The sequence below is a fragment of the Haliotis asinina genome, chromosome 5 (genome assembly GCF_037392515.1).
Source record: "Haliotis asinina isolate JCU_RB_2024 chromosome 5, JCU_Hal_asi_v2, whole genome shotgun sequence".
Classification (NCBI taxonomy): Eukaryota; Metazoa; Mollusca; class Gastropoda; order Lepetellida; family Haliotidae; genus Haliotis; species Haliotis asinina.
The window spans coordinates 72,589,987-72,650,934 of NC_090284.1; the positions used below are offsets into that span (position 1 = coordinate 72,589,987).

General features: G+C 39.6%; 2 protein-coding genes across 2 annotated transcripts; both read right to left on the minus strand.

Moving 5' to 3' along the window:
* Positions 1-5,328: 5,328 nt before the first annotated feature.
* Positions 5,329-19,771, minus strand: LOC137285219 (forkhead box protein K2-like). Its single transcript, XM_067817493.1, has 8 exons — positions 19,320-19,771; positions 12,425-12,622; positions 11,452-11,743; positions 10,914-11,107; positions 7,890-8,098; positions 7,092-7,292; positions 6,147-6,430; positions 5,329-5,733 (listed from the first exon to the last, which is right to left on the minus strand). Exons 1-8 carry the CDS (start codon positions 19,676-19,678, stop codon positions 5,617-5,619), a joined length of 1,854 nt encoding a protein of 617 aa, XP_067673594.1. The 5' UTR covers positions 19,679-19,771; the 3' UTR covers positions 5,329-5,616.
* A 15,204-nt stretch (positions 19,772-34,975) lies between these two features.
* LOC137285220 (scaffold attachment factor B2-like) lies at positions 34,976-60,469 on the minus strand. Its single transcript, XM_067817495.1, has 19 exons — positions 60,261-60,469; positions 51,677-51,761; positions 51,460-51,485; positions 50,972-51,088; positions 50,266-50,323; positions 48,365-49,415; positions 47,406-47,443; positions 46,960-47,051; positions 46,513-46,662; positions 46,067-46,136; positions 45,258-45,446; positions 40,559-40,695; positions 39,024-39,187; positions 38,729-38,839; positions 38,178-38,306; positions 37,866-38,018; positions 37,194-37,342; positions 36,035-36,148; positions 34,976-35,922 (listed from the first exon to the last, which is right to left on the minus strand). Exons 1-19 carry the CDS (start codon positions 60,381-60,383, stop codon positions 35,597-35,599), a joined length of 3,282 nt encoding a protein of 1,093 aa, XP_067673596.1. The 5' UTR covers positions 60,384-60,469; the 3' UTR covers positions 34,976-35,596.
* Between the last annotated feature and the right edge of the window lie 479 nt (positions 60,470-60,948).

A 60,948-nucleotide genomic window follows, 5' to 3' on the forward strand; every position in this document is an offset into this window, starting at 1 on the left:
TTACATGCATTATAACCTACTCTCCTGGTCAGGGTTGAATAAATGATTGATCACATGGTGACACTACTGAAAGCCTGTAATGTCCTTATAAATGTCTGCTTATTCTACTATGTATTGAGTGGGAGAACAAGAAGCTGATGAGTAAACAGTTTCTACATGTACAAGTGAAGTGAACACAACATACTGAACACGATTCAGAACATAGGTGTTATGACATGCCAAATGGCAGCTAAGTTCCTCAGGATCTTGTTTCTGTGTGGTCACAAGCTCATGATGTCTACATAACATTCAGACCTATCTCTTGAAGCAAAAAGACCATATTATCTGACTTATTTCAGTTCCAAACAACTCAAATACAAAGGTAATTTTTTTTTTTTTTCCCTCCACAATTTACAAACATTATCCCTCATTGAATACTTCATGTCTAATATTTATTATCAAAATGAATTAAGTAAGTATCGCATGTAAAGGAAGAGCAGACATGACTTCTAACTCAATGAACATTAATACATTTCCCTACTGTTTTCATTTGGACTATAGAGAAAACAGAAAAAAGAAGAAGGTTTTTTGACAGGCATTTTAGAAGTTTCCCTAACCAAAAAAACCCCCCCAAAAACTATACCCAGTAAAACATGAGATACACAAAATGGTTATATCAAACTTCTTGTGTCATCAGTTATACCTGCTGTTATATGCAATATTGTGAGCTTTGATACTAGCAACTACAATCAACAAACTTCCCTTGGTGGGGCATGAGTTATCTCCCCTGCTGTCAAAGCAAGGGTCTGAGCGACAACATCAAACACAGTTGTATCTACTCAATTATCTATTGCATCTCGGTCATAATGCAACAACAAAAACTGCAACAATTGTAACTCCACAAGAACTGTGCTGGGAAGGCCACCATACTACACCGAACAAGACAGGAAGAAGAGTTACACAATGTATCAACAACTTTTCATAGACAATATACAGCCAACAAATAATGTGTCTAAAACAGTTCTGGTTTTAGTGCAAATGCTTGTAATTTATGTAAACAGTTCTGGTATATGAGCTAATATTAGTGATTTATGTAAACCGAAACCTAGGAAGTTGCCATTATGCCATTATGCCAAATTCTGGGGAAGCACCCTGTCTTCGTCGGATATTTCTTGTTCAAGATAGGAAAAAGTTTTCTAAAAGTATGAAACAAACATTTGGACTCACAATAAACACTGAGATACTTCACAAGTTTCAACAGTATGAAAACTGATATGTTGTCTCCCATGGATGAACACTTTTATACAGCCATACTAATAGAACGCCTTAACATAAAATACCTTAAGCTTCCACCTTTTCTTACAATGAGTTTCTTTCTCTGACAGGGCCCAACTTCACATTCATTCAGTGTGCTCTGACTAGTGTATGTATGTGGTGTATGAGAGTACCATTCTTAGCTCTAAGACTGGCTTGTGGAAAGGGTTCCAGAGTCTTTACTATCACCATCATTAAAAACAGTATTTGATGTTTTCCAGTAAAAAGAAATCCCTCAGCATATGGGAAGCCAATTTTATGACAAATATTGACAAGTGACAGATTGCCGATAATATTATGCCATGTATTCAACGAGGTGTTATACACACTCAACCATCTGTAAGAGACTTGAAATGTACACTAGGCAGGGTGGAACCCAAAACATGTCTTCTTTCACTCAATGACGGAACATTTCCCTGGTCTCCTCCTTGCTGAAAATAAATAATCTTGGAGCATCAAACAATTCATCCTCCATATATCCAAGGTAAACATTCCAATAAATCTCCACTGTACCAGGGTGCGTCTGTGGCTCGGCCCAATAATTTTATTACCTCCCTTTACTGGCTCCGCATTCTCACAGTAGACAGTAGCCAATAAGCTAAGACGCTGTTACAAACAAGCTTGCCAGTGTCATCAAAGAAAGCGGTTTTAAGGATGATGGATTGTTCGTAGGGCCACTCAGATTTGGAGGAAATCATAAACTTAATCCAAAACTTAAAAATAAAAAGCAAACCCAAAAACCAAACTATATGCAATACCTCCTACCTCTTTCAAAGTTCCTCTGCATGACTTGTGTTGCAAAGTCTAATTGGATAGAGTATTTAAAAAGTGAAAGTGAATTGTGACTGGTACTCTCCAATTTCCATTGTACACACCTTATTAGAAAAAAAACCATCCAAAAGAGGTGTTAAATTTATCAAGCTGAGACAAAGATGCATTCAGAATATGATGGAGATTAATTGGAATGTAAGCCCTGGAGAATTCGAGGATGCATACAATTTAGATTGTTGTAAAAAACATACTTTAAGAACTGTTTTTGATTTGGTTACCCTGTAAAAAATTTTAAAAAAATATCTAGAGTTTTGCTGATGAAAAATGTCTGAATACCTATGAAGTTTTTCATGGTCATAAAATAATTAGTTACCAAGGGATATAAACAAATAAATATTGCAGATCTGAATGAATTCCTAATGCAGATCTATTCTTAACAATTAATTGACAATGATTTGATCTACAATTCATTACTTGTTCTGTATTTACTGTATTGTCCTGGTAAAAAAAAACACATGTGAAAACTCTTGATGATAAATCTTATTATTTAGTTGTCAATACAAAATGGCAATGCTTCACACAGTGAGACCTTACATATCCAGACACCATCAGTCAAAAATACTTTGCCTGTTGTTTTTATAATACATATATACCACCTTTTATATAGTAATTGCAAAGAGAAAATCAGGTGTTTTGCAATTCCTTTTTACCCAACCAAACAGTGTATATCTAACTATACACCTGAACAGGTGTCAAGAAGGTTTCACTGTATAAGCAGGTAGATCATGTATACACAAATACACATATATTTCATACTAAAACCATGCTGGACATGTGTGGACAATTTTGATCCGAGATACATAAATGTCATACGGCTAACAATATAATGAAAAAACAATAAAACACTAAATCTGAGTTAGGATTTCTAAGAAAAAATAAGCTGACAATTAGCATGTTTACATCAATTTTGAATCAAACAAGACAGAATACCATTTAAAATGAGACAAACTAATTTAAGGATTATTAATTTCCTGAGAAAATAAAGAAAAATCTGTTGATAGTTACAGAAAATCAATTTGTTCACCATCTAAGCAGATTGCTGATTTAGAGAACAAGAAAGTGAAGCTGATTATGTATGAGACAAGTTAAAATTCTCTGGAACTATGATTAACTCACACTTGTTCAGTTACAACTGCTACACAGCCTATACAATAACCATGCACTAACAAACACAAATGTTTCCATCGTTTTTCAAAATTGCTAATCTTTAAAAAGATACCAAAACAACTGAAATAAAATCCCCCAAAGAAAAGAACTTACCATCCTATTGCTAACATCAAACTCTTACTAGAGCAGATGACATAACAGAATGTTGTTAGTAACCACGAATCAAAAGAATTACCGACAGAATGGCACATTCAGTTGCTGTTTACAATGTTCAACAGCCACAAGGAACTTTCTGGTTAAAGCAAGAAACTCTACTGAAGCTGTTAGACTTTGCTTGTCTACAAGTTCACAACAATGGCTGCATGTGATACCAGACTTCTCGGACAGGTAATTAAGTGGCAAATATAAACAAATGAAATTCTACACTACATATAACTACATAGTTCTAACACCATAATAGCACTTCACAAATATTATTTGACGCAAGGCCAAACAATAAGGACTTTCAGTTGAGAACTGACACCTCTTATGGGCCACTTGTTTCATGAAATGGGTGAATAATGATCAGTGACGCCCATGAATGAATTGATTATTCTAATTGCTGACACACTTCCACAATGAACTGTGATCATGTGCGCAAGACTTGCAAGATGAGTATGAAGCAAGTGAAATGAGAGCTGAGTGACAAATGTGTAACCATATCAATTATCATCGTGACACGTTGTTACAAACCGACAATCTTCAGTCACCACTCATTTCTGGATCCACACTTAACAAGGTGAGCTTGGTGCTGAGACTATTGTAAGGTTATGTCACTCCATCAGTTACAACAGTTCCAACACAACACACCTGTGACAAGCACTACTCATGTTGTTTGCTGACAGACTTGACAATATATCATGCCTGTCCATTTTCCTGTCAATTTCTGTCTTCAAATTCATTTTTTTATAGCCTATATTGTCAGTACCGTGATCACTGCAATTCAACATATCATAACGTTGTTTCAACACCAGGCAATGATCAGTGTGCAACAAAACCAATCCATACCTTCTGGTCATAAATTCACAGAAAACAATCAGCTGTAGTTTGTCATGTAATATGTCGTATTTACAAAAACTACATGCGCAAACAACAACCAAAAGTGTAAGGATAAAAAATTTACAATTTAAAGTGACACTTCTCGAAGGAGAAAATGACACTAAAACAAATATCAACAGGCAACAAAGACAATAATAGAATTAAGTTATGGAATACTTCGGAAGGCAGAATTCTCTTCAACTTGTTCTCAGCTACATTCCAACAAAGTGTCTTGTCTTGTTTGTTTTGGACAACATCTCTGCGTTGATCCTTTGACAAGAAAATAGAGAACATTTCCTTTTCATCTGAGACTAATGTTGAGAGATGGTTACACTGATTATGTGTTCGCAAATGGTATGATATAATATATATATGTCTATATTCATATATTTCTCATGATACATGACCAATGCAGATGTGTGATGGTGGTAATGGCAAAACAGCTGTTTATTACTACACCTTATTATCTCAACTGTCCTAAGAATGGACGAAATAAATTGTAAATGCCATTTCAACTTAGTATTAAAGCATTATCACAGCTTCAAAAGCTACACATACCATAACTAACGAGTGTTTAATGACTGGGCAACCGTCACTACAGAGCTCTAATTAAACCAGGGCAAAAAATATTCTTTTTGGCAAATTAGCAATAATATGCTGCCAGTTTATCTTCAGAGAGCTTCCTATATTTCTCTGGTTCCGAAATCCAAACATGCCATAACAAGCTTGATAAAATAAAGCTATTGATAGAATGCAGCACAAATTAAATAAAATCTTAACAACTGTCAGCGGGGTCCAACAAACGTGCCACAATGTTCACCCAGTAATTCAAGCAGCAAAACATGGCAATTTTGATACCGATAGTTTTGAGCCCTGTAAGCACAACAAAATGATTTTCTTCTAGTATAACCTCAAGTATCTTATTATCATGATTGTCCAAATTTTAAAACCAACCTTACTGTCGACCCTTGGCGTAGTTTTCATGATCGGATGATAATGCTACTAAGTCATCATACTACCTTCTCATTAATCACTTGTGACTCTGTCTTCTACAAACTTCCTAACATATTAAAATAGCTTTTCAGTCATATCTCATTAAGATGTGGACTTATCCAACTGTAAAACCTGTCCTAACCTAAACATTTGTTTAAAGGACACTTGTCTAGTCATGACTGCACAGTTCAATCAGTGTCCCTATCACAAGTCCAACAAAAAGCACAACTTCAACTATGGCATCGCTTTCATCCTCTGTCCCTCAAAACCACTTCCAGCAGTAAAACAGTTCAATCAACATCTGTGATTATTCTATTAGCTTGCTTCACTGGTCTCAATCTTAACGCGTTTAATTTCATTATCTTCAGATTTTCCATCAGCTGAATCCGATTCTCGCTTCATGGCTCGTGCTCCTTGGGCAACACTAGTCACCTGGAAGAAAAGAAACTCCAACATATTAACATTAAACAGATAACAAACAATACAAGAAAAGAGTAAATGAATGTCAAGGATGTCAAATTTAATAATGGTCCTTTAGTGGGCAAAATGATTCTTCATTGACAGTTTTGTTCACAATCTGATTGTAATTCTGTCATTTTAGAAATATTTTGGTGAAACCAGCTTCACTATGAAAAAAGCATCTAGCATATCTCCCTAGCAGCCTGTGTAACCTACCATATATTTCCCAGATTTGACCTCAGTGGCCAATGTATGCCCTAGCACCCTGTGTTTAACATACCACATAATGCCTAGGACTGACTTTGGTGGCCACTGCAGTGCCAGAAACCTGTGTAACCTGCCACACATTGTCCAGGTTTGACCTCGGTGGCCAGTGTGCTACCTACCACATATTGTCCAGGTTTGACCTCGGTGGCCAGTGCTCCCGCTGTGTAGTTGCCCTGTGTCTGCATGGCCTGCATTGCAACTGGTTGGACCAGCTGCACTGCTGGCTGGGATATCAGGGTGAGTGGCTGATTTGACATCAATGTGGCAGCTGATGTAGCCTGCGACACTGCTGCTATGGCCACCCCTGACTGACCAGTTGTGACCACCTGGCCAGCCATAACTTTCACAGGCTTGAGAGCAGCAGCATACTGGGGCGTCACCAGTGATGCTGCCTTTGATGCACCTGGAAAATAAGAGGTATTTTAGTTAATATGTTACTATTCCAAGTCTACAACCCCAGAAAATCCAGGTTAGAATTCTTCAGCAACTGATGCCTTTTGTAAGGGATCTGGTGGTCAGACTTGCTGATGTGGTTGACACACTTCATCGTATCGGAATTGCATACATAAATGCTCATGCTTTTTATCACAGGATTGTCTGGTCCTGATTCAAATACCTGCAGAATATTGTGGAGTGGTGCGTTGAACCAACCAACCAACAATTTTAACTAGACCAACATTGCTATACTAAAATATGCCATGAAGTTGAAATTTCTTTTCTTTTCACACTGATTTGTTATCTAATATTATCCAGGTTTGACCTTGGTGGTCAGTGCAATGCAACCTACCACATGTTGTCCAGGTGCTGACCTCGGTGGCCTCTGATGTGTTATTTAATGTTTAGCAAATGCTGATATTAACACACTTTAACACTCCCTTGATAGATTTCTGTAGTGTGAGAAGGACCAATAGTTTTCTCTCGTGAGTTCCTTTCATGTTACAACACCTCAAGCTCAGATGACATATCTCAACACTCTCCAACTTTGACAATTACAAATCTGACAAGAAAGACAATATACTGTTTCTACATTTATGAACACATTCAAAATACTATGGCTTCCTTACCCTGAGAAAAGTCAGCATTTTCTTTCTTAATTTCTAAGTGTGTCCCATTTGTTAAGGTGGTGCCTGCGATGGCTGGGCCGTTAAGGATAACCTGTCCAGGGTTAGAGACAATGATCTGAGGTTTGGTGATGATGGGAGGCAGCTGGTGAATGGCTGTGCCATTGCTGGCTGTCACTGTCACTGGTGACAGCACCCGCGACCCTGAAAACATATACACACTTATACAAGGCTCTTGAAGGTTAAAAACAAACAAAGGCTGTGTATTAGGCTGCTAAGATTCACTGCGGTTAAGGAGAAGAAAATGGTTTGTCATAAAACAAGAGTATAACATCATGGAATCATGCATTAAAGAAAATGAACTGAATGTTCTTATACTGATTCAAATCTACTAAATAGTTTGTGTATGTACCTCTTGTACCTAAGATTCTTTGGAGTATTTCATATTTAGGGGTCATAATGATATTTTGAGGGTAAAATCTCAGGTCTAAGAATCCTGGGTAATACTTACACACCACTGGCATATTAAAATATCATCAAAATATGGACACGGTTAGATGTTTGTTATGAGAAATAGGAGCAAAGATGGTTAATCATCAACAACACTACAGACCCTTGAGCATGTGCTTCTTAACAAATGGCTGTCCTTTTTCTCTACCATCTTCCCTCATAACAAAAAGTGAACTGTGTCAATATTTAAATGGTAGTTGCTAAACAACATCAAAATAACTACAATTACACTACTCATAAGGGAGAGTGGTGTTATTTCTTGAATCGAAAGGACCCCATTACTGCACACACCTGCTGGAGAGCCTGGTGCTGATTGAGTAAATCTAAGTTCGGCAGCGATGGACTGAAGATTCGGCTGCTGCAGCTGATGAGGTGGTTGGAGATGACTTGACTGAGCCACTTCAGTTTCTGATGCTGCCTCAGGTATTGGACTACCTTCCCGAGACATGGAGTCAGGTGTGAATGCACCGGACATGTGGCTAGGTGAAGCTGGCGCGGACCTGTAAATGAAAGCAAATCCATGCATAAGTTAGTCAAGCAATATCATACATATCTGTATACAATGAAGGCCTGACACGGAAGGTCAATGGTCCACAGCATGAAGAACACTTTACACCTTCAGAGATGACAACAGGTCTTATGCAATAATTCTTAATAAGCCAGCATGATAAATGGTTCCAGTCTTGACAGGGTATTTAAACAAGGCAAGCCCTTCTGTCAAAACAGCCTCTGAAATTCAACCTAGTCTGATGGCCAGAGGCTACAAACCTCTTTTGTGACCTGTGCCAAGACAAGTAATAAAGATCCATTTACTTGAACCAAAACTCAACAAAGAGGACATGTTCGTTTTAATCAAGAAAGACAATTCTCTGGAACTTCCTGTGAAAAGACACCAAAGAATCCCCAGAAGGTATTTACATGAAGCTAAACAGTACTTAATGATAACCCTTTAGGCAATGCTGACGGGTTATCTGTTTGTACAGCATAAATGCTTGTTCAAAATGGCCATCAAAATCATGGCTGAGATTCTACTACAACCTCTTGTGTCATCATAAAAAGACCTCCCCTGAACAGGTACGGTCTGGAACAGAAGACCTCCCTGTGTGGACTGGCAGATGTCCTTGGGGCCAGTATTTTATGGACTAGAAGATCTATCTGGGATAGGTACTGTGTGGACTGGAAGGTCTCCCTGGGACCTGTACTGTGTGGATTGGAAGGTCTAGTGGGACCTGTTCTGTGTTAACTGGAAGACCTCCCTGGGACAAGTACTGTGTGTTATGGAAGATCTCCCTGGGACCAGTACTGTGTTAACTGGAAGACCTCCCTGGGGTAAGTACTGACTGGACTGGAAGATCTCCCTGGGACCAGTACTGTGTGGACTGGAAGATCTCCCTGGGGTAAGTACTGACTGGAATGGAAGACCTCAATGGGGTAAGTACTGACTGGACTGGAAGATCTCCCTGGGATGAGTACTGTGTCTACCTGGGGTAAGTACTGACTGGACTGGAAGACCTCCCTGGGGTAAGTACTGACTGGACTGGAAGATCTCCCTGGGACCAGTACTGTGTCTCCCTGGGGTAAGTACTGACTGGACTGGAAGATCTCCTTGGGACCAGTACTGTGTCTCCCTGGGGTAAGTACTGACTGGACTGGAAGATCTTCATGGGACAAGTACTGTGTGGACGGGAAGATCTTCATGGGACGAGTACTGTGTGTACTGGAAGACCTCCCTGGGACGAGTACTGTGTTAACTGGAAGACCTCCCTGGGGTTAGTACTGACTGGACTGGAAGATCTCCTTGGGACCAGTACTGTGTGGACTGGAAGACCTCCCTGGGATCAGTACTGTGTGGACTGGAAGATCTCCCTGGGGTAAGTACTGACTGGACTGGAAGACCTCAATGGGGTAAGTACTGACTGGACTGGAAGATCTCCCTGGGACTCGTACTGTGTGGATTGGAAGGTCTAGTGGGACTTGTTCTGTGTTAACTGGAGGACCTCCCTTGGACAAGTACTGTGTGTACTGGAAGACCTCCCTGGGACAAGTACTGACTGGACTGGAAGATCTCCCTGGGACCAGTACTGTGTGGACTGGAAGATCTCCCTGGGGTAAGTACTATGTGGATTGGAAGGTCTAGTGGGACCTGTTCTGTGTTAACTGGAAGACCTCCCTGGGACAAGTACTGTGTGTAGTGGAAGATCTCCCTGGGACGAGTACTGTGTTAACTGGAAGACCTCCCTAGGGTAAGTACTGACTGGACTGGAAGATCTCCCTGGGACCAGTACTGTGTGGACTGGAAAATCTCCCTGGGACCAGTACTGTGTGGACTGGAAGATCTCCCTGGGGTAAGTACTGACTGGAATGGAAGACCTCAATGGGGTAAGTACTAACTGGACTGGAAGATCTCCCTGGGACCAGTACTGTGTCTCCCTGGGGTAAGTACTGACTGGACTGGAAGATCTCCCTGGGGTAAGTACTGACTGGACTGGAAGATCTCCCTGGGACCAGTACTGTGTCTCCCTGGGGTAAGTACTGACTGGACTGGAAGATCTCCCTGGGACCAGTACTGTGCCTCCCTGGGGTAAGTACTGACTGGACTGGAAGATCTTCATGGGACAAGTACTGTGTGGACGGGAAGATCTCCCTGGGACCAGTATTGTGTGGACCTGAAGTTCCCACAAGTACATGTACATCTATTTCGGTGAACTGGAATGAGCATGTACAGTTTTGTGATGCTTTACACTGTTCCAACAATACAAAAAATAAAATCAGGATTTCTCCAAAGTAAGTCCATTTTTTTTTCATTACTTGGCTACCCCAACCATTCTCACGCATTGGACAGGTGAGTAATTACTTGTCGGCACTTGAAATATTACTCAGTAACATGTCACAGATACAGTGAGTGTGTTTAGTTTTACGCCACACTCAGCAATATTACAGCTATATGGCGGCGGTCTGTAAATAATCGAGTCTGGACCAGACAATCCAGTGATCAACAACATGAGCATCGATCTGCGCAACTGGGAACCGATGACATGTGTCACCCAAGTCAGCGAGCCTGACCACCCGATCCCGTTAGTCGCCTCTTACGACAAGCTGAGTCGCCTTTTGCAGCAAGCATGGGTTGCTGAAGGCCTATTCTACCCCGGGACCTTCACGGGTCGTCACAGATACAGGTACCCATAGAATTCGAAGAACTCCATGACTTTGACACCCAAATAAATACTGTGAGAACGAACACACACTGATGGTCTTCTCTCAAGGTCCACATTACAATGAACATTAAACAAGAAACAGGCACTTTAAGTTACTGACCGTGTTGAGAGTCCTCCAAACGGCGTACGGAAACAAGGCACATGCCTCTGTCTCCGTCTCCTAAATGCTTGTGCTGTTAATTTAGCTTCAGATGCTGGGTCAATCCTCCAAAATGATCCTTTACCAGGTTCTTCTTGCGATCTTGGAACTTTCACAAAATAGCGGTTCAAAGAAAGATTATGACGGATTGAGTTCTGAAATAAAGAAATAACTTTCATCCAGATTACAGGAGTGGAAACATTTTGATATTAAACAATCACCAACCAAGACCATTACTTTGTGCATAGATCTAGGAATTAATCAATTTGTTAATATTGATACTATGACAACAATAGCACTTCAGTACATATTCCCGATACAGGTGCAAAACATGCTCATTCCACAAACCTCGGCAACATCAGACCAATAAATACAAGTTTAGCTTTTTATCAAAGTTAATAACAAATAATGTGTACAACTTAATCAAACACAGTTCTAACTCTTAGAATACAAGCTAACTTCATCAACCCCAACCACATGAAGCAACGTAAAGTCTCACCTGCCAGCCTTTATCAGCTGTTCTATAATATGGATAATTTTTGGTAATAAAAGCATAAATTCCACTAAGAGTCAGTTGCTTATCAACAGCTGATGTAATGGCTTGCACTATTAGCTGGGCATATGAATATGGCGGTTTCGACTCATCCTTAGGTCCATCCCCACAGGCAGAAACCACTTGAGCGTCTTTGTCATCCTTAGGATCAGCTGCAGCAAATACAGCATTTAAATCAGGAACAAAACTACGATGACTAGCTCCACCACGAGGACTGGTAGGACAGGAGTTGGCCGCACTGAAACCATAAAAGTGAGTAATATTATAGACCAACATTCATACATAACATGTTAATTCAAACCGATTCATACTTGATAAAAAAGTCATGTTCAAAACACAGAAAATTCAGAAACATAACCAATGTCTTTAATGTTTTCTGAAATGCAAAATAAATCAATATTTCAATGCAAATAAATAGTACACCAGTTAGTAATCAAACTGTCTTACCAAATAGCTTAAAAAATGTTGTTTGCAATAACATGGTTAGGCAATGAAATTTATAAATTTGGACAAAAACATTGAACACATTTGAATCCAGGGATTCTTTTCTTAATTTACTTACCAACATTTAAACAATTACACTTTATATCTGGGGTCTATTCCACAGGTTAGAGAGTAAACCATCTAATAATTATCACATGGCATGAGTGTGATTATGCACATGCAATCAGACAGGACACATAACACAATCAGCACATCTAAATAACCTAGGAACATCCAGGCTACAACTGATCTTCACCAACCCATGCATCTTGTGAACAGATTGGGTGGTCAGACTTGCTGTCTTGGTTGACACATCATTGTATCTCCCTGTGAAGATCGATGTTCATTATTCAATTCACTTGAGTATTTACAGATTGTTGTCATAGTGCTAGGTGCAGTATCAAACAAAACCAACATCTCAATGTAAGTTGTCTACCTTATGGTGCCTGTGGGAGAAGGACATGGGCTGCTGGCAACTGGCTCCACTTTAGGTATGTCTATCTTCAGGGGAGCTAATGCTGCCTTCTTCTTTGGGGAGGCATTCCCTGGGCTTTGTGCAGGAGGTGGAGGGGTTTCTTCGACCAGAGAATGGAATACTATTTTGATATTGGTACTTGGGAAGCGAAGTATGCATCTGAAAACACAAAACATTAAAAATACACTCACACACAATAGTAACGCAATTCAAGGATAAAGAATACATGTATGTACTAGTATCAAATACAAGAAATACAATCAGGGCCAGATAGACAAAAAATTCAGTGAAGACACTTCAATGGTTACCACAACATTTTTAAGTTTTTGAAAGGTAAAGGGGTTGACAAGAACAGATCTCGCTGGTGTTGATTGGAAATGTGCTGATCTTGTTGAGGGGTGGTGACCCTTGGACGACTGCTAAGAGGAAGGTCGTCTATGGTCTGTGTAGCGTTGTATTGATGCTGGAGACGGTAAATTGTGGTTATGTTAACATTAAAATGATGCGCAACATTTTGGACACTTCAGCTTCCACAAGTCCAATGGCCTGGTTTCTTTCAAACTCAGTTAAATGTGGCATTGTTGAACAATGCGTGTTAGAGCTAACTTTTATGCAGTCTTGTACCAACCAATGGTGGTGACAATTCGTGCATGTTTGATTTCACAACTGTGTGCATGATACCACATGTTCACTGGTATGGTGCATTTGTTCAAAACATTGATAACATCATAATGCTTCACTTTAAGCCCAAAACTCATAATAACAATTTAGGGTTCTGAGTTCATTTCCTATTTGGAAAACAAGTTTTGTTTCTTATGTGTGTGAGTGTACATTAAAATCATTACATGGGCCATAAACAGTAACTGCTTCATCTCAAGATGAAAATTAGAAATCAACATCATAGCTTTTGAAGATGTTAAGAAAGACACATCAACAATCACATGTAGTGATAGTCTCACATACAAATGTTGAAAAAAAAACAAAAACACTGTACAGCCATTCAATCAATAACTTCATTTTGGCAGCACACTTGACCTACGAAAATTCAACAGTACTTCCACACATCTGAGTACATTTCTCTTTCTTTTCTCAAACACACCAACTGAAAACTGCAGGCTGCGCTTAAAGTTTAAACATTGACTGCACAACATATGAACTGGATACACCAATTACTCCATTTCACAAAAAAAACAAAAAAACAAATTATATATATATATATATATATATATATATATATATATATATATATGTACACACACACACACACACACACACACACACACACACACACACACACACACACACACACACACACATATGATGGAATCTTAGTATTATTTTAGTGATAGTAATAAGTAAGTGACTTCATCGTGAAACAAGCACATTTCTATTTCAACATTTGCTGTAACACAGTCATGACCACTTCATAACGATAACATTTCATTATCATTTAATAATTTACTATCAATCAGAAAGATTTATCAAACAAGATTGTGACACTTTCTTCTTCAAGAGTTGCGTAATTCCAACCCCCACTTGATGCACACAAAACAGTGTGTCATAACCTTTATTAATGCATTTAAAGGTGTCAGTGACAACATCCTACTAGGCTACGACTTTTCTGGTTTAAATATAGTAACTGAAAAAATTAGGTATATGTTGTAGGATTACATGTAAGTAGTGGTGGTCTGATTAATTAAAATAAGATTGGCAGCAAGGTCAGAACGACCAAGCTATCAGTTATGTTTTTCATAATTGAACATAATTTTGGAGCACTTGTTCTCAATAACAATATTTTTAATATGGTTCATTTTGCCTTATATTTCATAGGCACTACAAGCTTGTTCAAAGTCATTAGTGAATTGATCTCAAAAACTCCTAGAAATTCATGTTCCTAATGTACTAGTCATCCATAGGGTGAAATTCGCAAATGCATTTTGTGCAGAAAAGTGCAAGGACATGCTTTTTTCCCATTACTTTTTGAACATTAACATACATAACCAGGAAAATTTGAAATAAGACGCTAACCAATTATTTACAATGACTGATCGTTTCTGATGAGCCAGTCATCAACTATGAGATTTAAACCAATTCCCAACATTACGCATAAAAAAACATTATGATCAGCTATACCATCATGTCTTGACATGACACCTTGTATTTCTTACAGGCATAATGTCTACCGTGACAAATTTCATGTTTATTGATAACAAGGGAAGAATATTTCACCTGCCTTCATTCTAACATCATCATTGTGGTCTAGAATCACATACAGTCAAATCCTGTTGAGTCGAATCACTGGGAACCAAGTAATAACTTCAACTTATCAATGTATTCGAGACATGGGCATGTCTATGATGGTAGAAAAAATGGTCGGGACTGACAGGTACTTTGAGTTATACGCAATATTCGAGATGTTGGCAATCGACTCATCTGATTTTACCATATTTCAAACTGAAACTAAAAGAAATGGTCTTAGACAGCAAAGGTAAGATGGGAATTTTTTTAAAGTTGATGTTTTGGTGTAAAGGCTGTAATGCCACCAGGATTTATCAGACATTTATTCACTCAATTTCTGACAGTTTTCAGCCTGACAATAGTCCACAGACTCTAAGAATTGCGGCTGCTGCATTGCTAGTGCATACACAACGGATGAATTGAAGCTTTTTAAAAGAAAGAGTATGTTTTTGCAAAGGAAGTTTGTTGTCAATGCATATGTTTCTTGAAACACTTTCCAAAGTCATTAATACTTCATGATCCCTTACTTCATAGGAGCATATACCCTTCTGTACAATATCTACACTTATGGTCAAAACCATCCTGATATCACCATCAGGGCATAAACTGTCATGACATGCAGATCTCCATTTTCTTCAGAAGCCCGTGAAAATGTACCACAGTCAGCCTTACTCTTTAACCTGATAAAGTAAACTGAACAATTGCTTGGTTGTCACTTTCCGTTTTCCTGCAGATGTAAAACTGTCTTGAAATACTTGAGTTTATATGACATATCCTGTTACAATTAATGCAGGTATTCAGTGAATCGAACCATATTGAATTCAATTAATTCCTAATGGTTATCAGAAAGAAAAATTTATGAATATGTTTCACTTGAGTGGGTTCTTCATTTAAGAGCAATATGCAAAATGTTATATTCCCAAGACAATGAGTCTTATAACTTGTGCTATTTCAACAAATGAGCCACTCAATGTACTGTCACTAGTAGCGCTGTTCTAATAATAAAAAATAATCATATCTTGATCAATAGGATGAAAATGATTATTGATTGTCAAAAAACATGTTTTCAATTTAATCAGAATTTTGCTGTTTCAGTACATCACACTTGATGAAGTAAACTTACCATTAAATGTGATAAATTTCACGGACAAATACGAGTTCAACAGAATTAAGCATATTGTAAAACATTAACCACATAAGTAGTAGCGATTGTTTAATTACAATTCCAGTCTCTTTCCTGCATGCATGCATTTCATTGCATGATAGTATTAGCTATAAAAAAACATCAATCAGAAAAAAAACTTGGAAAACCCTGAAAATACTGTTTGTTTTTTTTTTGGGTGGGGCTGCTACTCTGTATCCTAAAATTTTTAACAAATAGGAATAGCAGCTGAAAACAATACATAAGACTATAGTTGGCAATAAGGTTGCCTAGCCAGGCATGACAACAGACTGTCAACCCAAGCTTGCATGAAATGCACAAGGGTTCATCTCAAAGAAATAGCATGCTTTTCCGTGTGGTTGAATATGTTTCATCTGTTGATTAACAACTTATGTGTCTTGTTTCATAATGTTTATGTTGAGATATGTAAACGTGTATGATACCCATAGAAAAGCTTAATTCAGCCACCCTGTAAAATGTCTCAAAATATATAGGTGGCATGACCATCCGATGATTGATACGACTGGATATTATTGGTAAATGGTTATAACTTGCTGTTTGCTTCCACAGTTTAATTCCTTAAAGGGTTATGTTAGCTCAGCTGATATCTGTCTTCCCTAGTCGGACCCCAACCACCGTTGGTGACACCCTGTTCTGACACATTGTTTGCTATGACCCCTCCTACCTGTTTCCTTTTACAGTGATAGTGAGAGTCCTTGGTAGCTACATCCTTAATAGTTTCAGTGTTAAAGCTATTAATTCTTGTGCCAGTCATCGTTCATAATGAAGATAAGTTTCATTTTAGAATGGGCATTTAAAAAGTGTCGTTTGCAATACAATATCATTGCACGTGAATTTGCATTAAGTCATGGTCTGTTCCAAATAAATTGCTTTGGACTCAGAAAAGTCCTTTTTCAACATTCCCTATCTCCCTACCACTCAGACTGTAGTTAGGCTGAACTTTGTTCAACAGATATTTCACACAGTACTACAAATTGTCGATATCAATGTGAAAAAACAATTTTTGTTCTAGTTCAGACACTACTTAAGTCATTAGACTGTAAGTGACACTGTTTGAATTGTTTGAAAATGCCATTTAAATGTTAAAGCAAGCAATTACATGGTGTTAGTTATTTCAATTCCTAGATATTAACCATAAAGTTTTCATGAAACATATTTGTACTTGTTACTATATATCTGTGCTATGTGTTTGTCAAAAGGTTCACCCAATAGTTTCGCCCTACACAACAAACACTAATGATCTGTTCTGTAAGTAAACTGGATGTAAAAGTGTTCATATTTTTGTTTAGATTTAGTATACATGGTATTTATATACTTAAGCAGGTGATATTCATTAGGTGGACATTCTACAAACTGCACTTTTGCATCTTTCATTCACACATAAGCATGTACAACTACAAGATGTAAACAGCCACATGTCCATCACGCTGCACTGAACGAAGTATAGCTTATAATTAGGTTTAGTTAGTGGTCGACCAAGCTCAAAATATCAACATTAATTTTGTTTAGTGCAACCAATCACACAACATGTCTGCAGCTCAAAACAATGTTAGCTGAAATACTGGCTCTTATGGAGTGAGTGAGGAAAGATTTAAAGACATATAGCATTGTCAGCAGCATTTCGGTCACAACATGACTTGTACTAATTGTAAATCAGTAGAACTTGAAAAACAATTTAGAAAAAAATTATTACATGAATCTATATATTCTACTTAGCACAGCAAAAAGCCAACCTATCTTTTTCACTTATACATCCACATGCTTGAACTTAGCATGTTCGTGTAATTTGGTTAAACTTAAATGAATACATATATATATTCTACTTAACATGGCAAAAAGGCAACCTATGTAAGCAATTGTAATCTGAAACCTGCCCTGCCCAAAAAGCTATTCTCATTTAAATATCAACCACAACTCTAAAAGAAAGGAATTAATTTTCAAAACTAACTCGCATACACAATCCAAAATATCTGTAACAAACGCAAAAATGAGCCCACTTTTGTATTGACTACCTACAATCCTTGGAAGAATCACCTTTGCCCAGATTCAGCTTGTTGAAACACGGCAATAAACATAACAGGCGATGACAGAATCTCGCACAGGTTTATACAGCCTGAGTCTTATCAGTTCAGGTCAGACGGAAATCACATGGTTGACCCTTTACAACATGAAAAATGCTATCACAAAACAAATATATTGCACAGATAAAAAGGACAAAATATTTGCATTCAGTCTTTCTTTATGTCTCAATATTACTGGATTCATTTTTCATCATTCTTATTTATCACATCCCACAAGTCTGCATCATGAACACATCAAGGTATCAGCACAATGTTAAATTATTTATAGTCCAGGCAAACACTAGATAAATTGGACATCAATTCACACATAAAAACAATACTAAATGTCCAAATGAAAATTGTTTTTGAAATAATTCTGAGTTGGCAAAATGATATTTCACAGAGTAAGGGTCAATTATTATATTAACCGATATAAAACAAATTATTTTACTTAGTGTGTGAGATCAACCTGATGTCATTCAAGTCACTGACTGTTTTATCTTCAGTAACAGACACATTATCCTGACAACTGCGGTGTTTGCCATATTTAAGTGTTGTTTTTTTTCTAAAAATGTAATTTTACACCGGAAATAATTTTATCACACTCAAAAAATGCAAGAATAACATAAGTTTTGAAAAATGCAGATATTGTAATACTGAGGTCAATGAAATTTCTTTAAGCATATCATGAACAGATTACATCTTACTAACAGGTTTATTGCTAACATGGTTAATGTTTATTCATCAGCTGATGTAAGAATGCTCACACCAACAATGATTCAAACATAAAAATAAGAACTTGCCAATCAACATGATACTGCAATGTGAAGTTTCGTAACACATCAATAAAACAAACAAAACATTTTTGTTCCGCGACACTTAGAAATACCCTTAAATAAATCCTGGAATACAATTACACAAGCTAAGGTGACCTCATGGGGACCAGTTTCAAACTGTCAAAACACATACATCCTTCTGACCATCTATTATGCCCCTAATGACCATTTCATTACTGTCTGCCATTAGGCATAACCTCAAAAAAAGATTCAACAAACACACAGTTGTCTGGTGTAATGATGCGAGACTCCAGTCATTAAAATCAATGTAAGACCAGACACCGGTATCTTCTATTTTTGTTTACATAGCCGCCATGATGAATCGAGCACATGGTAACAAGGTTATCAACACCGCGAAGAAAAACGCCTAATACGAAATAAACATGCAAGATTTCGGTAAGACATTGGGTAACATAATTGACCTGACATTTAAGCTACCATAAGAATGACGAATCAAGTCACGATATCACGTCAGATATCGCTCGCGGCATATACATGCCGGCAGTTGAGGCGGGCACCTGCAAAACAAAACAACTTACGATCGAGGAAGTTGCAACGGGGGTGCTCCTTTCCGCTGGAAAATGCCATCTATAAACACGCCGTTTTTCCCGTTGCATTTCATGTAGAAATTAGGCTGATCATAGAATATTTCAAGATGCACCCTGGATATGAAGCTCGAATGTCCCATATTGACATCAACTTCGCCTTTACTGCTATTGCGACCAATGGTGATGCGATTTCCCCGCATCATGTATTCGAAGTCCCTGCCTTCTAACCGCGCGATGGCGGTTCCCTTCGATTCTGGAGTCCATGAAATTTTGGATGGACTTGCCGGGGCTGACTTGAGGGCCAATAAGGCATATGCGTCGTTATCCGACGGTTGACTATACGTAGACATTGTGAATGACTCGTGTTTTCCAACACCAAAATGGAGGAAAACAACTTGCCTGTTTACATCAAGAACTACACCCACAATGCACCGCGAAAGCGTGGCCACGGCATGGGAGAACATTGTGCTATTTTCAACACTACTGTTATTCAACATACTTGTCACGGTAAAGCCGGTTCGTACAGTATGAGACGCATTGCCCTACTAACAAACGTACGTTATTTGAACGATTTATTTCAACCATGTTATGAAATACTTTTCATATTTGTGTAGATCCATGTCTCTTACTGATCTTCATCACATTTTAAAACAAATGGGTTATAACATCTGAAATGATTTCAGTCATTTTGAAAGTGCTTGCTATTAAACGACCTTGTTTGAAAAGAACGAATACATAGACACATCATGTCGAAAATTCAATTATTAAGGTAATTGATAAGTTGAACAGAAAAATCAACCGACTACCTGTTTCAAACTGTATGCACTAATCATTCTTAATGAGCATTGGATGGGCGTGCGGATTAGAACTTCAGAAAAGAAAATAGCAATAAAAAATATATGATGTAATTCACCCTTAAGAAATGCATTTAAAGGTACAGATTTCTTCCACATTCCAATCGCTAAGACATCTAATATTGTAGAACTGGGTTTGTTGTTCACGTACACCCAAACCCGTTGACCAGATATTAACACGAAGGTTCTTCAGACTAGTCTTTGTAAGGTGACGAACAAGCAGCGTGGTATTGTATGACTGCTTCCCCGGGCCACGAAACTAAAGAAGACCGATGTCCAAACATGCGGCCGACAGGAAGATCTACAGAAGTGTATTATTACTTATTCAAGCTTGCTATGTGAAGGAAGAAGTACGACGCCGGTGAATGGTACAGTATGCAGGTTATCCCTACCAGGGGATAATTAATATATTGTGATGTATTCCACCCCAGCCAAAAGATACAAATTATGCACGTCCTCAGACAATCTGCACCGAACTTCGTGTATTTACATATGTCGGTATTCATTTGTGAAAGCGTCAAATTAGTCCGATGTAAGAATCGTTGTGTTTGGGCTGAATATGTGGTCTGCTCTCATCTCAATGTTAATTTTCATTAATAAGGTTATGTAATATTTTTTACGTTTGTTTTTACATAAATTAGTCCTACTAGGCGTTGACCTTGTAAGTTTGTCTTAAGCAAGCAGTATTACAAGTAATATTATCGATAAGGCAAAGAAAGATTGCACAGTTACCCTTTCAGTAAAAAATTAGAAATTGTAACTCTTCCCTGCTGGACTGTTTACATTACCTTGAAGTAATAATAAGTCGCGTGGACAACAGTACTCATTCGATCGCCGGGTCTCAGCCAGTCCGTGACCCAGATACATCTTTGACCTACTTATATATATACAGCGGAGGTTTATGTTTGTTTACAAGCCGAGGCCAGCGTAACCGCTGTGCGTTACCGATTTGAGCCGCTCGTTGTAAAGGATTAATTTTGGAACGTAATAACTCCAGTGAATATGAGCACAGTCACCCAGTTATCTGACATCGAATGGAGGAGAATATTGGGAAGGTTGTCTAAATAAAGGGTAATCTGTTTGTATTCAGAGTGCACTGAGGTAATTACTTTTCACCGCTGGATGCAAAAAAGACAGGCATGTTGACAAGTTTTCCTAGTGAAGGTAGAGTGGGAAAGCGCATAATGACATTTACATGCGCTTTCTCCACACATACATTAACTGAAACAATTAATTGCATTAAGAATTAAACTATATGAAATCAATTAATTAACTTAATACAAATTATGATATTGGTGTTTAGAAACGTAAAACGGATTTTTATATTTCCCTCGAAAAATCGATAATACGGAATTCGTTTTATCTATGTGTTTGTCACTTGAACAATCAATTTATTTATTAATTGTCAACAATAACAACGATCACAACTTAAACTTGTCTTGATGACTTTGTACCAGCAACCACATACGGAGCCTCTTCATGGACAGTTGCGACAATATCACAGAAATGGCCTTCAAACATAGTGCACGTGTGGGAAATGAAACCCGGACGCCTGGTCTGACGAGCGAACGCTTTGAACAATCACTGTGAACATAGCGGCCCACTCAATTCAACGTAACCACTGCATTCTTGGTGTAGTGGATATTGAGTGAGAAGCCGGGACGGTGGTTCGATCCCTGGCAGCAGCAAACCAATTGAAAATGGTACTGTCTGGATCTCGACATATATAACAAGGGATATAACATGAATAGTCCAGCTCGATCCGAACCAGAGAGGGATATCCGTGTCAAACTACTGCATGATACCTCAGTGAGCTAGCGCGCGCACGCACACGCACGCACACACACGCACGCACACACACAACAAACAAACAAACAAAAAACCCCACACAAACACAAACACACATGCATACACGCACGCACGCACACACACGAACACACATGTATACACGTTTCATGCCATGTAGGCATTCGCTATAAGCCGTTATGACACATGTAGGTGCCTGTCAGACTCTGCTCTGCCTGCTCCAGACAGAGGCAACGCATTTTGTTGCGATGATGACATTCAACTGTCTGTCAACCTCCGCGTTGACTGTGTCATACGAGGATACAATTAAGGTCGACGCACTTTCTAATATACAACTGTCTTCCAACCTTCGCTTCGACGGCTTCGTACATATTCTGTATGTCATGTATCTGTATGTCACCCTCCAGTTCATACATACTGATCAGACGTCTGTGTCCACCTTGTTTGGAGCAGGCAAAACGGAGGCTCGGAGAGAGCTGCATGTATCATCAAGTCTGATAAAAACTGTATCGACCTTGTATGGAGCAGGCAAAACGGAAGTTTGGAGGACGTGATGACATGGAATTGTGTGTCAACCTACGTTTCTAACTGCTTCATGCAGGGTCGACACACTTTACATGTTATACAGTTGTCCGTCAGCCTCTCGTTGGACTGCTTCATGCAGGGTCGACACACTTAACATGTTATACAGTTGTCCGTCACCCTCTCGTTGGACCGCTTCATGCAGGGTCGACACACTTCACGTGTTATGCAGTTGTCCGTCAGCCAGGCTCTGGTTGGACTGCTTCATGCAGGGTCGACACACTTCACACGTTATGCAGTTGTCCTTCAGCCAGGCTCTGGTTGGACCGCTTCATGCAGGGTCATGCAGGGTCGACACACTTCACGTGTTATGCAGTTGTCCGTCAGCCAGGCTCTGGTTGGACTGCTTCATGCAGGGTCGACACACTTCACGTGTTATGCAGTTGTCCGTCAGCCAGGCTCTGGTTGGACCGCTTCATGCAGGGTCATGCAGGGTCGACACACGTCACACGTTATGCAGTTGTCCGTCAGCCAGGCTCTGGTTGGACTGCTTCATGCAGGGTCGACACACTTCACGTGTTATGCAGTTCCCCGTCAGCCAGGCTCTGGTTGGACTGCTTCATGCAGGGTCGACACACTTTACATGTTATGCAGTTGTCCGTCAGCCAGGCTCTGGTTGGACTGCTTCATGCAGGGTCATGCAGGGTCGACACACTTCACGTGTTATGCAGTTGTCCGTCAGCCAGGCTCTGGTTGGACTGCTTCATGCAGGGTCGACACACTTCCCATGTTATGCAGTTGTCCGTCAGCCAGGCTCTGGTTGGACTGCTTCATGCAGGGTCGACACACTTCACATGTTATGCAGTTGTCCGTCAGCCAGGCTCTGGTTGGACTGCTTCATGCAGGGTCGACACACTTCACATGTTATGCAGTTGTCCGTCAGCCAGGTTCTGGTTGGACCGCTTCATGCAGGGTCATGCAGGGTCGACACACTTCACATGTTATGCAGTTGTCCGTCAGCCAGGCTCTGGTTGGACCGCTTCATGCAGGGTCGACACACTTCACATGTTATGCAGTTGTCCGTCAGCCAGGCTCTGGTTGAACTGCTTCATGCAGGGTCGAGACACTTCACACGTTATGCAGTTGTCCGTCAGCCAGGCTCTGGTTGGACCGCTTCATGCAGGGTCGACACACTTCACATGTTATGCAGTTGTCCGTCAGCCAGGCTCTGGTTGGACTGTTTCATGCAGGGTCGACACACTTCCCATGTTATGCAGTTGTCCGTCAGCCAGGCTCTGGTTGGACTGCTTCATGCAGGGTCGACACACTTCCCATGTTGTGCAGTTGTCCGTCAGCCAGGCTCTGGTTGGACTGCTTCAGGCAGGGTCGACACACTTCACATGTTATGCAGTTGTCCGTCAGCCAGGCGCTGGTTGGACTGCTTCATGCAGGGTCGACACACTTCACGTGTTATGCAGTTCCCCGTCAGCCAGGCTCTGGTTGGACTGCTTCATGCAGGGTCGACACACTTCCCATGTTATGCAGTTGTCCGTCAGCCAGGCTCTGGTTGGACCGCTTCATGCAGGGTCGACACACTTCACATGTTATGCAGTTGTCCGTCAGCCAGGCTCTGGTTGGACTGCTTCATGCAGGGTCGAGACACTTCACACGTTATGCAGTTGTCCGTCAGCCAGGCTCTGGTTGGACCGCTTCATGCAGGGTCATGCAGGGTCGACACACTTCACACGTTATGCAGTTGTCCGTCAGCCAGGCTCTGGTTGGACTGCTTCATGCAGGGTCGACACACTTCACGTGTTATGCAGTTCCCCGTCAGCCAGGCTCTGGTTGGACTGCTTCATGCAGGGTCGACACACTTCACATGTTATGCAGTTGTCCGTCAGCCAGGCTCTGGTTGGACCGCTTCATGCAGGGTCATGCAGGGTCGACACACTTCACACGTTATGCAGTTGTCCGTCAGCCAGGCTCTGGTTGGACCGCTTCATGCAGGGTCGACACACTTCACACGTTATGCAGTTGTCCGTCAGCCAGGCTCTGGTTGGACCGCTTCATGCAGGGTCATGCAGGGTCGACACACGTCACACGTTATGCAGTTGTCCGTCAGCCAGGCTCTGGTTGGACTGCTTCATGCAGGGTCGACACACTTCCCATGTTATGCAGTTGTCCGTCAGCCAGGCTCTGGTTGGACCGCTTCATGCAGGGTCGACACACTTCCCATGTTATGCAGTTGTCCGTCAGCCAGGCTCTGGTTGGACTGCTTCATGCAGGGTCGAGACACTTCACACGTTATGCAGTTGTCCGTCAGCCAGGCTCTGGTTGGACCGCTTCATGCAGGGTCATGCAGGGTCGACACACTTCACGTGTTATGCAGTTGTCCGTCAGCCAGGCTCTGGTTGGACTGTTTCATGCAGGGTCATGCAGGGTCGACACACTTCCCATGTTATGCAGTTGTCCGTCAGCCAGGCTCTGGTTGGACCGCTTCATGCAGGGTCGACACACTTCACATGTTATGCAGTTGTCCGTCAGCCAGGCTCTGGTTGGACTGCTTCATGCAGGGTCGACACACTTCACATGTTATGCAGTTGTCCGTCAGCCAGGCTCTGGTTGGACCGCTTCATGCAGGGTCATGCAGGGTCGACACACTTCACACGTTATGCAGTTGTCCGTCAGCCAGGCTCTGGTTGGACCGCTTCATGCAGGGTCGACACACTTCACACGTTATGCAGTTGTCCGTCAGCCAGGCTCTGGTTGGACCGCTTCATGCAGGGTCATGCAGGGTCGACACACGTCACACGTTATGCAGTTGTCCGTCAGCCAGGCTCTGGTTGGACTGCTTCATGCAGGGTCGACACACTTCCCATGTTATGCAGTTGTCCGTCAGCCAGGCTCTGGTTGGACCGCTTCATGCAGGGTCGACACACTTCACATGTTATGCAGTTGTCCGTCAGTCAGGCTCTGGTTGGACTGCTTCATGCAGGGTCGAGACACTTCACACGTTATGCAGTTGTCCGTCAGCCAGGCTCTGGTTGGACCGCTTCATGCAGGGTCATGCAGGGTCGACACACTTCACGTGTTATGCAGTTGTCCGTCAGCCAGGCTCTGGTTGGACTGTTTCATGCAGGGTCATGCAGGGTCGACACACTTCCCATGTTATGCAGTTGTCCGTCAGCCAGGCTCTGGTTGGACCGCTTCATGCAGGGTCGACACACTTCACATGTTATGCAGTTGTCCGTCAGCCAGGCTCTGGTTGGACTGCTTCATGCAGGGTCGACACACTTCACGTGTTATGCAGTTGTCCGTCAGCCAGGCTCTGGTTGGACTGTTTCATGCAGGGTCGACACACTTCCCATGTTATGCAGCTGTCCGTCAGCCAGGCTCTGGTTGAACTGCTTCATGCAGGGTCGACACACTTCACATGTTATGCAGCTATCAGTCAGCCTCTAGTTGGCGTGATAACAGACATTTGTCTATCAGAATTTAAAAGACGCGCCAATAAACAGTTACGTGTAAGGCTGAAATATCCTGACGTAGTTTACATCAACACTCACTAGGCCGTGGTATTATATACACTGAAAATATACAACCAATCATAGTATTGATCAGTATGTGACCGGTATGCATACCAAAGGAACCTATCCAAACCTAACCTCAGAAATCACTAACGACATGACCATGAAGACTGGCCATGTGTTGAGGGGATGGTCATCGAAATGTGGTACAACCCTGTCTGGGCTACCAGGGATGTACCGTCGTGACTTCCGATTTTGTCAGTTCGTCACAAGGCTGACAAACGAGACGAGAATGTTGAAGCCACACTGGTTGTAACACAACCCTTGACATGAAAGGGTGAAGTCTTGTGATTCTGAGGAAGGCTATATACACTCGTGGTCGACCTGAACGCTGACGGCTCTTAACGTCATCAGTTCGCTGCTGATGTTTTCTGGCCTATCGGCTGATAGACGAAGGACGACAACTAACACCTCCAGCAGCAGCCCTCATGCAGTGACAAGCCAACAATCGGAAAACGTGCCATGTTTGAGAAGTTGTCAGTTGAAGTGGTCTCATAGTTGCTTCTCACCAACGGTATCATTTGATTTCTCAAGTTACTGAACTGGAAGAACAGTTTACTGAAAATCTATGTTTGTTTAATGATAGGTAAATGTATTAATCGTCCTTAATCGCAGAATGTATTAATCGTCCTTGATCGCAGAATGTGCATATCTCAGATCAATGTATGGGGCACCCGAAGGGTCAGAATAGTCGTAGAAACACACACAATTATGGTATGAACATATCAACGGCCATGTGAGGGTTACAAATCATAAATGGTACGACGCTTTCACCCATGTGAATATATTCACATATATCCACATATATATAACACATATTACAGGGTGCAGCCAACCGTTCACTACGTTGCATTTTCACAAAGACATATCTCGTGATGGGGTTCAGCGATGACACAACTACACACCATTTGCAGTTCAGAAAAAAGACGTAGATAAGCGCCCACGCACCTGCTCAGCAGGACAGGACCGTGTGATGTACTGGTTACTGACTTGACCGCGTGATGTACTGGTTACTGACGTGACCGTGTGATGTACTGGTTACTGACTCGGCCGTGTGATGTAACGGTTACTGACGTGACCGTGTGATGTACTGGTTACTGACTTGACCGTGTGATGTACTGGTTACTGACTTGACCGTGTGATGTACTGGTTACTGACTTGGCCGTGTGATGTACCGGTTACTGGCTTGACGGTGTGATGTACTGGTTACTGACTTGGCCGTGTGATTTACCGGTTACTGACGTGACCGTGTGATGTACTGGTTACTGACTCGGCCGTGTGATGTACTGGTTACTGACGTGACCGTGTGATGTACTGGTTACTGGCTTGACCGTGTGATGTACTGGTTACTGACTTGACCGTGTGATGCACCGGTTACTGGCTTAACGGTGTGATGTACTGGTTACTGACTTGGCCGTGTGATGTACTGGTTACTGACGTGACCGTGTGATGTACTGGTTACTGACTTGACCGTGTGATGGACCGGTTACTGACTTGACCGTGTGATGTACTGGTTACTGACTCGGCCGTGTGATGTACCGGTTACTGACTTGGCCGTGTGATGTACCGGTTACTGACTTGGCCGTGTGATGTACTGGTTACTGACTTGACCGTGTGATGTACTGGTTACTGACTCGGCCGTGTGATGTACCGGTTACTGACTTGACCGTGTGATGTACTGTTTACTGACTCGGCCGTGTGATGTACCGGTTACTGACTTGGCCGTGTGACGTACCGGTTACTGACTTGACCGTGTGATTTACTGGTTACTGACTTGACCGTGTGATGTACTGGTTACTGACTTGACCGTGTGATGTACTGGTTACTGACTCGGCCGTGTGATATACCGGTTACTGACTTGGCCGTGTGATGTACTGGTTAGTGACATGACCGTGTGATGTACTGGTTACTGACTTGACTGTGTGATTTACTGGTTACTGACATGTTCAAAAGATGAGGTTTAACTATGCTCTTCACTACGTAAGGTACATATAGGGAGCATAGCAAGCTTACGAGAATATACACAGCTCTGCTGTGTCGGTGACGGTACATACACCACTGTCTGCGAGTTTATTTAATTGTGCCTGGAGTAGAACTGGTTCAGTTTTTGTTTCTTTGACAGTTGTTTAGTTCGTGTCAGCGTCTCTTTATCAGCCGCTGCTTTGGTCTACAGTCAATATACACTTTTAACATATTTGTAGTCATGTATAAAAACAGACAATATTTTGAGGCAGCTAGTGTCACATATGGAAAAGAATATGATCTTTATCATTTTTGAAGACTTCCTACAACACTGACTCCCTTGATGCAAAGGTTTATCCTTGTCTGTCATTGCTTCCATGCTCCACGCGCAAAGGGGTTGGGCTGTAGCTGTTGGAGGCGATCGACAGCGGAAGCCTTGCACAACACTAGCAATATAGCATTGTACTCTTGCTAGTTCACACAACTCACTATTAGAAATATGTTTCCATAACGCACAGACATACATGTATACAGTACTCTTTGAATAATAATTATGCATTTTAGTTTTCAACACAGGAGAGGATTCAAACATTCTGGTCTCATTTACAATATCTTTCACTCACTCAGTTGCGCGCTTGTTCGTTTGGTTGTATTGATCAACGCTATGTCGTCTGCTAGTATCACAGGCGGTAAATGATTCCGCCCAATGTTTAGACATAGGTTGAGGGGATGAAAGTGTTTGATGAAATCATGGATGTATGCAAGCAACAGTGCTGATTGGACAAGCGGGACTCTGTGGTTACTATATAGGACAAAGGCCGAACATAAGCGTTTCACTAAGCGCTACACCGTACGTGCTGCTGACTAATTACAACTGCACCCAAAAGGCTATATACTGCTGGCCACCTACAGCTGCACCTATAAGCCTATATACTGCTGGCCTCCTACAGCTGCACCTATGAGCCTATATACTGCTGCATCTAAAAGCCTGTATACTGCTGGCCACCTACAGCTGCATCTATGAGCCTATATACTGCTGGCCACCTACAGCTGCATCTACAAGCCTGTATACTGCTGGCCACCTGCAGCTGCACCTATGAGCCTATATACTGCTGGCCACCTACAGCTGCATCTACAAGCCTGTATACTACTGGATCCCTTTCAACTGCTGGTGGCAGGCTGCAATTATAAGTCCAGATACCGCTGCCACAGACATCTATAAGCCTATGTATCTATGGCACACACAACTGCATCTATAACCCTATACCGCTGCCTACAGACAATATGATGTAACAATCACCAAACAATATATGGTGTAAGGTTGAAGTGCCTATGCACTGAGAATTGGTTAAACACTAAAATCGATCCTTGGTCAGTGAGAACAACCTATTGCTATGTGCACAGAACGGTATTTTTGTGTGTCTCATGATGTGCTTTCTCCGGTCAGAACCACTTCTGTCCTCAAAAGTGACTGAAAATGTGGTCAAGTGGATAGATAGTCAAATCCTTCACCTCCACCTCAGAGCTCTGCCCAAACGACTTCTTCTCACTACACTCATGGAATACAGTCAGCAATGTTTACCAAAGTTTTATGGATTCGTTCCCGATGTCATCGGAATAATATATATAGCTGTTCACGTGCCTGGCTCGGCATTAAACAAACACAGAAATGTAGAAAAGTATCTGTTTATTTTCTTGTTCAGGTCCATTAATGTCTGTATTCAATTTCCACTCCACATCGCACGAATTATATCCTGGAGAGAAGTGTGGAAAGTCGTTTTTTGATCGATGATGTCCGAGGATGATTCTTGTAATACAGCAGGTACCGTTAGTTGAATTGATAGTCACAACTGTAAAGAACACACTGTCGAACTTAGGTCTCAGGTTATTGTCACTCATGACACAATTAACCTACCATGCACACATGACACAGTTTACGTCATCATTGAAAGGTGGTGAAATGTATACTGATTGTGTTGTCATGCAGGTGCGTGCAGAACATAACAAGTAGAAAGAAAACACGTGGATCATGCACAGATTTGTGTCACGTACTTAAAACCATTCCAGCATATTAGATCTATACCGAACTTGTTTTCAAGATTAATTAACGCTTTAAACATATAATTTGGAAACCACGTGCAGGTTTTTCTGGTCCTTCAAAACCTATTCGTACACAGTTAGTTTACCCGCTAGGGTCCTGGTTAGAATACTGGCCTTCAACGAACCAATACTTATAGTTAGAGGCGACTAACGGGATCGGGTAGTCAGGCTAGCTGTCTTGGTTGACATATGTCATCGGTTCCCAGATGCGAAGATCGATGCTCATACTGTTGATCACTGGACTGTCGGGTTCATACTCGATTACTTATAGATCGAAGCTATATAGCTGGAATATTGCTGGGTGTGGCATAAAACTAAAATCAGTCACTCACAATTAGTCAACAGGCATCCACCTGTCTTCGATATACTACCTGTTTGCACTTTACTGTAAAATAGACCTTACGTTCAACCGTTGTTCCAGATCGCACCACAAAATGTATAATAAGCATTAATTGTCACAAAGGTGAAATAATTATTTGCCGCAAATTATCAAATCAATTAAAAGTAATGAAAGTGAAGGTTGCAATTTAAGATTAAGTCAAATGTTAACAAAAACATGACCTGTCAACCTCTCTTGATATCAGCTCTGTTGTTGTTCAAATACACAAATATCTTCAATACACACTTGGACCTTCACATGAATGTTTTAGCGTATCAAATATGCAAAAGTAATAATGTAAATAACAAAATAATAAATAATAATAAATGAAATAAAACAAAATAATAAAAAGTAATGCAAAATAAAGAAATTACTTATTGAAAAACAATCATGGGTATTCTTGAAAGTCTATGAATAATATCCTGTGAACAATGCTTGAGATATCTTGCTGAAATCTAAATGCAGCATAATATGCTCAAATCTACAAAGTACCAACTTGACCTTGAAAATTATGTGGAAGTCACCAAAATTGACTGGACCTTGCGCCTTCCCTAGATGAAGCTTGGTGTTGAATATGAATAAAATCTGACGAACGGTTCTCGTGATCGCTGTAACCTTGAAAATCCTGTGAAATTTACCCAAATCGACTCTTCCCTGCGCCTTTCGCAGATACATTTTGTTGCTGAATATAAAGAAAATCCAGTGAACGGTTCTTGAGATATCTTACTGACAAGGGGTAGAACGTTAACGTCCCTTTGTGACCTTGAAACGAAGGTCAAGGTCACCAGACTTGACTAAGATCATTTTATGCTGTCACGAACCTAGGTATCAAGTATGAAAAGAATCCAGTCAACGGTTCTTAAGATATTCCAAATCGGAGCCTAATACAATATCCCCCGATTCGCGCGGCGGGGGATAACAAAACTAACAGTTATTATTCAAGGTGAAAACTGATACCCAGTAAAATCAAAACCACAAAAGGCGTGCATAAGTGAAAAACATATTTCTCAAGTTACTGGCACTCTTCTCCAATGTCTATTTACGATTCAACAGACGCTGTATTTAAGTAAATTCCTCGCCACAACGAACACACCATATTCAATATATTAGTGTTTTCATACTGTCTGACTTTGTGTTAACACATGAGGGCGAGTTTACTTGGCAACATATCCCATAATATTTTAACATGTAGTATCGGTGGATAACAGACACAGCAGGCAATGCAGCAAAAAATTGTTTGGAAGCTGTGCACAGAATTCGGTCATAGAAAAACGGAGGCAACTCCGCTCATAACACTTTTCAAGTTATGTAATCATTGCCACATTAAGGACCATCACCTGGTATAATGTGCCGAAATGACGGAGTCTCATTATAGCGATGACTCTAACCACGTGTACAGATTAGAGTCAACTATGAGCGGTTTTTTTTATCACTTTGGCCTGTTGTTGTACCTGGGCCATTGGTTTATAATGTGAGCAGCTATCCACGAACATTAACGTCAAATACAGTAAAATGCTGTTCCGAATTCTATATCCTGTCACAATCGCAAGGCCCACCTAACCCTGATGCATCACTGTAGGCACACATGCATACACGCCATGAGGCAATAGGTGTATAGATCCATATTACAAATACATATGCGAGCCATACACTGTGTATACTGTATGGACATTTCTACATAATACCCCAATTCTCACGCATCTATACTCAGCAAAAATAAAACCCTGGCATTCGTTAATTTTTTAATAGTGTTTTGAAAGTTTTCTTGAAAGAGCTCTTGTTGTGATTATGGTTAAATGCATTGTCAAGGGCATTACGTCACACATTCATTCTACTGGTCGGGCCTACGTAGCGATGGGGAAAGCACTCCACGCTAAAATCACGTTTCCACAAGTCACGTGACCTATTGATACATGTGCAGTTGATCTCACGGTAGCAGAGTAGAGTGTCATCTCAGAAAAAAACACGGTTTTATGGTTAATTATTCGTTAATTTGCAATGCCACGACTGTCAAACATTCAGCGTGAACGTGCCTTTGGCATGCTGAATACGGGAACGTCCGTCACTGATGTTGTGAGGGTTATGGGATGCAGTCGAAAGACCATCCATAATCTCCAGACACGTGTCCATCAAACTGGCACCACAGCTGACCGACTACGTCCTGGGCCCTTATTCTCGAAACGTTCGTAGCCCTAAGAATTCTTAACTTTGATCGTAGTCTAATTGTTAAGAATGGGCTTAAGAAGTTCGTAGGGTTACAAACGTTTTGAGAATAGCTAGCAATAATTCCAGCAATATCACAGTGGAAGACACCAGAAATGTCTGTGTCCATGAAGCATATGAAAAGCAGAATATATGCTGAACATGTTTCAAAGGAATCATGCAATAACTGCATGAAGTAGTGTAACAAGAAGTTTCCTGTTTTAAAGTGCTCACATAAACCATCTACAGAAATGCAAAGCACTGACTTCAAGCCTCAAAATAAGAAAAGGGCAGAATGGATAATGACATGTATTCTGCGTTTAGATGTCTGATACTGCTAAGGCCTGCAAATGTTGACATTCTCCAAGCTGAAACTTTTCTCGAGACCCCAATGAGAGCCTATAATAAGTTACTAGTGAGGTGGTCAGCTTCACCCTGTACAATGTTAGTTTAAACAGTCCGAACAAATACTTCAGTCACACTGCATCTTGGGTATGGTGCACAGAGTGTCATTATCAATCAGAATCCATCTTCTGAAGTACTGTCAGAAATACAAAAAAAACACCTGTTTTCAGGCTGTTATTCTGCATCCCTAAAATTTACACAACTGCAAACAGGACATGCCGAAGTAACTTACTTTGAGCATTCACTGGCATGTGCAAGAGGTTATCCAGAAAATCATATTTACTTGTAAACTCAGGCAAAACTTAATCAGGCAGAAAACAATACATCAGACTATAGATGGCAATTAGTCACTCAGTCAGGTATGATGACCAGTTGACCCCCCTGGCATAAAATGCATGCCCTGCCTACTGGCACAAGGGGCCACCTCAAAGATAGTTTTTGTGGGTTTTTTTCATGAGGATTTTATGTCTCATTTATTGACTATCACCCTAGTTGTCTTTCATTCATTAAGTTTATGTCATGATATACAAGAGTGTGATACCTGATACCTAGAGACTCCATGGTAGCTACATCCTTAATAGTTTCAGCCTGAAAGCTATTTTATATCAGCTATCGTTTATAATGAAGCTTAGTCTGATTTCCAAACGGGAATTTAAGAAGTGTCCTTTGTAACACAGTATCATTGCACACAACTTGCACAAAGCCATCATTGCACACTTACTTGCATAAAGCCATGGTCTGATCTAAATAAGTCTCTCTGGACATTTCTGCAATAATCTCTCCTTAGAGATTATTACTTTTCCTTTTATTACTTTTCCTGTCCCCCTATCACTGGAACTGTAGTTGAGGTGATCTCAGTTTAACAGATACTGTAAATCATGAAATTAATGCATCATGAATTTAATGCGAGTGCAAAGGTCTTGTCTAATATGCATCATGAAATTAATGCGAGCTCAGGAAGCTGTGTCAATCAGAAAATGCAACACCCTGATTCTTAGTTGTTCATTTTGTTTTCATTTCTTATTACCACACACTAGTTACCTGAATTGAACTTGTTAAGCATTGAATGGAATGGAGCTGACAATGTTTTGATTACGCTGCCATGTTTGATCACATGATTGCTCGCTACTGCTTGTCTTATGACAACAATTGATGGTGAATTCAAGGTGGCCATGAAGAACCAATTTCTTAATTGGTATGCCAACAAAGTGTCAGACAATTTCACAGGTTCCAAAAAGGACTTGTGGATTTAAGAATAAGTGTGATGAAGCCTCTACAAGCCAAATGGATGGAGGCCGCGATTGCAAAGGTGAGCAAAGATCGCTAAACGATCCTGCGTGGCTGGAGACTGTCCGGTCTGGCTGATGTGCCTCAATGACTTTGAACAATTGACAGTGATTATTGTAACCAGTGATAACTGAATTGCGATACCCGTAATGAGGAAGTGACCTGTGTTGTCTGGTGTAGTGTCAACACTTCTGCTTAGTGACAAAATTTGCCGATGAATAATTTCAATAGGTATTAAGTAGTGTCAATGAAAGGAAGAGATTTCCGTTTATTCAAAAGTACACCCCCAGACTGAAATGCGTCATTTTAATAATGCGACACATGTACAGACGCATTTTTCGCATCAATAAAATGTTCGCATTAATTTCATGATTTACAGTATTTTACCCTTTCACATATCAACTACATAAATTGTAGAGATAAAAAGATAAATAATAATAATAATACAAAATTTGAAAAACAGTTTTTCCCCCCATTTCTGACAGTACTGTGTCAATCCTGACATTATGGAGATATGTCAGATTACCAAAACAAACCAGAAAATACAATGGGATCATTTAATGAGAGTCAATGATTGAATACAGGCTGATCATGACAGCAAACTTAACTCTTATAAAACACAACTTTCGTTGAAGACTGCTGTGACGTGTTGTTCATGTGGCTGTTTGTTGGGACATGGAATGAACTAATGTTAACTAAGTTCATACAAAAAGCTGTGAAATATGTCATACAAAGACTAGAAATTGTTTCAGGGAAAATCTTGATCAACAGAATCTAAGAGCATCAAGACATTGTGCTCCAGATGGAGATTAAAAGTCATTACAGCACCTGATCATGTTTTCTAGCATGTTTCTGGAGAATAAAATAAGGGCAAGTTTTGAAAGTCCATCACTCTTCAACTGACAACAAACAACATACACAATATCATGAGAACATACAATGCTGTTCCTGTAAGTCACAACACACTTCACTTGTCATCTGCTAAACCTATGTTCCCTGTTATTCACCTTGTCACAATATCAACATCTGAAGACATCAACATAATTCTGACTAACACATTCAGTGATTCTCAGATCATGCCACTTATCATATGAGCACAAGCTGTCTTTCAGTAACAGTTCAACATCACCACCTGCTCAGGCCATCCATAGGACAACACTGCATCTAGAATCTGCGGACCGTTGCTTGTTGCAAATAACGTGCCTCTGGTTGTCTTGTTACTCCACCCATCATCATAAGGTTTGTGTTTTGCGGAGCGGAAGCCATGTACAGTCCTGTTCCCCCGATGTCATCGATCATATTCCCACTACCCCCCATGTTAAACCCTCCACCTCGGTTACTGAGTGTATTCTGTACTCCTTCCATCCACCGGTCACTGTTGCCGCCGCCCCGAGGCCCTGAGTTGCTCAAACCATGGCCCCAGGAGGGGTCTATCTTGCTACGGTTGCTGTTATTTCCCCACGACTCGCGTTGACTGGTGTTGGCACCGTCTGCAAAGTAACTCACAAATACACTAAAATGTTCGAATATTTGTGGGAATGAGTTAAATCATGACCTCATTCAATACTGCAAATTGACGAACTAATCTAATATTCAACTCACTTGACATTATGGCTGATCCATCATTATAATGTTTTGAACGCCTGTCATCTTGCACCCCAGAGCCGCTCTGTCCCAGCCAGACAGCACGTCCACTTGCCACAACCATCCTGGAGTCTGCAACAGCAAGGAGTCTGTTAGACAATGCCGTAAGACCAGCAAAAATCAACACCCATACTGAAATTCTGCGTTTCTCAAACTCCTACACTATAACATTCAACGATAGCTTTAACACAGTTTCGTTAGATGCTGGAACAAATGCTGTCTACAAACAATAAATGAACATGTCCACTAATTATGATTACAAATTTACGGTATGTGAATATTTTGGTGTGCATATGGCAGAGTGGAAGGAGATCATTGTAAGATCTTACAGTTCTGCTCCTGAACAGAACCCTACCACCAATTTCAGTCGAGGTCGAATTTGTTGCCATGCAAACACAAAAATTTGTTTCATTTAGAAAACAAAATCTGCCAAAAGGCACCACCACCAGACCTATCTATATGCCATGTATGGGGTAGAAATACTGAATGGTTTCCGGAAAAGAGCACAACCACCAATTTCAGTCAAATTCAAGCCACAAAAAATATAATTCCTACAATGAGGTAACCCCTAAAAGGCACATCTAGGGATCATGTATACCAAACATGTACCAAAGCTAAAGTTTGGGAGATATGCTCTGGGCAAGATAACATCCTCAAAGCCACAGCCTAAGTCATGTTTCCATGGAAAATGCAAAATCTGGGTCTAATCCCCAAAAGGGACATCTAGGGATCATGCCTGATGTGTGTACCAAGTTTGATGAAGCTTGCATGTATACTTTGGAAAATCTGCTCTGGACAAGATGACATCCTCAGCCACAGCCTAAGTCATGTTTCCATGGAAACCGAAAAAAAAAAAGGAAAAAAAAAAGCCATCACGAATGAGCTAATGGTTTATGATGTATGATTTGGACAAAGTATCTGGATGCATGGACGCTTTGTTTTAACAGAGTTGTGGGGGATAAACATACACCACAGCACACTCACTAAAGAAAAGTAAGAAATAACGCTTGTGGAAGGTAAGAGTTAACGCTTGTGGAATCTGGGAAATTGGCTCTTGTACTCTACGTAAGGTGTGCATGCTACATATTTTGAAAATACTTCCCATTCGTAGTCTTACCTCTATCTGATTTCCAGTCATTTCGAGAACCCTGACGCTGAGGTGATCTGTTGTTCCGTCTGTCATCATCTCGACTTCTGTTCAAGTCTCGTCTGTTCTCCTGCGACCGGTTGAGTGTCCGTGTGTCTCGTTTATCATCTCTTGTGTTTCTAGTTCAGAATAGTGCCAAATGAGTAGATGCTCACATATGTACATTAATCATAGCAGCCACATACATATGATCTATGTTCAACCTGGATCTGAGATGAACACCCACTCTATCAGGAAGATGCACATTGTCAATCCCAGCAAGTTAACCCAAGCAACCACGAGTATAGGTCTGTCAACATCAAGCCCTGCAGATATATGGGACCATGGATGGATGTTAATCCTGACTGCATATCATGGTCATGACATCCATGAGCATTGTAGAGTACTGTCGTAATATTCAAATATCATAATTAGTAAATGGCATACTGTCAGCAAACTTGACCACCCAATCCTGTTAGTCGCCTCTTATGACTAGCATAGTTGCCTTTTATGGCAAGCATGGGTTGCTGAATATGAAGGCCTATTCTACCACGGACATTCATGAGTACATACTGTTTCAGAGTAGACTGACATGTGCTTTTCACTATCATCTGAGTGATTTTGTTTGTAATTCATGGAAGATTTTGCAACACTCCCCAATACCTCGGATTATCTGAAAAGCTGTCCCGTCTTTCCTCTCGACGATCATTTCGTTCCTCGATGTGTCCTCTATAAGAACCACGAGAGTCTGTATTCCGACTATCTCGCCTGTCATATCGCCCTTTCCTGTCACCATTGTCAAAGCGATTATCTCGTCTGAAAAAGAGCAAACAGACTTACTGCTGAGTAATTCATTCATCAGCATCAAACTTTCAGGCTGATAGTGTTTTTACCCAGACGCATTCTATATTCACTCAGTAACATACGACTAAGACACATCCAAACTCAATATATACTGAGTGACAAGTTCCTCACCTAGAACCACTATAGTTATCATGTCGATCAGATGTTGGTCGTTTAATCGGTCCACTCCAGTAGTCTTCGTCTTGACGACTGCCAAATTTGTCGAATGGCCTCTTAGCTGCCCTGACCTGCTCCTCGAGTCTGAAAATTTAGACAAAATTGTCTTCACTGCAACAATGTACGTAGTTTACAATCAGCAATACAATTATTATGTCAGACTGTTATATTTCAGGTTTCAAAAAACAAAATCCTTTGTCTACTGATTATGGAAACAGTGAAGACCTCTTAATCCAGATCCCAAGATGTGAAAATTACATTGTACCCAGGAGAGTGAAGTATCACAACAAATGCAAATGACATGACATAAATCCATGGCAGTTACTAGTTAGACGGTTGTCGTGCTACAGGAGCTTTGAGCATGTAGTCCTAGATTATAGTTGTCTCACTGGATTTAAGATTTCCATAAGTAACACAAACAGATATGAAACAGCAAGGAAACTTGAAAATGAGGTGTATTTTAGCATTATTGTTCACAAACACTAAAAAGCACTCCTACTCCTGACCTGCGTTGCTCCTGTCGAAGATGTTCAATTCGCTGTCTCTCTAGTCTTTCTCGTTCAAGAAGAAGTCTTTCTGTTTCCAAGCGATCTCGCTCAAGCCTTTCCCTCTCTTGTCTGTTTGAACGAGAGATCAGTTTACTAAGTGTTGATGTATATACAAAGTTGCAGTCACATACAGGAAAATCTTCTGATTAATCATTACTGCCTTTCACTGCTCAAGTCTTGTAGACAGTGACAGCTACTGCTAGAAAGTCTATTCACTCTATTCAACAGTAGTTGAACAGTCAACTACATATACCTCAGTTTCATTTTTTCTTGTTCCAATCGAAGAGCTTCATCTCGCTGACGCATATGAATTAGCTTCTGGCGTGATCGTTGCCTTTCAAGTTCAGACAGTCTTCTGCGCTCCTCATCACGTAGGGCATTTTCTTTTTGACGGAGGCGTTCTCGTTCCTTCTCAGTCTGAAATACAAACAATGCAAGGCATTATACATGTTGATGGTTCTGAACTAAACCTTATTTAGAAAATAGCACATGTGCCTAATAATCGTGAATTTTCATTGTCAGTACATGAACAAGTCATTTTATATTTTGAATGTAGTTGTGAGCATCCTGCATTGCAAACGTATAAAAAACATCTTAGGAAAAAAAAACCTCAGAGAACTCATCTCCAGTAGGGTCAAAGCTGTGATGAAACAGTAAAAACAAATTTCTGTTTCAAGGAAGCATCAACGAAAACAAAAGAACATGTGACCCTATCCCTAATATAAGGCAGGTAAATTAATACAAATATCAAACATGTATATTTTCATTAATAACTTATTGCATGTTATCTACTGGTATGATGAGGGTGTGCTTTCAGTGCTGACTGGATTATCTTAGCTTATAGCAATAATGTATAGAATTATTATTAAAACTTATCTCAACAGTGACGTCATCTGTGCTGTTTTATGACATGTCCATTTTTGTAAAAATGTGTCAGTGACCTCTGTTGTTTGTTGTGACAGTAAATGCCTCAAATCCAGTGTTGTTTTTTATTCTCATTTCATTAAAAATTCTATCCATATTAGCTATAATTACGGTAACACTTTTTTTCAGGGCATTATCATTTGCAAAGCCGTCAGGCAGTTAATGAAAGACCTCGGGCTTCTGCAAATGATAATGCCCTGGAAAATATCATTACCCTTATAATAGTCTGTGGGTAACTGTAGCTTTACCAACATAATTTGCATGCAAAGTGCACATTTTTACACAAGGAGTTGTACTTGAATCACAGTGGACTTGCATCCAGAAAAGCAAAGAAACTTTTTATTTTTTATGAGATAGGATAACAACAGGATAACTTGCACAATTTAGTACAAATGACTGATCATGACAAGAGACATGTTGGTTGGGCGTCTCTGGCTAGGGCACTGGACATACGATTTCGAAGCCGATATTAAGGGTTAACTTAGACTGAAGCTCATGATATCATCACTGGATTGTCTGGCCCAGACTATTATTTAGAGACTGATGCCACAGAGCTGGAATATTGCTGAGTGAGGCAAAAAACTAAACTCACTGACTCACTTGGACTTCAGCTTATCTATGAGATCGACTTACCTGCAGTCATATATGGTAACTAGAAGGGTTTTTACTGCACAACTCATTTTGACTGCATACACATGCAAAAGTTTACTGGATGTGGGATAGTAAGTAACAAGACAGGACATTTTTGGAACAGCTTTGTCAATTTATATTTCCAATCATGCTTCAATTTACAACAAGAGAATGCAATATGTCATGCTGGAAAAAATAAGAAAGTAAATAGAAAGTAATGAAAAGAGGACGTACCTTGATTTTCTCAAATGAGAGTATATCTTTAGACTTCCTGGGTGGGGAACTGCCTGGTTCAGGTTTCTTGTTATCTTCCTCAGATTTCTTCTCATCCTCCTCTGGCTTTTCTGTCTTTTCTTCTGGTGTCACCTTCTCTGATAACATATATTTTGTTAAAAGTGAAATGAGCCTTTCAATGCCAGTCTAGTGTCTGCAGTATGATGTATCTTGTAATACTCTGTATGGAATTATATAATTCCATCATAAATAGGGAAACATAAACTGGAACGTTCTGGTTTAGCTAAAGATGCATGGACCTTGCAATCTTGATAGCTATTCATGTTTTGTTTTCCTAGAACAGGACAATAATGACCACTGACTTGTGTATGTAATCAATTAAATTCATATCATACTGAAACAATACCTTTCACAGACAGCAGAGAGCTAGTCTAACTAAATCCCCACAGGCTGAGGTGTGAGGCCAATATAATTGAGAGTACAACAGGTACACAGCTTCTCAAAACTGGGAGTCCTGGGGACTCATGGCATATTATTTTGGGAGTCCATTTCCAAATTTGGGAATCCATCAAACTCAGACACGCATGAAATCAGTGATCATGGATGCTTCCCATTTGATAATGATTTTGTCATAATATAGTTACTTTCAATGTTATAAGAACAATGACTGGAAACAAAATATATTAATCGATATATTATATATCAATATCAAGATGACACCACATCACCTACTGTATGTTTATTGTCAATGTTATGCAGATTGATTAAATATGAATGACATTAAACTACAAAATATACTCTTCAAAAAAAAGTAGAGAAACCTGAACTTTGAAGTCTGGTAGCAAGAAAACCCATTGAGGAATCTTACAATGACATTCATCTTGTGTATGCAACATCATTTCATGTTATCACCACATGCAAACACAATGCATGGGAAGCATATGCACAACGTGGGAGCCTCCTACATGTGCATAGGGTGTCACTATGAATCTTGACGTTTTTCAGGTATGTCGATAAATCACTGTAGACCTTTTTTTTCTGCGAATTTTCTTGCATCTGTGCATGGTCAGGGTTTTCAGGGTCAAATAACACACTACTGACTGGAAACTGTAAACCTGAAATTTTCATGTCACACTCCAGTCACCTAACAAGGGGGATAACTGAATGAACAGGTTTGCTTTGAATGAAATTCATGTGATGATGCATTCTCAAAACATTCACTATGTATGGTATCAACACTGATTCAATACTACATATCTCCCAATTTCAACAATCGTACATTGAAAGTACAGGTCTCCTACTTTTTTTTGAAGAGTATACTAAGACAAGAAAAACGGACAAAACTTTAACCTGGTTGTATTGGTGTAGCTACAGTTGCTTTGAAAATGGCGGCCGTTGATACAGGTGATTAGTGCGCTCAGCAAATTGTGTTTTGACCGCACTATTTATTGCTCGTACCCACCTTTATGTTACCCCAGTATGTCAGTTTGTAGCCCACTTCTCATAGTATTGCTACATTATTGTTAGTGTTAAGTAAGTTTTGAATACACCGAGAGTTTAACGTTTTCTCGGCCCGTTACTATGGAAGTAGTGGAAAAGAACTACTTTATAATTAAATATCTCTTTTGAACGTAGGAGTTAGTAATATCGTATCATGAAGTTAGATAGGTTAGTTTCAGATCTTTCTATACACATATGATGAAAGATGTTATCCTTATTGCGCATAGGCATGAGAAGGCAATTAGAGTATTTTAGAAGCACACATTTACTAACGAAGTGAATCTGGACTGGTGACTGTAGGTTGTTTTCTCTGACGTCAGCTTCTGTCATATTTAAAGGTCACATATACTCTAACTGGGTACAAACGCAAAATCACTTGCTGACATCGTTATAAATGAAACCCCGTCATTAAAAATGCTCGTTTCGATCTTTAATTACCTTAAATGGACCTTTTTGTCAACAGTGCATAATTCTCAGCAGCAAACGAAATTTGTGGGTATAGAAATGAGGGTCTGTGCAGTATTCATCTACATTTCATGGGTTGAACTATTTCGTTTACAGGTTTGTACAAACCTGAAATCGCGAAAACTGTTGAGAAAAATGAAAGCTACATGTTCTCACAATCTAGTTTTGTCTCCTGCTTTGTCTAGTTTTCGAGTTACAACCTTTGTTTTCATAGACAATTCTGTTATAGATACCTTGTTCATAGACATTAGGATTTTACATGACATTGCTTATAATAAAACAATTTCACTCTTGGAATCGGTCAATATAAGGGGTCAATATAATATTACTTACGATAATATTGTCACTTCGACCACAACCTCGTTTCCAAGGAAGAAAGCGTTATATCCATGCAAAATCCTTTTGGTCAATAATGTGTAGTAAGCAGTCTTGATTTTATAAACTCGATGAAACTTGAACTCCATTTTCTATCCTGGAAGCGTGGTAGGGGGCGAACCATCTGATTTAGTATATACAAGAGGCTTCCAAAAAGCTCACTTCGCACACACTAACAACCAATTTAAGCACAAACTACGGAGTTTGGTGGAAATCTGTGCATAGTGACACCATCACCCGACCCCCAAGGAACAATTGACGACAACACAACAATTCGGCATGTCTTTGGTGAAGTTGAGAAATCAGCAAAATGACGAGCTTCCTACACATTTTCTATACATTTAACTGGAAACCGTTCCTTCTATGACGTCACTGTAGGGCTCTGGCGACAGAGTTACGTAACCTGTCTGCGGTTTCATTTGCTGGCGAGAGAGAAGCAGACGGCTTTTTAGCAACTTTTAAGCGCTTGGTATTAATTAACCACAAGTTTTTTTTAAAAAAGAAAATGGTGTTTCGTTTACGACTAACCAAAAGTCTTTCATTTGCAGTGATAAAAAGAGTACCAAAAGCTTAGTGGTCCTTTAAGCGAAAGGACCAAAATAGTACAGGGTCAGTAGGTCATAAGCATGTAAACAACAAACACGTCAGTCGGGCACACACGTCAGTCAAATTGGATACCTAGTCGAATATCACACGTCAGTCAAATTGGATACCTAGTGGAATATATATTGGACGCTTGGGAATTTACACTCTGGGAATGGAGAAGTCATTGTAAAACTGAGTGAGTACCTTCTCTAGTGTTGCTAAGTGGGAAGTGCGACTGCCAAGTGTCAATCTGAGCATATTGAACTTTTACATTACTGACCATTAGCCTTTGGAAACTTAGATATGGCCTGCGTAGATTAGTGTACTGCCTAGTGCCAGTTGGAGCTTATTGTAGTTTTCAATCACTGACCTTTACATTTTAAAACATAGAATGTGCCTGCATAATAGTTAGACTTTCCTTATATAGTAATAGCCCGACAGTTGCCTTCTTAAACTGAAGTTATTCATGACTGGTCGAATGATGTTGAAGTTTCCATAGTCTGTCAGTGAGTTGTCGATATTTCCGGCAGAGGGCTGTTTTCACCCTTCATAGTGAGCAGCTACCTCGTTGTAGGTAGGGCAGGGTGAAGTATCTCTTATAGTTGCTTTCAGGCCTGTTCATGTTTGTGACTCTGTTATATGACTACCTGTCGATCGTTAGGAAATTGTAGAATATATCTGCATAATATTCCTCTCCGACGAAACGATGTCAAACCACATGTAGTCTTGCATTGGTTCTCATACACTTTTTGATGTTCATCAACCTTGTTTCACGTTTAAGCTATCTACAGGCTATAGGCCTGCCAGATAGATTGTTGAATGACTAATAGTGCATTCCACCGTAACACTGGTCAATACTGTTGGCCGGAAAACTGGCCACGACTTCGTAAGTCCCATGAAAAAGTAGGCTGGTAAAACGGCCAGGTAGTAGGCACATCAAAATGATAATACATGTTTCGTAACCTTACTAATATATGATTCTTTTATCAAATGTATCACTTTTCACAATATCTGGAAACACGTATTAATTTCAAATGACTATATTATAAACAGGATTAGAACTATAAACTATTTCCACAATGTTACTGAAAGAAAAAAAATTACATACTTAGGCAACATAGGCTAAAATATTACATGTATGAAACACTTTTGTCACAGGTCAGAACCATGCACAACATGTCCAGTAAGTTCCATAATATATGTATAATAGGTTATGTATTGCCTAACACGTTCAGAATAGTGGGATTTTCATCTGAATGTATAAGTTTTCGTTTGAGAGCGTGATATCCATTGCTGTAATATGATTGCCTGCCTCAGGTCACGTGCAAAATTTTGACCAATCACAATCTTTACAGCAGACTGCAGGAAACAAGCATCATTAGAAACCAATCCTTATCCAATAAAATCACTTCTTACAACAGCGAAAATACTCTTGGAAAGGGTACAATGATATTCTTGATGTTTAGAGCACTTAAACAATGCCCGCCATCAAACAAATCGTTAACCGTGGTATTTCCTGCTGCTGCATCACATTAGCATGCGGGAAAGCCATTGATATTGGGAAATAGACAACCATGCATATTACTTGAGAAATCTTCAGTAAAAAAATTTTCAAATATTGCATCCGTAAGGACTCACTGGATTTTAGTTTGGGGTCCTTCATCAAATCCTGCGTCTCGTAAAACCCTGAGGTCAATACTGGTTGGGATGACACATTGGATACACATTATTATTCAAAGGGAACATCTGCATTAATATCTGAGATTAAACCCACCTGCAGATTTTGGCGATGTTGATGTCTTGGTATCTGTCGATTGTCTGTCATGTTTCTTTTCTGAGCGTCTATCATCTCTTCTACTTCGGTCATCATGATGTGGAGACCTCCCAGCTGGACGTCTACTGGATCGATTATCCCGGCTTACAGGCTTCTTTTCCACCTCTTTCTTATCTACATCCTTCATGACTGCAAAATATGTAACGTCTTTTAGTTGCATTTAGAAGTTGTTACATATGACCAAGATCTTTTTTGGACAAATCTTCTCTTACATCTTTGACGCACAACATTTCGGGTTCATTTAAGACCCCTTCATCAGGTGAACTGATGCTGTATTGCCCCAAAATGTTGTGTGTCAAAAAATTAAAAGGAGATTTAATGCAAACCGCATTTACTTAATCAAACTTTTAATTTAGTAGTGTGTTTTTTATTTTTGAATAAATTATATGGTGGATTCCCTAAAGGCTGTTTAGAGAAGTGTGTTGTGATATAGTGCCTGAAAGAAATGGGACAACTAGCACCATTCAAACAGCACAATGCAGTTGACTTGGTTAGCTGATGCTGATAACCTGAGTAACAGAAGTATCAGTCTTTGAACAATCACATATTAAGGTCAATTTCCATTATTATCTGAAGTAAGTATTCCATCTAAGCATATTAATTTACTTCTCAAAACAAGTTAAGGAACAGCAGCTTTTACAATACCCACAAGTTAAAAAAGATAAACTACAGAAGAGTGTATTCCTTTTAGAATATTGTGGGCCAGTGGATGTTTAATGACTGACAGTCAGTTAATTACCAACACATACCTGATGATATTCTGTCTTCAGGTTTTTTAACTGCAGCTGTCTTGCTGGGCCCACCTGGTTCATTCTTGGCCTTGTAAAACAAGTGTAATATGGTATCAGGAAGGGTTCACAAATATACTATTCAGCTCTTCTCTGGGATAGTGTGAAACTTCAGACAACAATGAAAATCTGTTCAATGTCCTTGTTGAACTCTTAGTCCTTCCCATATCCTCGATACAGTTGTTAATGCCCAGGGACAGGCAGGCAACAAGTCCCTGATGATGAAACCACCAAAACACCTCCCTCTTGGCTGATACTCTGTCCACTGAGACAGTGACATACAGCAAGGTCCTATTCAGAGAAATATGAACGCCCCTATCAAACCCTGAGTTGATTACATTATTCTCAATGGTAATCAAATTATTGCTATCTTAAGAAATGACTGAATGTGACAATGAGGTGTATACCTTTTCTACAGATACCATTTTCCCATGCAGTTCTGTCCGATGTAAGTGCTGAATACACTTGGCAGCCTCCTCAGTTGACGACATTGTCACAAATCCATAGCAACGAGATCCTGGACTGCGAGCACTGGTCACAACTTTAGCCCCAATGACCTACAAGACAGGAAACATTTTCTTGTGATTGGGTGCTTCATACTTCAACTTCACTCAGAAAAACTCATGACAGCTTCCATAAATATATACAAAGTGCTCTTAAGAAAACCCTAACAACTGTCTTTTCACCAAGTCCCTCACATATTTCACCACCATATAACTGGTAGAAAACACATATATCAATATTCTTATGGCAAATAGACATGCCTATAGTCAACTAATTCAGCCAAAACATTCCATTTTTGTGTCTCAAAATCACCTATTATAAAATGGAACTTCAAAAGAATCACTTCTCACCTTTCCATATTTGCTGAAAAGTGACTTGAGGTCCGTAGCTCTTGTAGATGATGACAGGCCACTCACCCACAGGTTGCGATTATGCTGGCTGGCTAGGTAACAAAGTTTCAGTTATTAATTTTTCATCTTTGTTTTAACTCTCAAAGCAACCTTAAATAATGTGAATTTAAAAAGTAAAATACTTGCTAGATACATGGACTGGGTTATTCTTACCTAACATCACACTTAGCAATAATTCACCCATAACAGTGGCCTGCACAATCCAGTGAGCAAGTTAATACTATAGATCGCCATCAAGTGACAATCCAGTGATTATGAACAATTCAAGAAGTAATCACCGGATCCTTTTGGTTACTTGTGACTACCAGTTGCAGGGGATCTATTTTTTTACCAGGAAGTCCATAAGGGTCAACGACTACACTAAACCCTGAGCTTGTTACACTTACTCTTTGTGTCCTTTTCTTTGGTTTCCTTGATCTCAGAGCTACAATGAACAAAATATAGACATCTCTCAATAGGATAGCATGAAAGTTTTGCTCAAAGAACAATGAACACAAACAAAATACCTTCTGGATATTTAATTTTTAAGGAAAGAATAAGTTGGGTCTTATGCTTCTTGCTGCACTATTCCATCCATATCTGATGATAACAATACCATTACCATTAAAAAGAAAACGCAATAACATGATTCAGGCAGAATTACGTGGGATCTGTTGAAATGAAAATGAAAAATTAAGCACACCACAAAACTGTCTTGTTGACTATTAACTTGGTCATTACTTCCTGCATTTGTTTGAGAATTTAACTGTGCACAAAACATCATTCACCCTGGGAGTAAATCGTTCTATAAAGCAAAAGAAGAAGCCAAGTTTTTGACATTATATTGTGTGAAACAAAATCTCCGATCACAGCATGGTATCTAATACAGGAAAACAAGCAGAAGCTTGTGTAGCCAGGAATCATTTGTAGTGAAGGAAACCACACCTGATGACAATAAAAGCTGGCTTTCTGCTGTCATCTTGACAAACACTTGCTCATGCATGCTTCAGATGAATGACATGACTATCTCATTGTTCAATTTCTTCACTTTACAAAAGCTTTTTTTCTGTCATAAATTGCCAGGATTTGACTGCTCTGAATTAATTTCTGTTTGAAATCATCTTTCTTACTTGGGTGCGCTGCTTCTTTACTTCCTCGTTTGAATGAAAAGGGGGACACAAGAAAGCATCTAAAGATCGCAAACGCCAAAGAATACTTAACTCATTGGTGTAAGCCAACTTCAATATGACTGAAGCAGCCATTTACAATGAGAATCTCTTTCATCTGGTCATAATGGCCAGTGAAAGCTCTGCGACCTTGAAGACGTTAGCATGATCAAGAAGACATCAATACAAACCAAACCAACCTCTTGGCAGGTTTTGCATCTTCTTTCTTCTCATTTTTTGCGTCCTCTTGTGCTATGGTGCTAATGTCCTCCGTCTTCACTTTGATATTCTCTCCAGCATCTCCCACAGCCTCTTCATTTTCTGCAGTTGTGTCAGCATCAGCAGTCTTTCCTTCTCCATTGTTCTCCATCAAATCTGCATCATTTTCCTTCAGATCTGCATCAATCTCATTCACCTGAGTGTCATCAACACTCACATCAAAAGAATCATCTGTTGCTTCAAACAGAGTGACCTGATCCTTTGGAATGTCCTTCTTTGCTGTTGCTGCCTTTGCTGGTGTTGTCTTTGCTATTGTTTCTGCAGGTTTTCCTGTTGCAGTTGGTGATGCCTTAGCTGCTACTCTAGGTGAGGATGATCGAGTAGCAGTTTTGGCAGGACCTTTCTGCGCAGTCTGTGTCTTTGCTGCTGTGGCAGTTTTGGCTGCAGGTGCTGGTGCTGGTACACTCTTAGGTGTGGCTGCAGGGTTTGCTGTAGGTGTTTTTGCAGCTGTTGGTTTTACAGGAGTTTTCACAGGCGTTGTTTTAGGTTGAGAATCTTTGGGTGCACTTTTTGCAGGTGTCGCTTTAGCAGCTGCAGGTGGTGTCCCCTTAGCTGCTGGTACTGGTGTTGATTTAGCTGCTGGAGCAGGTGTTGCTTTAGCTGCTGATGCAGGTGTTGATTTAGCTGCTGGAGCAGGTGTTGATTTAGCTGCTGGAGCAGGTGTTGATTTAGCTGCTGAAGCAGCAGTCTTGGTGTTTGTTGGTGTAGAAGGTTTAGTAGGGGCAGGAGCTGACATGACTTCAGGAACAGTCACAGTGTCAGTCACTTCTTCATCAGCCTCTTGCTCCTCTGCCTCATCTATAAATTCAGACTCCATTTCCGGCTCAGCATTTGCTTCGACTCCCGGGTTAACATCTTCCATGTCCCCTTCTGCTGGCATGTCTTCGTCACCTTCAAGATCCTCCTCACCCAAGTCTACTAAACCATCCTCCTCCCCGACAACCATCTCCATTTCATCATCATCTCGAGGGGCTAAAGAAAGTTTCAAGTTAAAAGAAATTTAGACCACATTACACAATGTCCATTTGACAGGAAAACTCATACTTACCTTGCAATATCGAATCAATACTATTTCAGTATAAGGTAACGGACATGAGACAGAAAGAATTCAACTCATGATGGCCTTGAAGTTCACATGAAGTCCAAGAAATGTTCATTCATGAAGCTTGCACTCGTCACAAATGTACTGAGATGATACAAGAAAATCTGTCATCACACAACTGCGTGATTCACAAACACCATCTTCCTCTGTTTACTCTTAGAACTGTTGCAAGATCACCAGTCTTTGCTACAAAGTTTGTCTTTCAAAGTGTCCATGCTCTCTTAGTGTCAACTCCACAACAAATAACACAGTGGCAGGAAAGTCACATCTTTTCCAGACCATGACGGATATATCTGTCCATGCTATTTCTCAGCTACTGTTTCTTCATACACAGAAATACCAACAAGACTGGTCACATGACAATATACTGCTGAGGTGTTCATAAAGTCATGTCTTGGCTTCCCAATGAATAGCGATTAAATGAAATACCAGTGCCAGTCTTTATCATCTGCCAACATTGCCTTGGCTCCATCCAATGGCCAGTACCGAATAATGTGTAAACATATTTACTTGTGCGAGTCATAACTTCTCTAAAATTAAAGACTACAACATCATATTAGAGATGGTGGTACTATTAAATGACCTCCTTATGAAAGGAACGTGAAGGAATTTACTCTGCAATCATAATTATGTAAGGAAAAGTCAAATGCTACTGATTTTTCATATGTAGAGTCATTCTACTCTCCAAAAAGGAACAGCATCTGCTTGGTATAATCTTACCTTCCCCTCCATCAGCCTCAGACACATCAACCTCAAATGCCTCCTCTTCATCAGTACCCTGGAAAACAGGTCTAGTTGTTCACAGTATATGTCAACGGGAAAATTAGTCCTCAGTATTTGTTCATCCAAATTCGAATTTGGCAGAAACTGTCCCAATTTCTGTTGGCAGTGGAATGCGTTAATGAAAGCTTAGTACAAGTAAACATGTTGAAAGCTTACCATTCAAAATAAACATGTACATGTAACTTTTTTTCCCAGAATGTGTAACTCATTGAGGAATCCTAAAAGTATGACCCAAGGCAGACCATTCATGCAATTAAAGTTGGCAACATGCTGCTAGTACATAACAATACAATTCAAGAGAGTCTTGAGCTAGCAATATTTTTCTGGTGGATCAGTTCTGCAAATGAGTGAAAACACATCAGTATCACTATCATATATATGAAACATAAGCCATTCCTTCAAGTGTAATGTTGATTAAATGAGTTACTGAATGGGAATGCAGCATATCTATTCATGAGCCTAAAGTCACAGTAATGCAGTATTTCCTAAATGCAAACCTCTAAACTTCATAGTACAGATACGGATGAAATCTGTCAATTGATATTATTGAATATGATAGTTATGCACACACAATAACAATTCTGCAACATTTCCTCAACACGACCATTTTGATTTCACAAAACATTCACATGTCCATGCTAACCTGTTCTTCTGCTTCAACATCCTCCCCGAGGTCAAGGATAGCATCATCCAGAATGTCTTCACTCTCATCTAGTTCACCCTCAATGTCTTCTTCTAACATCTCCTTTTCTTCTCCTTCCTAATGCAAGTTAATACATGATATTATCTCTCTAAAATGGCTTCTATGGGAGACATCAACCTATAGTATCACACATGAATGCACACAAATATACCTTAACACCATTGGTCGTTACACTTTGTGAACTGAAAATGTTGAAAGAATGATTTTGGATAATAAATAAAAACAGAATCCAATCTTCATGTATTTGATACAAAAATATAGCCTATGATAGATTTATAAACCACATGGGTATGGTTCACTACACACGAAACAATCGACCTACCAAAAGCCCCCTATATATCAGTAAGACAATAGTCATCATGGTTTCTAGGTTTGAATGACAATTTTATTGCATCTTACTTAGACAAGCAAAATGATGAAAACCTTACCTCTTCTTTTGGTATTTCTCTTGATCCTGAAACAAGAAAACTCAATATTGAAATGGTCATGTTTGGCAAAATATATGAAAGCTAAGTCCTGATTATTTACCAAGCTTACTGATTACATTAGACACAGAGTGAATGAGTGAGAATGGTTTTACACCACTTTTAGCAATATTTCAGCAATATCAAGGGCTTCACATTACAGACATATACTTCTCATTACTTTTCTTTTCTTCTGTCTTCTTGGGTGTAGCATCTGATACCGTAAATGTGTATTCATCCGGGTGATGCCCCTCATCCTCCAATGCCTGAAACAGTGTGTAACAAGTGTCAGTTCAGAGATGTGCCAGAGGACTAGTGTACAGAATTGGTTGAATCTTCATGATTGGTCATTGGATTATCAAAATGATCGATCATAAAGTTAGTGCTTAACTTCCAGTCAAAAATGTTAAAGAGGAGGCGATATGATACAAGACTATTACGAGTCTTGACATTGGCTGTTACCAGTCACATTTGAGCCCATCAGGGATCTCCTTGTTATATGCTTATATGCCTTTATTAAGAAATATTGACTTACAGGACCCAAGATGGATACACATTTAAGTATTAAATGAGTGAAATTCACCTTAAATTGCACAAAAATGTAGGTACATATTAACCGATCATGATCGATTACAGATATTGTGACCAATTTCTTGATGACTATTTACTACTGATCGATCATCTACAAAATTGATTAACTGGAACACCACAACACAAGACTACTTGTTTTCTCTTGTCTAGATAAATCAAATGAATCATGTTGGTGTATTTGTATCCTGGTATCTACCAGAGAGGTTAGTGGGAGCATCTCAACCGATTCTTTCCTCATGTGACACGAAGGCACAAAGAAGTGATGTTATGATTTAAATCTATTCATACCACTGAAGACCTGGGGATGAACAGAAGATGCTGCATACTATTGATTTATATACATTTAGATAGTTCAATACCCACTGAGGGTTGAGAATTCTTTTTGCAGACATAATCATCCATACCACACATAATAATTCCACTTCATAAAAAGGGGGACAGAAACGATCTTGATAATTATCGGGGTATATCATTAATGAGTATATTTGGGAAACTGTTTACTTTGATACTGAATAATAGATTATCAACCTTGGCGAATATGCGTGATAAAATTCCTGAATCCCAGGCAGGATTCAGAAAGGGATATTCTACGTCGGACCACATATTTACTCTGTATCCACTAATCCAGAAAGCATAAGTTGTACATAGCATTTGTAGACTTTAAAAAAGCATTCGATTCAGTCAGTCGTTCTAAATCATTGCAGTGTTTATGCAAAACAGGTTTATAAGGGAAAAATAATAAACATTCTGAAATCAATGTATTCTAATGTTCATTCTTGTGTTCGTTGCAAAGACTGGGTTACAGATTTGTTTCATTGTCCACTCGGTTTAAGACAAGGTTGTTGCTAGTCCACTTTTTTTTTTCCTTCTTCATTAATGAATTGTATCATGAAATCATTTTAGGTGGAAAACATGGAATTCAAACGCACCCAGATCTTTCAGAAGTCCTAATGCTCCTCTTTGCTGATGATGTGATTTTAATTTCAGATACTGTGGTCGGTTTACAAAGCCATTTAAAAATCTTAGACGGCTACACTAAAGAATGGAAGTTAACAGTTAATTTAAGCAAAACAGAAATTGTAATATTTAGGAGGGGTGGTCCTGTGGCCAGAAACGAACGCTGGTTTTATGATGGTCAATTAATTAATTAATGTATCCGATCAGTATTCCTACTTAAGATCTTTGTTTTCAAATAGAATGAATGAGTGAGTGAGTTCAATTTCATGCAGCACTCAGCAATATTTCAGCTATATAGCCGCGGTCTGTTAATAATCGAGTCTGGACCAGACAATCCAGTGATCAACAACATGAGCATCGATCTGCAAAGTTGGGAAGCAATGACTTGTGTCAACCAAGTCAGCGAGTCTGACCATCCGATCCCATTAGTTGCCTCTTACAACAAGCTTAGTCACCTTTTACTGCAAGCATGGGCTGCAGAAGGCCTATTCTACCCTGTGACCTTCATGGGTCTCAAATAGAAAGAATTTGACTTAATGTACACAGAACTTAGCTTTACCTGGAAAAAAGGCTTTAACACAAGGTTTAATAGTTTTATACAACATTGGAACTATGTCATCCCTTGTGTGTTTAAAGATATTTAATATTCAGATTCAAACTATCCCATTATACAGAGCTGAAATATGGGGTTTTCAGTGGTTCGGTTGTATAGAGTTCACCTTTAAGCCTGTAAAAAGTACCTCAATTTAAGTCCAAAAATACCTAACTGCATGGTATATGGTGAATGCTTCAGATTCCCCTTGTATATTAATTCTCAAATAATGTTTAAAATATTGGTTCAAGATTCTAAGATTCAAAATATGCACTAACGTCTTCCAAAATTTGTTTACAATATGCTCCTAAACCTGGATAGTTTGGGCAAACATGCTTGGGTAACTGGTATTAGAAATTTACTATTTTCTCACAGGTTCGGTTTCATATGGTTATGCCAGTCAGTTGGAGATGTGAATTAATGAATTTTGTGTTAGATCAATAGACATGTTTAATCCAGAATGAAAATCCACCTTAGATTCAAGCTCACGATATGAATATTACAGGATGTTTGAAACGTTACTACAATCGGAAAAATATTTATCAATAAATGTAATTACAACATACAGCTTACAAATAATGTTTGTAAAATACTGTTTAGGTTTATCAGTAATGATTAATGAGGGTAGAAAAACCACTGTCGGTAAAGAAAGTCGATACTGTCCTTTATGTAACATGGGACAAGAAAATGAAATCCATTTTACACTGATATGTCCTTGCTATGACGAATTAAGACAGAAATACATACAAGGCCATTTTCTTGCAAAACAACCCCTATATGCATATATGTCTTTGTTACAAAGCAGCAACGAAACTATTATTGTTCAACTGTCTTTGTATATAAGGCATGCATCAGCAAAAAGAGATGTTCCTATTAAACAAATTGTATACCCTTAAATATACATGTAAATATCTCTATTCACTGTAACTCTCATGTATATGGGCCGAAATATGAAGCTTAAGAGGTGTGACATTCCTTTATTCAATAACAGAGGTAAGAGAAAATCCCCCAGATGAAGATGAAAAACTATGGCCACAACTATAAAGTAACAAGCACTGTCACTGATATACGAAACATAATCCTCCAATGCAAATTATCAAATAAAACATAAAAGGGAATGAAAGTGAAGGTCGTAACTTCAGATGAAGTTAAATGTCAACAAAAAACATGACCAGTCAACCTCTCTTGGTATCTTGCTGAGTTGTTCAAATGCACAAATATTTTTAAGACCCACTTTGACCTTGATATGAATGTCACAGTGAATGAAATATACAAAAAAAATTATAAATAATAAAGAAACTGCTTATCGAAAAACATTCAAGGTAAGTGTTGAAAGTCTATGAAGAAAATCCAGTGAAAAGTTCCTGAGATATCTTGCTGTCAAGCTTGACATGGTGAAATTTTCTAAATGTCACCATTACTTTGAAAATTAAGTGAAGGTCATGTAATTTGACTGGGCCCTGTGTCTTCCCTTGATAAAGCTTGGTATTGAGAATGAGCAAAGTCCAGTGAACAGTTCTTGAGATATCTCGCCGACAAGGGTAAAACATTAAAGTCGCCTTGTGACCTTGAAAAGAATGTCAAGGTCACCAAAAGCTGTGATGAACCAATGTACCAAATATGAAAAGAATATAGTCAACGGTTCTTAAGATATTCCAATTCGTGCAGACGGATGGAAAGACAGATCGTAATGCTATATCCCCCGTTTTGTGCTAAACCTGCATAGGGGGATAATATTGCATTATAGGTAATAGCTAGGATAGTCCACTTTTTCTGCAAGAAATGACATGTGCCTTAGTCTACAACCATTTAGGGGTAAAATGACAGACCAAGATTGCTATTACATGATAAAACTGCAATGTTTTCATTCTAACAGTTATTTCTTCCAAACCCTTGTTCCCATCGTGTTGTTTCCCTTCCATGACATGAATAGTTAATGTTATAATCCTTTATGATATCATCACCGGCAAGTGATTCTGAAACAGTATATTTGCTTATTAATTCATCTGGCAGTCCTGTTTGTAGCCTAAAACCTAGATATTTTCCTTAAACATGTCAAATCTTGATTTGTTAGCAAATTACAGGGCATGTAGAAAGAAAACAGCTGTTTGACTGTTCATTATTTATTGATGGACAAATCAGTGAAGATTTAACAAAAAATAGCTGGTATCCCATCTGCACTGTGCACATGGAGATGGAAAAAGTTAAGTTTGTTTCGATTGGTTTGAATGAGACAATATGTGATATGATTTTGATGTATTCGGGAAGTACACATTGTCATTTTCACATAAAACTTCAATAAAGATATTTTACTTGTGTATTTGAACTTTTCTGTCATATATTATACACATCTAGCTGCAACAAATCAAATATTACATTTGTCATAATATTTTAATTTACACAGGCAATATATCTCTTCACTGATGTATGATATTATTAATTATGATTGATATTATAAATATCCAATTCTTGTGTATATCTATAGAATTATCTCCGCTGTTCATCACCCTGATAAATGCCATTTAAGAGATTCTTTGACATTTCCGAAAAACAAAAACATCATAATAGAAAAGCTGGTGACTTTCTAACTGCCTATCAGTTTACAACATATGTAAACAAACTTTCCAAAGTTGGCATATTTGTTTCTGAAGCTCTTCACATAGATTGAGTTTAGTTTTATGCTCCACTCAGCAATATTCTAGTTATATGGCAATGGTCTGTAAATTATCTGAACCAGACAATCCTGTGATCAACAGCATCAGCTTTAAGAAGCACATATGGGAACTGATGACCTGTACTATGAAGTCAGCAAGCCTGACCACCTGCTCACGTTAGTCGCCTCTTACAACAAGCATAGTCGCCTTTTGTGGCAAAGATGAGTGTCAGAATGATCACAAATCCCATGGCTGTTTTAATATGTCCCAAGTTAAATATGTACAATAAAGGTGGCATATGGCTAAAATCACAATACAAACTATAAGTAACGCCGTCACGTGTGTCACATCAGAGACCATATATATATATATTACGACCCAGTATGTGGTCTCTGGATAACTAATATCACAAATATTCTCCGGCAGCGAGAACTGCAATGTGGGTCATGTCTGGTGAGGTATATATGTATTGATTTTAGTCTTGGAATGATCAGGTCAAAATTAGACAAGGCAATGTAGTATGGATTCAAAAAGGTAAGAGTTTTGCATGTACCCTTCATCCCCATCAAAAATTAAATTACAAACTGACATCACACCTCTACCTAAATGTAATGATGACAAATTTAATTACTATCTGTGTAGATTTATTATTGAAGTGAGAAAGGATAACAGTGAAAACTATCCTTAAAAAATGTACGTCAGTTAGTTTTGGTTATCCAAATGAAGTTGGTGAAGTTGGGTAGAAATGTGCAGTTATTATCAGATCCGGTTTACACATAACTGAAAACCAGACAGGGCAATGTCATGAAAGTGAGGGCAACAGAAGTCTGTGGAATGCATCCAACTCAGGCAGATGTCATTATTGTAAATCAGGAGCAAGTACTTTGGGATAAATGTATTCTTGGCCATTCATCTCCTCAGACACTGCTTGATATCATGCTATACCTAACTGGACTCGACTCTGCTTTACGCAGTGGCGTTCAACACAGAATTTTGACAGGTGATCAAACTGATATTGGAGAATATGACCAGGGTGAGTTCATACGCTACCATGAAAAAGACAGTAACTGTAATCAATGTGGTTTGACAGACTATCATGTTGCACCCTTAAGTGCTACTGCATGTGCTAGAGATGTATCTAATAAATATCATCCACCTGTACCAAAAGTACCCCATCCCATCAAAAACCAAAATTACAAACTGTCTTGCATGCCTCTTTTAATATATACTGGCGTCTCCTATTCTCGTGGTACTTACGGATATCGGCTGATAAAATAATACAAACAGTTCTTTTCGTATGTATGCTTGTTGTTTTTAAATGAAGAGATTCCACGTCTAACATCTGCATCTATCAACTCCTTGATACATCAGGTGTAATATCGCACTTGAGCTCGATGAAAAACGTGGTCGTCCTGCGCGGACTTTGCCATTCAGTGCATTCTTGCAGCATAATGAAAAAGTAACGTTCTTATGTGTAAGGAAGGGAAATCTTGTCGGAAAGGACGGGGAAAAGTTATGACTTTTCCAAGTTGCTTAAAGGGGCACTGATGCGGAGCGAATAATGTTTCTCGCCAACGGTCTAATTACGAAATCAAACCGCAAATTGGTCAGCGCCCGCTCCTTCGACCGTGACGGACAAAGGAACTGGGCTCCTGTCCATATTAGCAGAATTTCTTCACCTAAACAGTCGGGAGGCCGGATGCCCATCATATGCCATTTCTTTAAAAATATCCATGGTATTCCTTGTCTGATCGTAACCAAATATCCCAGCAGTGTAGTTCTTTTCGGATGCTTGGATGGTATAGTTACTGATCCAATTTGATCCTATTTCAGTGTTTTTAACCTGATATTTAATCATGTTACATGGAAAATATGATGTCTACAGGCATGTAGCCATTTGTTTCAGTACGGAAGATTGCAAGGCTTTATATTTAGGTAATTCTGAGTCTTGGTTCAGCTATGATAGCAAATATCTTACGAAACTTTTGGTAGCTATGGTAGCTACAATGGTTTATTATTTATGATAATAAAAACACACAGTTGATTTATTTGAATTCGTTAACAAAAAACGATGACTTTGCCTATGGTAGAGAAATCTGAAAATTTTCTTACGTAAAAAACCCTTATTTCACCTATTTACCCAAGTACACAGCAAATGCCCGTGTGCATTCCTTATGTAACGAAATTCGTTGGTATCCTCAAAACAGTTTCGGCCCATAAGTGTTTTCAGGCTGCATGCGACACAGAGATTACATCTTCCTTGCTGTAACTCGCGTTTGATGGTGTAAACCTACTTATTTGTCATCATTCTCTTGATGGTCAATTCATGAATTTATAACAGGTATAATTAGTAGTAACACAACTTCGGTTACTCAACAAAGGTTCCCATTTGGCATTTCTCCTGTCTGGAGTAAATACTCAACATTATAAATTAAGGTCTGTAATGGCAAATGTATTGTATGTTATGTAATATGTGCATGTAAGTGATGCAAGAGGGCTTATCAACTAAGTTACAAAAACAAACATCGATCAAAGGATTAACCGATAACTCACTGATTGATTAATTACTTTTATCTTCTAGCGGATTTGTCAAAAGGCAGTGTGTGTGGATGACTACACCCTGTCGTAAAGTGTAAGTGCAAAAACAACATCCTCCCTTCAAAGAATTAACCACCCTTACGTTGATTGATTGATTGCTCATTATTGGTTAACTAAATTACTTAGAATAGTGGACATCATACAATTAGTTGCCAGGTGTGCTATCTTGGGAGACCAATCAGAGGTTTATCTGGTTTTCACCAACGAAAGACGTGAAACGATGTGTTACTTTCTCGCAAATGAGACAGTTGTAAGACACGCGACACAGAGCAGGATTACTTACCAGCTGCAGATGAATGGAATACGATTTCTTTTACGTGGATATTGATGGATACATTCCTGAACAAGGTAGTAGCCTGACATCGTTGCTATAAAATTAGTCTGTTTTACATTCATTTTTTTTCATTTTGTTTTAATTTATTTGTTGTAGCATTCAGCAGAATCTGTATGACAGAAAAAACACACTAGATCGCGTATGTGTGTGAAATAGGATCCACATTGGCATTCTATACAATGTATAAATGTTGCTGTTATGTTAGAAATTTACTATGAGTATAAGCAGATCGTGTGTTCTTTTATTAATTTTCAGAATCATACTAGTATGACCATAAACTAACTAGGGTTATGAGACAAAATATAGAGACGTTTTCCGTCCTAATAGTTTTTTACCATTTCTGCCACGGGCAGATGATTAACCTCCAAAGTGTTTCATTTGTTTTCATAATACATTTGGAATGAAGTAAAAATGACTTCACCTCAGTTGATCTGTCTATAATTAAACTATCAATTGCGCTTACGGACTGCGCAGCAGAGGTCACGAACCAGTCACGAATTCTGGGATATCATCCGGGTACTCACGGGAAAAAAACAATAACAAAAGTTTACACCAGTCCACGGAAATTGCTCCGCATCAGTGCCCCTTTAAAACTCACGAATATTCGTTACATTGCAACATTTTGATAATTCACAGAATTGGGCCACTTCCTAGTTACCGATCAATGATGTAAGCAACCGCTAAGTATCACGTATCGGCGATCTCGGCAGAAAATGTGGTTACCGCGAGAATAGGAGACAGGAGAATCGTAGACTGTTCGTTCCCCTCCCTACAGTGCGAACAACTTGAACAGGTATAAAAAACAATCCATTAACGTATTTCAGATTTGGAACATTACACCAGGGAAGGACTCCCCTGAAGCAAATTTACTATGTGAAAAAGAGAGGGGTACGGGCGGAATTTCCTTCAAAACATCACCAGCATATGACATGTACGTATTAGCAGTGACCTTTTCTCGCGGTAGAGCGACTTATTCGCGGGGACCGATTTGAACGATTTCTAGATGTTGCGTTCGCACATTGTCAACTTGAAAATTCACCTTTGCAAGCCTCTCATGTAACACAGCTTTTACACCAGCTTTATCTAAACCACGTGTCTCTAATTCCTGGCGTAAATCAACAACACGCAACTCTGACAGCTTCTTTTCGCCTTGCACCGCCATCTTGTTGCAATGTTGAGTTCAGGTAAGAGCCCGGATGTTGCAGGTAGCCGTCAGGTCCCGACCCATTCGTAAATACTCGCCTCTTTCCGTAACCTGCTTTCCGGAATTACCCGAGTAGTTACGAATGGTCCCGACCTTACGGAGGTTACAGAAAAGGACGAGTAGTCATGAATGGAAATCTTTCGGACAGGGACGATTACTTACGAATGGGCGACAGTTGCAGGCACTGATGGGAGGGGAACGAACAGTCTATGATTCTCCTGACAACTTAGGCACAAAACGGACACGACCTCAAACCTGCCACTAATTGCGGTCGTTGCATACAAGCATACACAGTAATGTCTTTATCTTTGGTTACTATATATTCGAACGATAATAGCATTAGGCCGAAGCTGCTTCTGATGTTGTGCATGTCAGTACAGGGCGCTACGTCCATACGTTCTTTCTGAGGTCGCGAATGTATGGTAACGTCCGAAAATTTGATTCTCTCAGATGCATTGTCCTGCGTTCTGACGGTAAAATGAGTGAGTTTAGTTTTACGCCGCACCCAGCAATATTCAAGCTA

Excerpts from the sequence above, each read along its gene's own strand:
- LOC137285219 (XM_067817493.1), bottom strand. The coding sequence starts at position 19,678 with ATGTCTACGTATAGTCAACCGTCGGATAACGACGCATATGCCTTATTG. Across the intron at positions 12,623-19,319 it reads CCGTTGCAACTTCCTCGATC|ATGCATACTTCGCTTCCCAA; the intron begins GTAAGTTGTTTT and ends TTGTGTTTTCAG. Across the intron at positions 8,099-10,913 it reads TTTGGAGGACTCTCAACACG|GTCCGCGCCAGCTTCACCTA; the intron begins GTCAGTAACTTA and ends TTTCATTTACAG.
- LOC137285220 (XM_067817495.1), bottom strand. The coding sequence starts at position 60,383 with ATGGCGGTGCAAGGCGAAAAGAAGCTGTCAGAGTTGCGTGTTGTTGAT. Across the intron at positions 51,486-51,676 it reads GAAGACAGAAGAAAAGAAAA|GATCAAGAGAAATACCAAAA; the intron begins GTAATGAGAAGT and ends TTCTTGTTTCAG. Across the intron at positions 47,052-47,405 it reads CAAAGAAAAGGACACAAAGA|CCAGCCAGCATAATCGCAAC; the intron begins GTAAGTGTAACA and ends TTTGTTACCTAG.